Here is a 69454-nt window from a genome sequence, read left to right on the forward strand (position 1 = left end):
CAGGCGGCTGGCTCCCACACAACTGACAGCGCGATCTCCTGTCCCACTCCCACTGTCACTGTCCCTATTATTATTATTATTATTATTATTATTATTATTATTATTATTATTATTATTATTATTATTATTATTATTATTGAGCCGCACCGTAGTGTCATGAAATCTAATTTAAAAAGAACATACTTACAGGACAGAAACTCTGAGAAAATCCCGCATCCGGTTCAAGTCCTTTCAGGATTTTAGGGTAAGTTTTTGTCCCTCAAAGAACCCACAGTCCAGGGAGAAAAGCCAAACGCGGCTTCACTGACAAGAAACCTGCGTACCGAGTTGGTCCAACGCACACACACATATATAGATATATAGATAGATACGTCGGAGTTTGCTGCTTTCTAGACCAAAAGTTGCTGTAGCTGCTCTCTAATATCTCCTCACCGGAATCAGATGACAGTCTGCGCCGAGCTGCTGCGTCGCCGGTCCCCTCCTCTCTCTCTCTCTCTCTCCATCCCTCTCTCTCTCTCTCTCTCTCTCTCTCTCTCTCTCTCTCTCTCTCTCTCTCTCTCTCTCTCTCTCTCTCTCTCTCTCTCTCTCTCTCTTGCACACATACACAAACTCTCTCTCACACACACACACACGCACACACATGGCTGCACGACGTGCTCAGAAACCAAAACTTCCTTAACCACCTTCAACTCCTTCATTCTGCTCCCCTTCGCGGATCCAGACGTGCGGAGCCACGTGCAGCTTCCGTGGCTGCATGCGCAGAAAGAGAGAGAGAGAGAGCGAGAGGAAGAGGGGGGGAGAGTGGGGGGTGGATGGAGGACGAAAGCAGAGCACCTTCAGGAGACACGCGCAGGAGGACCCACATCCATCCAGGCTGGATGAATGTGGGCAACATCTCCGGCTGGCGCGGCAGATCCAGCCGCTCTAACCTTCAGCTCTGCTTCTCCTCCGCTGAGTGATCTCCACACCTGAGCCTCGGCTCCGCGGAGGCACCTGTGACAGCGTCTCTTCCTGCTGGGAGACAGACGCTCCCTCTCTTCCCCTGTCTCTCTCTGAAGCAGCCAGTCAGATTTAAATCTCATAGTTTCCATCGTTCGACAAGGGAAAAAAAGCCTTCATGAGAGGATCGAATGAGAGCAGCAGCAGCAGAAGCAGCGGTGCTGATGCCGCAGCTCCAGTAGCAGCGCCCGTGGAGATGCTGATGCCTGAGATCCCGTGGGTCACGTTGTTGCTTTTACGTGGCGCCACGTCTCCTTCGTATGTGCGTAAAGCGGAGCGCGCAGGACTATCGAATTAGAGCAGGAAGAGAAAAGAAAATCTGCTGAATTAGCATGGAAAAGCTAAAAATTCCCCCTGCAGGTGCAGGGACAGACAGAAAGGGCAAAGGCAAGGTGGAAAATAAAAAAAAGGAGCTGTTGAAATTGACGTGATCGCTTGCGTGCTGACGTCAGGCGCCAGAATACATTATTACAAATGTGCGCCCCTGTGTGTGTTTTTGTGGGAGGGGGACTCGACAAGCTTATCAAACTGATAATTTACTATAATAATTTTTTTAGAGAACTAAAAAGGACATGTTTTGTTAGTCTTCGTTTAGAAAGCTAATTAAAATCCCTCGTGTTTGTGTTCGAATGAGCAGAATAGAGGGTCGTGGTAATAATAAATTAGTAAAAAAAAAAAAAAAAAAAGCTGTTGTTATTATTGAATAAAAGGGTTTAGGGCAAATGTTTGTGAAATGCATGATTTACCGTTTTATTCCAGACAGAAAAATGTTCCTATTTTTAGTGTCAGCACATGTGAAGTTGTGTTGTATAAGTTGTTTTAAAAAAAAAAAAAGAAAGAAATAGGGGTGTTGATTTACACATGTTGTTTTATCTTGTAAGTAAAACTTGTATTTTTTTTGAACGGTCAAATCATCATAATAAAGCAATAATATGAGGTAATAAAGTTACCAAATACTGCTAATTTAATTAATCTTAACCATTTTTGATTAAAAGGAACTCTTCTTACTACAAAATAAAGTCTATCCTAAGCTTCTTTCATACATGCACTTGTACAATGCCAGATTTTTTAAAAACACTTTGCCTCTTGTTTGGCTTTTTGTGCTTTTAGGGAGATTCTGAAATCTTTTGAATCCACTGCTATCCATTACGTATTTAGTGAGGACAAAGCCTCGTATAAATATTATGTTATACATTTAAACAACCAAGTTTAGGGGAACCAGTTAACATAACCGAGTTAAATAAATGCAATATTTCATTTCTTAATGTGTGCATCGTAGTAGTGCTGACCTGTTTTATAACCTTCTGTAAACTGGATAGTGATAGAAGTTCTAAAACAAAAATGCATTTAGCAAATTATGCGTCATGAGTCACAAACAGTAAAAGGAGGAAAGTTTATCTCTAATTAAATAATAACATTTCAGCATTTCTGTAATTATCAACTTCACTCACGTGGTTCTTTTTTGTCACATTCATCATGTCAAAGAGTTTTAGATTTAGATGATTTCCTCCTGGTGTATTTTTTTTCTTTCTTCTCCTTCTTGAATGCTCACGCACATAAAGCTGTAATGATAATATTTAATGTGCGTGGTCAGGCAGATGTCGTGGGCCTTCGCCTGGCCTGCAGACCACTCTAAGGCTGCTCATTGGAGCTAAACCACGACATCTACAGGCGGCTCGGCGGCACTGCAGCTTCTGGTCCTCAGCTCGGGCCTTCAGGACTCGGGCCCGAACCCGCAGCGCAGTCAAAACCTGCGTAAAACGCAACAAAAACACGATCAAAACTGGCGAAGTTTCTGACTCTGAGCAGAGGGAGCTTTTTAAAACACCTCCGAAGCTCTGCGGATGAAGTGATCAGATATCTAAAGAGTGAATTAGGAGGCAAACCTGGAATGTTTTGCTTTTGGAAATGTGTTCAAACTGAAAAAAAGTACAATATTTTTTAAAAATATACAGTTTTTATTGTTACAGTAAAACACTGATGGATTTAGAATCAGGTCACTGAAAAGCTTTTTTCTCCACGATGTTATTATTTAAATATCATGTTCACTATGATGGTTCACGTGATGTATTTAGAGAAAATATGTAATATTTTTATATTTTCCAGCTTTTGTTTTTTTTTTTTTTTAAATAAACTGATTTACTGATCTTTTTCTTTTTTTCTTTTTTTCAGAAGGCCTGCAGACCACATTACCTTTTAAAAGGCACAAATTGACTTTTTTTTTTAACAATCACACCTAAATCAAGATATTTGCTTTATATTTGCGCCAAAGCATCGGTCACGTTCAGTGTATTTACTACAAATATTGTTGGGATTTTTCTTTAATAAAGTGTGTGCGCATTGTATTCAGAACAGCGTGTTTATTACAAAATAATGTTACATAAGTTAAAAAAGGTGCTAAATATAATAACCAAACGCTCTTAAATAACAATAACAATAATATTATAATTTAATAATATTTAATAACTTTAAAAGGAACTGATGTTTAGGTTATATTTCATTTTTTAATGACTATTATCAAGTGAAATGTAGGGATGTTTAAAACACACTTTCAGCCCTGTTTTTCATTTGTCAAAATGTGCCATTTTTCACCATAATTTGAAACTTTTATTAAACATTTACCAAAGGCTCTGTTATATCTGTGTAACACTTCTAACAATAAACAGAGTTTTGTCGCGTCTGATTGGGGATAAAATCATTTTTGGGGTAAGAAATATTCTTTAAAGCTCGGCAAAAACTGCAGTGTATAAGACTGTATAAAAGCAAATCACTGTTTATTAAAAACAAACATTTCAGGAATAATTACGTTTGTAAAACTCCACGGTTTAAACCTGTTTTTGCCCCATCAGCAAGAAGCACCAAATTCGCCCCAAAAAGAGCATCTTCGTTCATTTATAGTTTTTCATTTCTGTTTTCTGTCTTTCTAACCTGTAAGGACATATATGACACTAATTATATTTATGTATTTAAATAACAAACAAAACGTTTTTTAATTGACTTTTTAAACAATAGTATTTGGTGCATTCAGTGCCCCTGGGAAAACCCATCTTCGTTGTGATTAAATATTTCTATGAAATGCTTTCCTCCCCTTATATGTACCCTTTAAATAGATTATAACCTTTTGTCTTTTTGTCCCACAAATCGTTTTGTCTGTCTGAGTGAAGCTCCGACAAGCAAAACGAACATCTCAGCCCTGATCTTCCAGAAGTGAATCCTCCCGTTCAAAACCATTTGTTTTGCTCCGACCTGAAAGGCTGTCATCATGCATGAGCACGCCGAGCCCCTGTTGGGTTCAACTGCTAATAACTGACCAATTCAAGTGGCCACTTCTGGGAATTGTAATAGCCGCTCTTCAAAGAGGCCTGACCTGACACAGGGTCATAAAGGAGCCAAAGGTCAGCCATGAAGACCAACAGGGTGCCAATATTTGTCCTTCCCCTCCATCAAGCACCCATATCAGCACCTATAATCACTAGAGCTGCAGTGGTTTCAGGGTAAAGTCATCTAACTGCTGTTATACGCTCAAATGAATGAAAACTATTCAGAGAAGCATCATTTTAGAGCATGGTGTTCTCATGAACTCCAAAGTGTGAGAAATTCATTACAAAATGTGCCAAAATGTGGTGCCAAGAAATGGGCTGGGTTGCTGAATTATGCCTATAAAGATCAGGAAATAATTCATTAAGAAAAACATTTTAAATTATTATTCTTGAATGCCAACAAGTATCAGAATGACTGTATTCACAGCATATAACAACATCAGTTCCTCGTCTTAAACCCTCCAGCAGGTGAGAACTGACCTGAGCACTCAGCCCAGTGGAGATACATCCTCTGTCACTTTTTAGGACGACAAGATCTAGTATCACTAAGATGAAAATGAATCATTGGAAGTTATAGAGTCTTTAAAAAATATAAAGAAGGCAGATCATGCTCAGCATGTGTCAAATATCTACCAGGAGTCTCAGAGCAAGAAGAAGAAGCTGCAAAGTTTCACCTTTTTGAACTCAGTCAGATTAGAAGAGAAGGAAAAAAACAAACATGTTTGAATATGAAGAACAAAATAGCAACTAAAAAGTTAAAATGAAGCAAATGTCTTAGATCAATTTAAAATCAGCTGTTCTATTTGTTTTTTTAAACAAACTTACTTTTGAGCCGATTCTCCCCCCTTGGCTGCTCTGCCTGAAGCAGAGATGTTTGTCCTTTCTCTGCCACGTGAAAACAGATTGATGGGCCTCACCGCCTGCCTGGTTTAATTAGGAACAGGCTGAAATTTATGCTAATGAGCTGTGACATCAGTCAGCCTGCAGCACATAAAGGAGGGGGCGCAGAAAAGAGGGGCAAAGTCGCGCCTCTTTTCCCAGCCATGTTGCTGTCGGTCAAGTTCAAGCGCGCCGCCGCCCCATTGTCATTCAAAACGTGGGAGCGCGCGCACATCATATTAACGACCTGCAAATACTTTCAGACTGGGAGGCCAGAGCTGGTTGTATTATGGCAATGTTTCGTTTTTTAATCAAAATGAAAAGTGATTTAAAACTAAAAAATACTAAGAGAGGGATGAACTCTGGAGATACAAGTCAGAAATCTTAATCTTTGTTAATTTAGTGTTATTCAGTTTTTATTTTAGCACTGATGGATGTAAAAAAACATTGTAAAAAAAATTCCTCAGAAGACAGGAGGCCATTGGACATTTCAAAGGCCTCCTTTCTAGAAGAGACACTGCTGAGTCTTGAGCCATTGTTCTTTTAGAGGGACAAATATAAAGAAATGTCGTCTTATTAAAGCATTTTGTTGTTTTTGTTCCTACACAAAAAGTGCTCATAAAACCTTTTTTCAACAAAAGTTGTCTTAGGGCACTATACAAAAGAGGAAAAAAATAAAACATGTTCAAATCGTGAATCCAATTCAGATCCAGCTTCAAATCCAGTTACAGTCATTTAAATCCAATTATAATACAATACATTCACAGAAATGACAGCTAGTAAAAGTTATCTATCTAATGAAGCCAGCAGACTGTGTTCACAGGTCCACCCTGAGTGGCATGGAGGCAACAGTGGAAAGGAATGACTCCACAGAACCAGAACCAGGCTCAGGACGAGCGGCTATCTGCCTCGACTGGCTGGGGTTTGAGAGGACAGGAAAAAGACACAGACAAACACAGGAGGATTGGTTCAGGTGGGAAGAAAAACAAAGAAAGACACGTTAGTGTCAGTAATAATTGCAAATGAGAGCAGAGAGCGTAAAAACAGCAGCAGAGTGAAGAAATGTGGTCTAAATGCAGTCTAAGCCTACAGCAACGTAGCTAAGAGATAGCTCAGGAAACCTAAACCAGCCCTAACTATTGGAAAATATGAAAAAAATCAATGAATAAGCTTGGTTGTTGAGAGCTTTGTATGTTAAAAGTAAGATTTTAGTTTTATCTTGAAGTTTACAGGGAGTCAATAGAGAGAAGTCATAATTGCAGAAATATGATCCGTCCTTCTAACTCTCATTTGGTTGTCATTATCTCCCATTACCTCTAAAAGCCTCCTTCACAAAACATATTTTTACAAAAGCACAAAAAAGTACCACAACCAACAATGGCTTTGTTCAGCTCTAGGGCTGCCGTGGTTTTTCTGCAACCTGAATCAGTGCCACAGTTTAAAATGTACTGACTGCTCCTGATATTGGCACATATGCAGCTGCAAAGCTGTTCGGAGTCAAAACATGTTAAATAATAAACAAATCCTTGATGTTTTTATGCATAAATTGGACACTTTTTGAAGCCAACTTTTCAGCAGATTCAGGACTTAATCGTTCCTAATTCTTAAGGCGAACACTATCTGCTTGATTTGTGGAGAAGAAATGTCACACTGCTTTGTTTGTCACTTGTGACTGTATTTGGTCTGGGTACAGTGCAGGGATTAATGAGGGACTGGGATGATAATGTATCACCTTTAGAGACTCTCCATGCAGTTCCTTCTTTGCCACGTCTCTCCATGAACCTGCTAATTAACAGTCATGACTCTCGCTCCTCTTTTAAAATAAATCCCTGTGACAAAGCAGATCTGGTACTTCATGGTTCCCACAGTTTCCCTCCCTGATACTGCAGAGGAGACAGCAGTTAGAGACAAAAAGGGGAAAAAAGTGTAGGGGGGGAAATTAAGGCAGACGAGAAACGATGGGGGGGGAAACATCACAGAGGTGGGGGCAGCTTCCTTTGACGGGCCACCATTTTTACATTTGCATATATTCAGATCAGGCTGTGAATGCCATGCATGGGGGTTGACAAAAGAGGAGCCGATGTGAGGGCTGCGCCTCATGCTGTGGGCTCAGAAACAGCCGCCGGTATCCCAGCAGCATCAGGGGAAGTGGTGTGGGAACTGAGAGGCCCCCTGAGCTGAGATGAGGGAGGGTGGGCACTTGTAGCCCCAGATTGGATTTGCATTTTATTTGTGTCTATTTTCCTCAGTAATTTCTGCCCCAGCTCTTCAGCCACAGATGGCGAACATGGCCGAAGGATTAGCATTTGTGTCTGAGATGATAATGATGGGAGTGTTTTTGTGACTCGCAGAGATTTTTTTTTCCCCCTCCTTTCAGTGTGAAATACAGTTTTATGTCTAAGACGATAAGGAAATGAATCTGGACTTTTAAACACTATTAGCATAATTTTGTTGGTGATCTATACGGCAAACAGACTGTTGTATAAAGTTAGTGTGATGAAATCCACATGCAGGAAGTTTCAAAAATGCTTCGAAGGATTTTGCATGGGCTTCTGTGGAAAGCGTAACAATTAATTAATCAATGTAAAACAATGTAATGAAAAACTGGCAACAGTGTGAATGTTTTAAAAATAGCTTTTACATGAGCTGCTATGAATTTTTGGAGACTGGGGTTGTTTTAAGATGGCACCAAAATCACTTGTTCTTGGTTCTATGTGAACAACCTGTTAGCTCTTCAACTCAGTCAGAATAAAACTTCAAACTCAGGTCACTCAAAGAGCCATCTACAACAAGAAAGATGTTAATTGTAAGTAACTTTTCTACAAATCCCCTCTTCAGAATGTTATACATATTTATCTAACTCTGGGGGGAAAATATCTGCATGGAAGAAATTTGAATGCCACAGAATACCTTTAGGCTAGACTTCATAAATATGTGTTTTATGGAAAAATGCTCATTGCTTTTAATCACAGCAAGAACATCCCATATTGAGGCATGGTGGTGGCAGCATCATGCTGTGAGGATGTTCCCCATTGAAAGGGGCTGAGTAATAAGCAACAAGTCCAGTGCTCAGCTGAGGGGTTAATATGGTCACAGTTCTGAACTATTACTTGAACAGTTCTAGTTTATCACAACAGCTGTGTGTCTGTGACATCAAAAGGAGTCAAAACATTGTTAATTTTCAAAGCCAAATTTAAATAGTAACATTTAGTAACTCAATATTTGTTGCAAGAATGTCTCATGAAATTTAACCACACATGTTGCATTCCATATTGAGCTGAGCTGCTAATTCTTACAGATGTTTGCCCATCAGCTCCACTGAACGATGTCCTGCACACAAATTCACGGGGTAAAGGATCAGATACCAGCAGAAGGGCTGCCACCAATTAGCCAAAACCAAGAATTCAATCAACCTTAGGAGACCACCCAAATAACATGGAGACGCATGCTAAATACAGAGTTAAATGCTGGGAATGGTTTAAGGAAAAGATCTTTAGAAGGGCTGTTGAGAACACTTAGAGGAACATCTGCTTTAACAGGGGATGAGCTGACATTATAATGCATGCACAGGCTGTGTGTGGACAGTCACCCAGACCTGGATTGAGACACACACAAGGGAGGCATCTGTGCACTTCCTGCATCATCCCTCAAAACACCTCGTGGCTTATTTTAATCTGAGGTGCAGAAGACATGCAGCCACATCAACAAGCAACAAAGAAATCAACTTTTGCGCGCAACGTGTGAAGATCACCGTGGCAAGTCTTTCGTAGTTATATCCATCAAAATGGAAAATAATGCTCTAATGCACAATTACATTAAAACGTGTGCACTTTTCTCTGGTGAGCAGTGTTTAAATGCCAAAGCAGAGAGGAAGAGGAGCATATCTGAGACTTTAAGCCTGAAAATTTGCATAATGTTTGTTTTCATGCAGTGAAATGTTAAGATGTGTGATGGTGGAAGCATGAGACCTGCAGATTATCATTAGGAGGATCACACAGAGGCATTCAGGGGTACTGAAGAGGAACAAGGAACTAAGATGGATAAAAACTTTACATATTAATTAGAGCCGACGAGAGAAAGCATGGCATCAAATTAAAATTGCTTTTTGGATTTCCTCATTACTTTTTTTTTTTTAATTATTTTTGTCTCATGCTTTTATTGAACACATACTGTATGTATAAAAAAATGTTACAGTGGACGAACAAAGCTGATATGCAGGTCTTTGTAAATAATGCAAATAATATATGCATATATTATTTGAAATTAAAAACTAAAATTATGTCACTTATTAAGTGAATTTGTTTCTAATTTTTATTTTTTTATTTTTTACCATAAACATATTTTTAAAAGGTTGACTGGGGCATGTTATCACTTTCTTCAAATAAAGAGGCTTCATGCAAAAACACACTTTCGGCATGTTGAAGGTATAGGCTCTTTGAAATTTGGCATTTGAAAAAAATATACTCTATAATACCCTAACTTACCTGGGAATGGGCTTTGTACTTTAAATAAGTGACAATTCTGCATAATGAGGGGTTGAGGAAACTTTTAATTGCAATACCTCACTGACATATTGTATGTAATATGGGCAGAAAGCAACAATAATCAGGGCTTTTTTCCAAAAAAGATGTAATTTGGATGGCAACGTGAACTTGTTGATGCAGGAATAAACTGCATTCACTGGGAGTTTCTTGTTCTCCATCTTAGAAATAAATGTTTTTGTTGCAATGCAGTTTGAAAAATGGCTTGCGTGCTATTTGAAACTAAATTTGGGATTTAAATTATATGAAAATCATTGCAATCTGCGTTTGTTTTACACATTCTTGCCACCGTTTGGCTTAATAGATGTTTTATATAATTTTTATTTTCTTCCAGGGACTGAAGGTTCGAGTTCTCCATTCAGTCAATGGAAGCACTGATGCCTTCAGGAACATCGAAAACACTTGTTTTTGATTAGTGGAGGGGGCGGGCTGACAAGATCGTCCTAGCTGCTTTGTAAACCCGCATTGAATCCACATTTCGTATCTATTTTCGTTATTTCGGTGAACATTTTTAACCAAAATAGTTTAATTTTAGTAGAGTATCAGCAAAACTATAACCCAAATGTCATAATTCATCTATTTAAATGACTTTAACAAATAAATGCATTGCCTGAACTGGTCTTAAAAGCGTAAAAACACTAACTGATGAAAAACAGGCTGTCTCTAGCTTGAAACAGATAAATTTGACTTTAAACTCTTACGGGAGTACCATAGTAGCATTGCGCCTCGTTTCGATCTTCAGAATTTACTTAGCTTTAGCGGAGCACCTGAACGCAACTCGGGACCTCACAACTACATCCGGGTCATTTAGTAGTTTCACATGTTAGTAGGTTCAGCTGTTAATGACTTTCCCGCATGAAGACGAGCGGCCACCCTGGAGCTAACTGTTTCTTTTGATCGGGAAGATGGTAAATTTGTCTCCGCAGGCACAGTAACCCGCAACTTCTGCTCCAAACAGCGCCGTGTGGTTTTCCGGCGAGCTCAAATGAGCTACTGAAAGCGACTTTGCTTATGCTAACTAGTTTGGCTAACGCTGCAGAGGGGGGTGCTGACAGGTGGTGGAGTTTTTACTAAATTTAGCAGTGAACCCATCTGCTAAGTTTCATTCATTCTGCAGAGGCTTTGAACACAGCACGCGTTTCAGTTCGGCTAACTTCTAGGCCTGGTTGCTGTCAGCCTTTCACTGATGTCAGTAAGCTGTGGTTAAAGCTAACATAAATTGAATTAGTTTTTTCTCTGTCTCTGGCAGGCGCTGATGGGGATCCAGCTGGTGGTCAGCTTGCTGGCTGCCAGCATCATGCAGAGGATGGCTCCACACTGCTCCTTTGCACGCTGGCTCCTCTGCAATGGCAGGTAACGCCATCCATACAGCTGGTTTCTGATATTTGCACACAGTCTCCTATGGGCTGGTTACATATGAGGCTGCTGTTGTTTCCAGCTTGTACAGATTCAAACACCCTTCAGAGGGAGAGCTGTGCGCGCTGGCAGGAAAGCAGATGCCTAAGCAGAACAAGAGAGACAGGTAAGGGGGTTTCATTTGGTATTTGATCATTACATTTTTAGTTTTTTTTTGCCTTGCCTGTTCGTAATTAGAAAGCTGCCACACCTACAGTATGTACATTTTTAGTTCGAGGGTCTCCCCGTAAGCAACATTTCTTCAACACAAGTTTTATTGTATCCGTGTCCGTTTGTTTTATAGGAGACAGAATGGGGAGAGCAAGCCTCTCACTGTGCCCAAAGACATTGACCTTCACCTGGAGAAAACTCCAGTCAAGACGATGGACGCTCTCGGTAAAACAAACTTTCTTTCCTACATAATCAGATCAAGCACTGATTGCTGACTGGTAACACATTAGCAAAATTTCAAAATGTATTTGTTCACAAAAAAAAAAAAAATCAACCTTCTGTGCGTTGTTTGTCGTCATTTCTGTTTCCAGTGCTGCGTTTTTTCCTGGAGTACCAGTGGCTTGTGGATTTTGCCGTCTACGCAACGGGCGTCTTCCTGTTCACTGAGTGTTACTACAGTGTGGTAGATGCCAGCAAAGAGGTCAATATTGGAGCCATCTGGTGTGTCCTGACTGTTCTCTTTGGTCTGTATCCTTCAGCTGTGTAACGCACTGTAATACACAGCAGATGTGTCATCTGTGCAACCGTTTTCAGCGCCGACTTTGCCATTTTAAAATTCAAATAACTTGCTTTTTACTCTAATATCAAGAGTAACAAACCTCCACACCACCAGCACATATTTGAACAGATCTGCTGTCACTGACATCTGTACACTCAAAGCCACTTCAGCTGCACATCTGCCCACCCCCTCCTAAAGCAGAACATCCAGCCAGACCTATAAAGGACACAGAAATGTATGTTAACATGTGAAGTACTAAAACGTCCTTCAAACCACTTGAAAGTGTATTGAAGTGCTTTTGTATGTTGATATTTTACTACCCCCTTTAATTTGCAAGCATAGCTGTATGGTAAACTTTGTCCTTTTTTTTCACATTTTGTTCAAAAAAATCTTAAACTTCATTCTTCAAAGACCAAATATTTTTAATTGAAGTTATTTTGTTGAAATGTGTGTTTAACTTGGCTCCCGCAATTTATTTAGGATGCAGCGGACTTTTAAGATAAGACTTGAATTGACATTTATTTGCCACACATCTGGAAATAATGTTTTAGTTAAAAAAAAAACAAAAAAAAACCACCTGATTTTTATCTTTTTAATGAGTGAAGGCGCATTTCGAAAGTGCTGTTTAAGAACGTGTTAACAATTAACAGTAGTGTGCCTGAAAATGTTAAAAATTCACAAGAGTGGTTGGGAAAGTGCTGCAGTTCGACTTCAGGGCAAAGTGCAAGATCACTGCTTATACCGGTAAAATGATTAAATCATCTCGTCTGATTGCTCGGGTTCAGTTTTACCCTAAGTCGTGTTTTGGATGAACCCCTTTAACCCGCCGCCCTCAGAAAGACGCTCCACACTCTGATGAGCCACTACTTCCGCTCCGAGGAGGGCGGTGAGCGCTCGGTGTGCCTCGCCTTCGGCTTTCTGTTCCTGCTGGTGGCCATGCTGGTTCTGGTGGTCAGGGAGGACTACCTGGAATTCGGCCTCGAGTCGGGGTTTTCCAGCCTGTTTGACAATTTGGAAATCTTTGCCAAACAGCAGGGCTATGCTGACTGGTCGTAAGTGTCCTTTTTTTTTTTTTTTTCAAGCTGAAGGTCAAATAATGGAAGTGTTTGATGTTTCTTGTTTCAACAAGAAATCGTTGACTATAAGCAGCCATGCTAAAATTGGAATTATCTACAGTTTTTTTTTTTTTTTTTTGCGTTTCAACGTCAGAATCCCCGTGACGAAGCTGACGGTAAAGCTCAGCCTGGCTGCTGTCTGTGCATATATCGGTGCCCTCCTGGCCTTCCCTGGCCTGCGCTTGGCTCAGACTCATCTGGACGCCGTGCAGATGAACTCAGACCGCCCACTCATCCAGTAAGAACTCCCTGCACTCTTCTAACCAGACTCCCAAGTATGCGTATCTCTCCCTGATGCCTCTTAACATTTCCCGACAGGATTTTGCTGCACATGAGTTTCTTATCTCCGATCATCATGTTGGTTCTCTGGGTGAAGCCCATTGCTAGAGACTTCCTGGCCAAAGCGCCTATGGGAAAGACTTCAGTCACTCTGTGAGTGTGTGCACATATTTGCTCCTTTTTAGTCAGAACAAGTAACCTATATTTAAAAAGGAAAAAAAAAAACTACAGCCAAGAACGAGCTGATCCCTTACAACGTCACTTTTGCAGAGTGTCCAGTGCAGCGTTTGACGGCATGCGTCTGTGGATAATTGTGTCGCTGTGCGTGCTGCGGCTGGCGCTGACCCGTTACCACCTGCAGGCCTACCTCAACCTGGCTCAGAAGTGGGTGGAGCAGATGAAGAAGGAGGCGGGACGAATCGCTGCCATTGACATCCAGAGGAAGGTCAGACAGACTTTTGCGTCTCACACTGATTTTTTTATAATTTTATTTTTTTTCTGCCCTCTCAAAGTTGTAAACCAACACTTTACATATTCCAACAAGCAGTAGATTTTCTTTGTTTTTATTTTAATATTCAACAAACAACTTTGATATATCTTTCAGGTCACCCGTGTGTTTTGTTACCTGACAGTCGTCACCCTTCAGTATCTGGTTCCGATTCTGCTCATCCTCTTCTCCACTCTGTCACTCAAGGCACTTGGTAAGTAAAACGCCGCCTCTTTCCTCAGGATTAGGATTACAGTGAAGTATTTGCTTCCTAAAAAATTATTAAACCAGCTCAATCAGTTTTTCTGTAAAGATTAAGTTAGAAAAAAAACCCCAACACCTTCATTAAAAACTGGGTCATGGTGAGGAGATGGCTAGCTAAAATTATTAGTAAGTTTGAAACTAGGAGGCTGCAAGTTGCTGTTTTGATTTTTAAATGAACGGAGAAAAAAAGAGTTACCAGTGCTTAAAATTAGTATCTGAACAAATGCTCATCTGCAGCAGTATCAGTCCTGATGGCAGCTCTGCAGACACACAGACCCCTCCCCTCACTCACTGCTGAACACACAAACTAGTTGGCACCAGCATTAACTCAGTTTAGTGACAACAAAATGACAAAAAAAACCTTAAAGGGGAGAACATAATCACGCAGAACTATGGCTGGGTTTCTGCTAAATTTATTTTACTGCATTCAGCAGCATGGTTTATAGAATGATCACATGTCTATAGCTCAGAGTCAGATCTGAAATGAAACTGCTATCAAAGCTTAACTTAAAGCAGCAAGATATGTGTTGCTGACAGAGTATTCCCTTTAATGGGGAAGTACTGGAAGTGTTAGAAAGTTTAGCTCCAACCCTATTCTTAGTTGACGCTAACATGCTTTGATTTCTCGCAGGAGACTTCTCCTGGGGTGTAGCGACTGAGGAGACCCCCGGGGTGACGCCTGCTCTGGTGATGCCCACAGCAGCTCCTGTGCTGCCCGGTGGTCTGGATGAAGACGAGGAAGGGGTGGAAGACATGGAGGAGGACATCCAGGCTACAGTAGCCCGTCTGTTAGAGACATTCACGGCGCTGCGGTCCGTCCTTACGCCCCTTTTCTTCCGCGGTATGTTCGCCTTCCTCACCTGGTGGGTGGCTGCCTGTCAACTGGTCAGCTCTCTGTTTGGGATTTATTTCCATCAGTACCTCATGCAGAACTAAGGAAATCGGAACGCCGTAGGTCTGTATTTGCTGTTCAGCTTAAAGGATGTTTACAGACCAAAGGAGACATTTCATGAAAACATACAAACTGTTGTTCTTGCTGTAAAGGAGTTTGATTAATATTGGACTCAGTTACCATGTTGACCAGCAGACTACTGGCATAAATAACACAAATATACAGAAAGAACTGGGGCTCATTTCATAAAGCAAGTTCAACGTTTTCCATCTGCTACTGTTTCCTTTGCTTCGAGTTCATTTGTTTATACAGAAAGTGTAATATGAGCAGCTTGTTTAGCAGAGCAGAATTTTTTATTTTAAAAGAGGCATTCAGATGCATCCCTAATTTCCTTTCATATGTGCTCCTAAACTGCAGAGATCTCCACACTTGTTGCCCTGTTTTAAGCCAAGCGTCCTGATGTTAGAGCCTGTTCAGAGCTGGAGGAAGTATATTAATAGTTCTCCCTCCAGTGGAATCTGAGTTTCTGTCCGGGACCTCCGTGTGTTTGCAGTCAAAACAATCAGAACGACAAAACAAAATGTGGGTTTTCTTTTTAAAGGAAGCCGTTGTCGTCAAATACACAGAAATGATCTTTGCTTCCATGAAATGAAGTTCAGTGAGTCAATTTACCAAATTTTCTTTTATTTGATCCAAGTATTGCTGTGATGCTTCCCTTTGGCGTTGCTGTTTGACTTGTGTGAGGCCTAGTTTAAATTTGTATTTATTTTGAAAATCACAAGTCCTTTGGGATGGAAATTAGCATCATAGCTTTGGATGCCATGGCATTTTAAAAAGAAGAAGAAGAAAAAATATATTTTTATGAATGTTTATGAAATTAAACAACAGTTAAAGTTGCCTAAATAGAAAGCACCTACAGCTTCCAGCCAGTAGGGGGTGCTGCAGTACAGGACTTAAGGCGCGGACACCAAAATTTACTTTGTTCCTGTTTTGCGTCGTCTCTTCAACAAGTTTTCAGAAGATTCACACTATAGTTTGGTATGGAATTCTGTTTACAGACAAGTGGAGTTAAAACCAAACCTTTTTAACAAAAATCCTAATTATAATGCCATAAAAGGTTCATTTGCAGCCACGCGTGTGTAAGAAAATATGGAAAAGCACATAGGTGCTGCAGTTACACAACTTCCCTCCATTTGAGGCCTTGTGTGTTTTTCAATTGTTTCTGTGTTTTTACATTGGTTTGTTTTACGTAAAAAAAATATATATATATATATATATATATATATATATATATATATATATATATATCAGTGGCAAACACTGCTCTGATCTGTCTGACAAGTTATACAAGTCGTGTCTTTTATTATCTGTTGAGCATCAACAGGTTTCTGGTATTTAGAGGAGTAAATGAAGAAGTTGTGGAAAAAAGGAATAAACTGCATGTAATTATAGAAATTAGAATGCTTGCCTTTAGAAAAATAGCATTTTCTGCATGTTTTCTTTTTTTTTTGTTTTATAGAGTGACCTATTTTTTTCTTTTCTTTTTTTTGACTCATTACAAAAACGTCTCGTCTGACGGAGGCACTTAAGACCTCAAGTAAACTAATTTGTCTGCTGAAGCAGATGCAGTAAGGGCCGGTTTAAACAAAAAATCCATTTGTAGGTTATTAGGAATTGAAATAAGCTGCATTAATTGCATTTTCTTTGCGTTGTGATAGACATTGATTTTCAGATTTGAAAGCAGAATATTGTGCACCATACTCCATGCTGTCATGGTGATTTACTGCAGCTGATCATAATGTGGGGAAAACCCCAAACTAAACACATCACTAAGTTCATCACTGTGCTATGCAGACCCAAATCTCTGCTTCTTTCTAGGAACGTTTTCTGCAGTGTTTCATGCGTATCTATGTATCAGTGTTATCTGCAGCGTTCTTTGTAGATAACTTTTAATGCTGCATGTCTAGTATTTATTGGTACCAGTGCAGGTTTTAATGCTTCCTCCCTGAGTTGGAAGGACCATGTTATATTTTGTGCGAGGGACGTTGATTCCCTTAAAGAACCGATTTAAGAGTGCTATTTTTTCCTGAATCTTATGTAGTGGAGTTTAGACTGGTTTGATGAAGCGTATGACATGAATCTGTGTGTGTGTGTGTGTGTGAGAGAGAGAGAAAGCCAAACACTGAAAAGTTGCTTTTTATCCAAAGTGCCTGGGAGCTCAGGGGCTATGAGTCACTGTTAAATTCCTCTTTCTCCCTGTTTATCTGTATTTATAAGATCATTATACAGCGTAAAAACACATTTAGTGCTTTCTTTTTTTTTTATGTGAAAAACACAAATGTTGGTTTCAAACACTACTCATCGCAACATTGTAGGTTGCAGTCTTAATTAGCTGGCTTGTTAGTTTTTAACCATATTTATGTACAATGCATTGTTGGAAATCATATCAATTACATCATAATAAAATTGTCGTTTTGAGTGTTTTTGTCACACCTTGTAGTTTTTAGTGCGTTTATTTTTTTGTAATCATATTGTAAAGTTCATATGAAAATGTTTAGAGATTTTCTAGATGCATGATCTGCTGAAGTTCTTGCAGTTAGAATCTAATTTTGTGAGTGTGGAGCTTTAATAAACAATATTTTGTGTAATTTACATATTTGGTCTTAATTTTGCCTTGTCTGATAGAGCATGGATAAAAAACCCATCTAACTAAAGAAATGTATGACAATGTGGGTGTCTCGCCGCAGTGCAGGGTCTTGACCTCTGACCCTAGACATCCAGAGAAGATTATTGGTTAATCAGCTGTGATTACGATGAACCTGATGCCCCTCCAGAGCCTGGGAAGAAATGTGAATGCACACACTCAACTGTCTGCAGTTTTACCATATTAAAGGCCGAGCATTGTTAGAAGGAATGAACACGCCCTGCCCAGTTTTAACTAAGATCATCTCATGATGAATTAGTCATGTTTGTCTTATAATAATAAAATTATGCACAATAATGCGATGGTGCTAGTTCTTTTGAGATGTATTAATGCTCTGAGTATGTGTTGGGGACGACTCTCAGCCACCACCACACCAAGCTTGAGTTTAATATCTGTGGATCTGACTGGAGTTATATTTAGCTGTGGTGGCCATTTTGAATTTGGTTGACTCCAAATGTTAATGAGTTGTGGATTTACAAGCAAAACTTGCTTTGAGAGGTTCATTCAAATCTGCCCAGTAGTTCATGAGATATTTTGCTAACAGACAGACAGCATTGACTAGTGCAATCAGTTACTTGTTAATCAGTGTTTATCTTTCTTTCTGACCAGGGGATTCCCCTGTTTAGGGGTCAGATCTGCTCCTGCGGGTCAAACTAAAGTGGTAGTTCTGACATTTTCGTATGATGTTACATGCGTTTGTGCTGGAGGTGTCGGGACCCCTTCAGTCTGATCTGCACATTTCAGCTTTCCATGTCAGGCAGACGTGGCTGGCTCCGGTTGCTATAGAGAAGCGTGTGTGTGCACAGAACCCAGACATGCCCTACAGCCTGGACCTAGACCGGTCCCAGGGGAGAGGGCCGGACTCGACCCCAGATAAGACGGAGCCGGCTCAGGCCGGAGTCGACTCCTCCACATTTGGCTGCTAACAGAAAGGTAAGTAAACTCTCTGTGGGGGTGACACAAGAAAAAAGCTCTGACATTGTTACTTGGAGACAGCCAGCTGTGGAAACGAGCCTTTTCATGCTGAGTTATATTTTTTTTTACCCTTTTTTTGAAACACAAAGGTCTCCAGGCTTTTAAGTGGCCCATTCTCCTTCCCCTCTTTTGGTGGCTGCATGGTGAGCAGCATGACAGGGCCCTGACATGATAATGAGGGAGTGTGTATGTGTGTTCAAAAGATGAAAAGTAGGTGAAAAAGAAGAAATAAAAGGACACATGAAAGCCGCACAGTAAAAAAAAACATTTTATCAACCTTCAGACAGCAAAAAAAGTAACTAATTTACATTTATTTTAGTTGAAGATACACTATATTGCTAAATATATTCGCTCGCCTCTCTTCACACGCATATGAACTTGAGTGACATCCCATTCCTAATCCCTAGGGTTCAATATGATGTTGGCCCACCCTTTGTAGCTATAACAGCTTCAACTCTTCTGGGAAGGCTTTCTACAAGGTTTAGGAGTGCTTACAGGAATTTTGGACCATTCTTCTAGAAGTGCATTTGTGAGGTCAGACACTGATGTACGACAGAAGGCCTGGCTCTAAGTCGCCACTCTAATACTGGGCTGAGGTCAGGACTCTGTGCAGGCCAGTCAAGTTCTCATCCACGTCTTTATGGATCTTGCGTTTTGCAGTCATGTTGGAACAGGAAGGGGCCATCCCCAAACTGTTCCCACAAAGTTGGGAACATGAAATTGTCCTAAATGTCTTGGTATCCTGAAACGGTCAGAGTTCCTTTTTACTGGAACTAAGCGGCCGAGCCCAGCTCCTGAAAAACAACCCCACACCATCACCCCCCCTCCATCAAACTTTACACATGGCACAATGCAGTCAGAGAAGTACCGTTCTCTTAACAACCGCCAAACCCAGACTCGTCCATCAGATCGCCAGACAGAGAAGCGTGCATGTAAAGCATGCTTTACTCCACTGCACCCAGCACTTTACACTTGGTGATGGAAGGCTTGGATGCAGCTGCTCGGCCATGGAAACCCATTCCATGAAGCTCTCTATGCTGTTCTTGAGCTAATCTAAAGGCCACATGAAGTTTGGAGGCCTGTAGTTATTGACTCTGCAGAACGTTGATGAGCTCTGTGCACTGTGAGCCTCAGCATCCTCTGAGCCTGATCTGGGATTTTACATGGCCTACCACTTCCTGACTGAGTTGCTGCCATTCCCAATCACTTCCACTTTGTTATAACACCACTAACAGCTGACCGAGGAACATTTAGTCACGAGGAAATTTCATAAATTGATTTATTGCTCAGCTGACATCCTATATTTGTACCATGCTGGAATTCGTTGAGCTCCTGAGGGTGACCCATTTTTTCCAAAATGTTTGTGGAAGCAATCTGCATGCCTAGGTGTTTAAATTTAAACACTTGTGGCCATGGAATGATTGGAACACCTGAATTCAATGATTTGACAAAATAGTGTTGATTTTAAACTACAGGATTAAAAAAAAAACAGTCTAGGGGCCAAAGTTACAAATGAAAATGTTTTATTTAGAAAAGACTTGCAACAAATGCTGATGAAGAATTTGGCAAAAACAAACAGCAAACAAAAAAAGGTCACCAGAAACATAAGAATACTGATAATCATGTGCCTTTTATCATGGCTTTATAAACTGTAATTAAATCAAAACAGCTCATTCCTCCATGAACAGTAATTATAAGTCATAGCTCAGATGATCTGATGATGATTTCCAAAGGATGGACTCTTCCCTCAAGTTACTTTCAAGGTATTTGCAATAAGTAAATAGCCTGAAATAGGCAGATTTCCACAAAAAAGGGGAAATGAATGTAAAGTTACAATGAAAACAGTGTAAAATATTTTTATGACATAACCTAAGAATGTTTAGGCTAATTATTACAGTGATTCTCACATATTTCTGAAAGACATAAACTCAGTCAAATACAGACAAAAAAGCCAAAAAAAAAAAGTAGCAGTTTTATGTTGCTGAAGTCTAATTGAGCCTTTGGCTGCTGCACTGTCTGAGTGCGAAGCCTAGAGACCGAATTTGCATCACTTTAGCAACATTCATCCATCCATCCATTTTCTCTACCCGCTATTTCCTTTCCGGGTCGCGGGGAGCTGATGTCTATCTCCAGCAGCCACTGTCCTAGAGATGGGGGACACCCTGGACAGGTCGCAGGTCCATCACAGGGACATGTGGAGACAAATGAAACAACCAACCATCCACGCTCTCACTCACACCTAGGAACAATTTAGAGTTACTTTAGCAACATACATAACAATAATAATAATGTTAATATGAATTATAATAGACAGAAAGACTCAAAAAAATGACAAACATTTGGAGGAATAAAGCAGCCGAAGCTTTAATCACAAACCTAAAAGGAAACCACCATCCAAAAGAGTTGATCCAAGTCTGTTTTAAACTGATGTGGAAATTGTTCCAAAATGTATAAAGCATGAGGGACTTCTATGGAGGCGGAACGCTGACCTTATTTTAATTTGAGAGCAAAATTCCTTTCTTTTATCCTTTGATATTGTGCTGCTTCCCTTAAAACTCTGTTCTCTTACACTAAAACACTCTGTGTTGTTAGCCATATGTGTAAAATAATTCCTGCACGTTTATAGAATAAATGAATGCATGTTGGAACAGCAATAATGATGGAGAGTGCGCTTCATAAATCAAAAAAGTCCTCCAGTCTGAGTCCTTTCCTTTCTTGTATTTAATAGTCTGAGTTGGACGAATCAAGGTGAAATGTTATACATATATATATGTATATGTATAAGTATGTATATTTTAAGTAGAATTCTGACTTTTAGTTTTCTTTCCAGTGATGTGGTATCTGAGCCTCACTGATGAAGCCTCTTCTTTTTTTAAAATTTAAAAAGGTACATTATGCAGACATTTTTTCTTTTAAATTCCATTTTAAAGTATTTTCTCTAAAAAGGATGAAGCATTTGGCAGTTGAAATATGTTTTAAGGCAGACTGGGCAAAGATTCAAACCTTTTCTTCAAACTGGGCACGCTTCACGTTTTCAAAAGTCTGCAGATACGTTTTTGCACTTTTGGACAAACTCGGCTGGTCCCATTTTGAAGCTGCAGCTAATTTTTTAAAGTTGCAAAGAAAACAATGAGATTTCAAACTATATTTTGTTCACCACACAAACTGGAAGAAAAAAAAAGAAGAAGAAGAAAAAAGAAGCAAAAGTCTGTATGCATCTATCTCCTCATGGGATGAAGTAAGTGATGCATGGAAGATTTCTCCACCCGCTAGGAGAGACCAGCTCTGTGTGAGGAGACAAAGAGACATGTCCCGCTCCGGGATGTAAGGGACACGTCTGGACCACTCTGGTTTTATTGGCAGCTGTTGCATCATAGGTGGTGGCAGACTGCAGCAGCAGCTGGCTATCTTTGCCAGCCGTCACACATCTCTAACTCCCTGAGCATCTGCCCTCTCTCCTCCTCGCCTTGCTGGTAGCTGGCTTTTGGAAATTCCTTCGTCCTATTGGCTGGGTGGGACTCTGGAGGGGACCGGCGGGCTGCGTCGGGAGAGTGCTGCCTGAGGTGGTGCATAGGGGATGAGGGAGGCGAGGACATGTGGTCAGGAGAGCTGCGCTCAGATTTGATGCTGAGGTTGAAGGAGGGCAGATGTGAGGAGCTGGAGGAGCACGGCTGAGAGGGGAAGGAGCACCCTCCGCTGGACATCCTGGGTACAGCAAGGGAAGGGAAACCATTCGGGTCAGCATTTATTTTTAGTTGGTAACAAAATAGGGTAGTTGTAAGAATGAAAAAAAAAAACATGGCATCTTTTTTAAGTTTCCTTGTTTCATTGATACATGTGCCTTTCTCTAAAACTGATTTTTATTATCACCCACCACCATAAAAGGTAGGCAATAGTGTAATCGCCTGTGTGTGTGTGTGTTCATTTGTATGTCTGTTAGCAAAATATTCCATAAACTACTGGATGGATTTTACTGAAACTCTCAGAAGGTAATCATTGGATATACATCTACAGCTGATTAACTTTTGGAGTTAATCCAATTCAAGATGGCGACCACCGCAAATCAAACTTAGCAAACACAAAAATAGCCATAGTTTAGTCAAATTTACAGATGTGGAGCTAAAGTTTGGGCTGGTAGTAGCTGAGAGTCATTCCCAACACATAGTCTGAGAGCTAAGAGCTCATGCAAGATCTTTGTCTAAAAATTTGGCATGAACTCCTGGAGTCAACCCTGTGTGTCTGTTAGTAAAATGCCCCACACATTTTAATGAAACTCAGAAAGTAATCATTAAATGCACATCTACAACTGGTTAACATGTGGAGTCAACCTGATTAAAGATGGCCGCAACAGCTAATTGGCTGTCTTAACCTTCCTCTTCTCCGTGACAGAACACAAACAGTTAAGTGTTTTTCAAACTTCATGTCAACCAGCTTCTAAATATGACTCCACTGAACAAATTTAGTTAATGCATCCTCGTTCCTGTTTGACGTACACTCTTGCAAAGTTGCAAAGCTTTTATCTTTTGTGTGTTTCCTTCCTATGCGGAGAACTCACAGAATCTGCAAAATGCTAAAATAAAATCCCATTGACCACTACTGTTACATTTTTGTGAACACTCTTCTGAAGCACACAGAGACGCAAAAGGAGAAAACATTAGAGCAACGGTCTTCCGATCATACAGCAAGTTATCGGCAAAACCAACCCATTTCATTTTCAGTAAGATGTCATCTGCTTACCCTGAACTTATATGAGGCCCATGAGACTCGTGAGGTGTTTGTGTTGGTTGCCAGGGATTCACCGTTCCTCTCTGTAAACTTACAGAGTGGTAAAAACCGGGCTGACTGTACTCTGGAACAAAGGGAACACAAGTTGATGTTGGGTCAAATCAAGTCACAGGTGGATTTAACAAAAAAAAAAAGCTCCGTTCTATAAAAGAATAGTCCAGTTTAATATTATGGGAATAATCTCATCAGTTGTTCTGGCTGAGAGTGAGATGAAAAAAATAAAAAGTGCTTTTCGTGCTTGAACTGCCAAAGCTAGAGGGAGTAACTGGACATCTTATCACAACACAGCCCAGACATAGGAAGAAATTTGTCATTTATTCTCACAGTTAAACTTTTTTTTTGCTTATTTGCTTTTGGTCCGTACAACTAGATATAACTTCTGAGACTAAAATTTCCTGAATGTGGAACAGCAGCAGAAATATAGGAGACCCCCTTTAAAAAAATAATCATGTGCAAAAGGCTTGATATGATCTGCTTGTTTGCAGCCTTCATGTTAAACACTGTGGCTGCATAGATCCTGTAATTTCAAGGATGTGGAATGTGGGAAGCAGGGGTGCAGAGGGTGCTGTCACGCTCCTTTGTGGATCCACAAGGACATCATGTACAAATGTATAGTTGAAGAGTTAATTTTTTAAAAAATTCTGTGAACATATTTCACCAGGGCTGCATATGTCTATATTCCAATATTTGAACATTATTCTGGTATATAAACCACGACTGTTACTGTAATCTGCTTTTGAATAGTTCAGATCTTTTGAAGAGGGGGTCTCTGGAAGGGTTATGAACAATTTATAGCTCTTCGAATGGCCTCAGTTTGAAGAAATACTGATTTTCTGACCAGATTAATGAGCTAATGGCTAAGATGAGCGGGGCCAAAAGATAAAAGGATTACTGACGGCTTTAAGCTAGGTTTATATTTGACGCGTTGATCATCGCCCGCCAACAGTGACGCAATTGCCCCCGCCCCTGCATGAAGGCCCTGTGCGATGTTGCATCGAGTGGTTGTGCACCTTCCAATTTTTGCAACTTGGCGTGGACCGCGAGCGCCACGCTCCATTTCAAATGGGCAATTTCTGTGCTCTTGTGGAGCTGGTTCACCTGTAACAGCATTTATATAATCCCTCTATAAGAGATCACAAAGACTCAAACGGCTCAAAACCCATGGTAAAAGATTGTTGCTGCAGTCGCTAAAAAAGATAAAGAGGAGTGTTTATAGACCACAGAGGGAAGAAATGTTGGTCCTATGATGGGTGAATCACAACCAATAATACAGTACAGATAATTATCCTTATAATGTCATTTATGTACTCAACATTTCATTTGAAGCAAATAAATCATTGAAAGTCAAACTGAATGCTTTAAGTTTAAACATCCTCTCTGTATCACAGCCATAAACACAACAGCTCTTCCTCCTGAATACGTGCAGCCATATTTGATGTGCGACAACCGTCTGCTACTGCCCCCTGTCTTTTATTGGAGAATACCGCACCGACGTAAGCGTCAAGTATAAACGCCTACACCGCTCGATCAGGTCCGAGCGCGGAGCCCTGCGCGACACTACAAAGCGCTACTATAACTGAGCCACAAAACAACTTCAATCACAAACATTTCATTACAGTTCATGCAAGTACGGTTTTGTAATCCTTTGCACTGCTGTCAATTTCATATTATTTCATGTAGCGTTATGACATTCCTGCAGGAAGTGCCCCAAGCTGGACCACTAGTGCTACAGCTAGCTGCTGCCGCCACTATTAGTGCTTAAAAACAAACAGGATTTTATATAAATAACTGAAGCTGATGACAATGTAACAGTAATAAAATAGCTTTTGCATGAACTGCTATGGACATTTGACATTTGTGGTGTTTTAAGACATCAACAGTCTAGTTTTGGCCCCTCTCAGACTAGCCATTAGCTCATCAGTCTGGTTAGAACTAAGCCTTATTCCTCCAAACTGAGGCCGCTCAAAGAGCTATCTTTGACAGGTAAGATAATAATTGTTCATGACCGTTCCACAACCAAACATCTGAACTCTCGCTCTAACGTGCCATCTGTTATCTATGATGTATTTTTATATTTTCCCCACAGAGTTTAGTATTCCAAGCAGACATACCAGAGGTTCCAGGGGAGGGAAGGCCGTATCCTCCCAGACTGTGACTCAAGAAGCCTGCCTTACCCATGGCTACCATGGAGCTGCCGCTGTGCAGACCCTGGTACAAGAGGCTCCTCTGAGGAGCAGAGAAACACAAACCATCACTCGTGATCGTGTTGGGTATGGTAGCAGCTACATACAGCAGAGCTGTGGTTTACCCGTGTGGTCCCCATGCCCTGACTAGCAGCATCTGCCCGCAGGTTTTCACTGCCCAGGCTCAGAGGAGGGGGGGTTTTCGTGTCCAGAGCTCGATTCAAGTTGCCGTGGGAGAACACAGAGTAGCCGATACCTAACCAGAGAAAGAAAGATGCAGGATGTGAAAAGTTTCGGTCACATTCTTCACAACCTTCTGTCTGCTCTCTACGTGGTTTAACAAAATTGTCAACAGCTCATACCTTTATCATATATTTTGCTATATACACAGTATTTACTTGATCTGGTTTTAACTGATTGTAAACCCAAATTCTGAATAATTTCTTATCAAAACCCTTTAGACACAGTGCCTGAGAGGAAAATATCGATATTTAATGGCCTCATTATGAGTCCAAATAGTTGAAGGTTGTGAAAAAAAAAGAGGCTATCATGACGTGTGATGCACGCTGAATAAAAACCACAAAACTGGTTGTAGCTGCTGTTACACTGGTGTAGGGCCAGTTTCACAAAACAGGCCAAATGCATGTGTGGATTCATGAACACACACACACTTCCTGTGAGTTCACAGCCAGCTGCACAGAGGCTTGACAGCATACAAGAGAATTTCAGAGCAAGCATTTAGCGAAAAACTGTGAAGAAAAGTGGCAGATGGATGTTTGAGCGAGAAACCTTACCTTTATTTCAAGAAGAAGAATCTACTTTATAATGCAGAAGCAAAAGCTAATTTACTGACATGCCAGTGAACATTTGTCTCAGAATCTCAGAATGATTCAGGTGGAGATGTTATTTGTTTATTTGGAACTGCTGGGCTCACCTGCATGGGGCGGCATGAACGCAGAGTGTGGTGCAGCAGGGCTGGCAGAGCCGGGTCGAGAGCCCAGGGTTTTAAATCCGGGGGCTCTGTGGGGGCCCATACTGGGAGCAGGAGAGCTGGAGAACCCATCCCCACAACCCGCAGACACCAGGAACTGAGCCTCCGGTAAGAGCAGCGAAGGAGCCTGGAGAGAAAGCATGTTTCATTTAAACAACAGCGGGACTGCTGAACGAAACATGTTTTAAAATCTGTGTCTGCGGAATGCGTAAAAGCAGAAGTGTGTGTGTGTGTGTGTGTGTGTGTGTGTGTGTGTGTGTGGACTGACACAGAGGCGCTGACGGGCCACGGACAGATCCATGCCCTCGCTGAGAGGATATTTGTCAGCTGTCGTCTGCATGCCCACCTCACTGTCGAGCTCCGAGCCGTCCAGACCGAGGCCTTTCCTGCGTAGCGTCTGATGGAAGAACAGGAAGTGGACATTAAAAATGATCTGTACCAACGATGGCATATTCATCAGAACTAAAACAATTACATGCAAAGTGTTTCCGTCCAAAAGGCAACATTTCAGGTTGTTTTTTAAATATAACTTCAATGATCAAATAAAATAATTTGTTACAATTAAATTAACAACAATTGCTGATGTTTAAGTCGATATCCTCGATACGGTATATACTTTTGAACACACATACACACTTGCATTTATTTATTTCCAGTATTTATCTACTAAATGACATTTATTGTTATGTAGTTTATTGTGTTATTGTAAACTATTAATCCAAACACTGGAAATTCATTCTCAGGAACTTTGCACAATTTAATTAGGAAACTCCAAGTGGGAAAACTGAAAAGTGCATCAAAGAGAAATTATATTTCTCATCTGCCGTGGAAAGCTGAGGTTGGAGAAGGGTTGAGGAGTAATTTATTGCCATAACTGGTTGATAGCCATGGGAGGTTCAAGTAACTGTATGGTTAGGAATAAGTATGGTCCGCATTAGTGAGGGGGTGCAAATTATAAGACTTAGGTAGGATAAATGTAGCCTTATTGTATCAAGTATGATTACATATAATGTGGAATTTAATGTAATTTTCGCATTTTTGTTTTTTTTTAAGGAGATCCAAGTCTTAATTAGGGGACTCAAACCTCTCATTTTTGGTTAAAGTTCAACTAAACTAAACAGCTGGCTGAAAATAAGCTAAGATAAGGTCAACTAAACTAAATTCAACTTATTTAAATCAGTTAAGCTAAGCTTAACTAAGATGAGCTAAATTAAACTAAACACTAAAGATAAAATAAGTTAAACTTGATTTAACTAAACTAAACGCAGCTTTGCTCAACTCACTTCAGCAAAGATAAACTAAACTAAACTAAACTAAACTCAGCTCAACCTAATTCAGCAAAAATAAAATAAAATAAAATAAAATAAAATAAAATAAAATAAAATAAAATAAAATAAACCCAGCAAAGCTCAACTCAATTCAGCAAAGATTAGCTAAACTAAACTAAACTAAACTAAACTAAACTAAACTAAACTAAACTAAACTAAACTAAACTAAACTAAAATACAATAAGATAAAATAAACACAGCTCAGCTCAGCTCAACTAAACTAAACTACACGTACCTCCAGTATGTCGGTGTTGGTGCGGCTCTCGTGCGGCTCACTGTACTCGGTGTACTTCAGCAGCACCTTGTCCATGTCTGTGCTGGCGTACTGGAACAGACGGTTGGTGCTGTTGAAGATGATGAGGGCGATCTCACAGTCGCACAGCACACTCAGCTCATACGCCTTCTTCATCAGACCAAACTTACGTTTAGTGAAGGTCACCTACCACACATAAAAAAACCAACTCAGTAAGGAATGAATAAAAAAAAAATCATACAATTTCAGAAATGTTAATTCTACATTATTTATAAAACTCTGTGGGGCGTCCAAATACATTTGTTTCCCTTTGAAAGCAGAGTTTTCAAAATTCAGACTCACAAGCACCGACACAATCAAACAGTCAAGAGCATGTTCCTCACTAAAAATCTCTACTTTGTCAGCGAGAGCGCTACAATCTGTAAAGCAAACAGCATTATCTATCATCAAACCCTTATTTCAGATAAGAATAAACAAAAACATTCTTATCTAAATAAAACACTGAGTTTAAGATCAAATATGAATAACAACTTGTGTTAATCTGCACTTTTTTGCCCCACAGTGAAAGTCGGCATTTATCAACCTGCCGTCATCTTGTTGTATTAATAAAAAATGAACGCGGCGTGTTGCACAGAGCAGGTGCTCTGAAAAAACACTAATGTGTGTGTTTGGAGTTGTTGTCATGATTAAGCTTCATATGTGAATTCTTAAATTCTTATCAGATTCTTTTCCAATAGACTAAAGAAACCCCCTCGACTAAAATGCGTCTTTTTTAGACTTAAACTCATTTCCTCTTGATGGCGGCCCGTTTGGGCGCTCTGTTCTGCTGAAAAAAACTCAGATCATCATATACCTTCCTGCTGACTCGGCGCAAAGACTCACTTTAAATTTTATTTTGGATTTTGTTAGATTTACAGAAGTAGATTATGGAAAGCAGTTTTTTTTTTTTCACTTGGTAATAAATAAAACACTGACCTTTACATTCACTGGCCTGATCTTAAGTTTACTTGTTACTGTTTGGAGTCCCTAAAACCAACATGTGTCCAAACTTTCAACTGGGTTTACAAATCGGGCTTTATTATAAACCCGATGCAGTCTGGCACACAGTGGGTTTTAGAGCTTTTTAGGAAGGGTGACATCATTGAGCAGAAAGGCCGAAAGGACATCAAAAACACAAAATAAGAGAATCGTTGCAAATAGAAATGCATTGCAAAGAAGAAAGCTTGTTATTCCTGTGTTGCTTTCATGATTTATAAAAGCCAAAATTGTCTATATATATATAAAAAAACTTGAATTAATGCATGGCCCCTATGATATTTGCTCAAGTCACAATTTATATATTTGCATCCGAGTCAGAGCTGCCCCCACTCTTGTGCTGCACAAAACTGCAACTCAGTACTAATAAACATTAGAATCTGTAGGATTCTAAAGATCTCCAAAGTATTATGCAACAAAAATGTAAAATCATTTAGATTTTAAACATATCAAGCTGAGAATATCCTTAAATTCTTGTACTGAACAAGTTAACGTTTTTCTCTTTTCCTAATCAAGTATATTTTCAGCAATAAATGACATAAAGCTGCATGAATATTTTGAGGAACGCATGTTTCAAAAGGTATTTTAATAAATAAATGTGTGTGCCGGCCCACCTGTCTGTTCCTCTGGTCAAGAATACGGGATATTTGTATTTTCTTTCGGCCCATTTTTTCTTGTTTTACTCAGAAACCTGTGGAAAAGAAACCAATACATTTTAATTTATCGTTCAGACTGACATCTAAGAATAACATATTTAATAATTACATCCTTTTTTTCAGTGGATTACAAGTTAAAACAAAAAGAGTTTTTCTGAGTTTACCGTAAATTTGAAATTAAAGATTTAAAATGACTTATGTGATGACCATAAAGCACTTTTTTTGCTTTTAACTTTGAACAATTCTCACCTTCATTGCTTTTTCAGCTTTAACTTTTATTTTATTAGGTTGCTGAATAGTGTGTAACTTTTGTAACTGAGCTATAAATTCTCATGGCCCTGACACTTTTGAAAATGAGACCAGAATTTTCCCAACTCTCTGGCTGCATGACAGCTGAATGAAACTAATGACTAATAAAATATAACAGAACCTTTCAGCAAAATCCATAGTTTATTTTACAGATACAAAAAAACAGTGCTGTAATACGGCTCAAGGTATGATTCTAGTGGGAAAATGTCCTCTGTCTGGTTGAAGTGACTCAGGTTTGCTTCCTCTCGGTGAAGGCGAGTGTGTTTATTTTTACCGCCATCAGGCAATGCGGTCTGAAGTTAGAGCAAGTTTTTCGCCATGCGGGCCATCGGTCCACACAGACCGAAACGCTTACGCTGGGTTACCCCCCACCCCCTCCCCACCCTGGGGGCCAGCAGCGCCGTGCTCGAGTGCACCGCGCAGGCCCCAAGAGACGGGGTTAAAAATACTGCCCACGGCTCCTTTTAGAGGTTCAGAAGGCCATAGCTGAAACCAAACAGTCGAAGGAAAAACGGTGTGCTTTTGAAAGATGGCTGACAACGAGAGCCACCCACTCCTCTCTCATGCAGGTCAGAGAGAAAGTGGGAATTTGAGGAGAGGAGGACAAAAAACATGGATGGATGGTGGACTCTGGCTTTTTTTCTCAAACGTCTTGCTCTTTTTACTTTCATGCAAACCTCAGCATCACAGAGAAATCAGCTGTTATTTTATAGGAAGCCGCCGAAAAGAAACTACGACTCTAAATTTGCCTTTTTTTATATAATTTATTGTTTTATATTGAGGTTTGTTTTCTCTGACCTGACAGTACGTCTTTAAAGCCTTAAAGGGTTTTTTTTTTCACTGGTTTTCCCCCTCAACCCTGGACTTTTCTATATTTAGTTGTTTGCCCCTGCTGATGCTGCCTGAGCGGATATGGCGCCCATGTTCCCATGACCCCTGAAGTGCCCGTTGTCCCTTAACATAAGTTTGGCACTCAGGCATCTGGGTCATTTTCTGGTGGAATTCACCTTTTTTTAAAGATGACCTTATAAAGTCCTATGAAATCTACTGCAGAGTCAAGACACACCTCATCAATAGCTACTGCAGAAGAACTCGGGTTTTTTTTTTTTTTTTTCGTCTGTCACTATGGTAAAACAGAGCATGTAATGGACAAAGAGGACCACAAAAACCAGCGTTGGTCTATCTGACTGACAACTCAGATACCACAAAGAATTCAAACCAGCTTTGGCTAGGCTGTTCTGGTTTTTTGTGCCAGAAATGAGACAATTTAAGCTCACATCAAAATATGTTATTGGTGACAAGACAGGGAAGTTGGACATATGTTCTAAACAGCGCAGAAAGATCTTTATCTTGTGAAACTTCCTCTCGTCTAAGAAATAACCAAATTACATGCATCAGCCCCACAGACCGCTCCTGTGAAAAAACATGAGTAAAAGAGTAAATATAGCTACACGTCCATCCAGAGAGCGCAGGGGTGGCTACAGAGCTCTTTGTGGTTTCGCAGGTTTGTCAAAAAGCCAGGGCAGGCAGGAAGAGCCTGGCTGCGCCCCACGGCTAATTCTGCGGGTTTTCCCATGTTAAAACGTCCATTCCAGGTCTGCGTACATACAGAAACTAACCACCCGTGACCTTTCATCTCTGAGGTCACCTCCTGAATAAGGCATCTCTGAGAAAAGATGGACAAGAACAGGAAGCAGCAGATCTTACTAGAAAACCACATGAATGCCAGAAAGAATTTCTATCTGTGCTGTCATAGTGCAATAATTGCACACATGCACAAATGCCCTCTGGGTCTTCGACAGGAGCGCTGTCGGATGCCTTCCCAGATGAGAGACGGTGGAAAACAGTGAGCGCCGACACCGGTGGCTCTGCCCTGTGACATACCCTGGGGTCCTCTCAGTAGTCATCAGGGAGCTCACCAGGACAACAGCACATATGCAGAGAAAGTCTCGAAAAAATTAAAAAAAACATTACCATGTGAGATGATTTTATTGGTTTGGTCTGCTGTTCTAATGCTGCGCTAGGGCTCCATCTTGCAGGCAGTAATACCTGCTTTATACATGAATGGGGGTGGGGTGTGGGGTGGTAAAAGTAGGGCATTTGTAGAGTTTTGAGGGTTCTGCTTCACTGGTTTTTTTTTCCATGAGTCATTCATGTCACGGTGGCCTGTAAATGCTTCAGAACGTTGGTAAACACGTGTATGGATGTTAACCAGGGTATAACTAATGCTGCTGACAAAACACAGAGCCTTCAGAGGTTTTGCATCTTACAAAATAGCAAAAGACACTAAATGAGGCACTATTATTACCTGGGATTTAAACGTCTTTTTGTTTTGATCTGATGTGGTTTGTGGACCAACGCTCCCCGGTTTTTGTCTGAATTGCAGCAGCTGACACCAAACTAGGCTAAAACGACACAGCGCTGTGGTAAAGTCTTCACTCATTCGTCACTTTCCTCTGAAAAACCTGAATTTTTTGTAATCTTTTAAGGTAATCTTGACGAACATTTGTTCAAGATTTATTATTTATTTAAATAATTGTTCTTCACATATAAATTTATTTATTTACTCATTTCTGCCTTTCCAGGGTCTGCTAACCTTCCACCATCTGAACTAAAAGCCCGGGTTAGTTGCTTCTTTTTTAGGACTATTAATCAGTTCATAACACAATAAATGCATCTTAACCAAATCCAAAGTTTAAATCAAAGAAAAAGGTTTTAAGGCCAAGCTGCAATTGTAAAATATGTGTCGCGTAAACTTCCCATTCGTGTCTGAGCAAAAAACGAACTTTTAAAAAACAATATACAGTTTGGTTGTGGTTGGATTCATCTTAGCGTAGTCTGTGCCAGGGGGTTGTGTATCTAAAAGTCTAACTTTGATAAATAATGTAAAGTGCCATGATCTCTACGCATCTACATGCAGCTAAAGTCTGTGTGTGTGTGTGTGTCTGTCTGTGCCGATGAGGGTCAGATGGTTTATCCGCTGGCTAGGCCTTTGCAGAGAAATGGCGAGGAAATATTTGTCTAAATTTAACTGAAGATAACTCAGTTGCCTTGATATTTTTGATCAGAGAAGCAACACTGTGAGCACGATCAGGACATTTGATCTTTGTCTAAATAAAGAAAAATTAAATTGTTTTGGATTAAAAAAATGGTGCCACCTGAGCTACAGAAACCAAGCCTCTGTGAAATGTCACCACAGAACCTCAATTTCCTGAAAAATAATCTATCTATCTATCTATCTATCTATCTATCTATCTATCTATCTATCTATCTATCTATCTATCTATCTATCTATCTATCTATCTATCTATCTATCTATCTATCTATCTATCTATCTATCTATCTATCTATCTATCTATCTATCTATCTATCTATCTATCTATCTGTCTATCTGTCTGTCTGTCTGTCTATCTATCTATCTATCTATCTATCTATCTATCTATCTATCTATCTGTCTGCCTGTCTGTGAATTACAAGGCATTACTTCTAAGTTTAAACAAACTGAGATGAACTGGGTGCTGGGTGAACTCATTGGCCATTTCCAAAGAACGCAGATTCATTTTTAAACGCTGAGCTGTTCTGCGCTAAAAATAAAAAAATACAGAGCTGTAAAGAAATGTTTGTGCATAATCAGGCCTAATGAATTGTTTACGTCGGTGAAAATAGAGCGTTCAAGAATAGGCTGTCTGACCCCGAGTTGCCAAGCACCTCTGTTTAATATAGACGGCTCCTAAGGCAGCAACAGGTACCTGCAACTCACAGCTGTGGCATGATATCTGTCACACAGGAAACCCAAGGATGCGCCTCTCATTTCCCTTAAAACCGAAATAATAATAATAATAACATCAAAACATGAACAGTTGAAGAAAAACGGAGCGTCTGATCTCACCTTCTCCTCGGTGTCCCTTTTCTTTTCCTTCTTCCTCGGTTTTAGTTTTACGCACTTGCTCTGTCGGTCAGTATTACTAGTCAGAATCTTTGAGTTTTCTAGAAAAGAAGCCCAGATGTCTAAAGGAGGAGGATCGGATCGGACCCGCCGTGCGCTCTGCTCTGGTTGTTGATGTGCGGATATCCACCTGATGCAGACAGGGGATGGTTCAGGAGCGCAGCGCGCTGCTTTCCAACAGCTGGCTGCTGCTGCCGCCCACCTCCCTCTCTGTCACCACACACACACACACACACACACACACACACACACACACACACACACACTCACCGCCCACCCCGGCCATGCTATTGGACGCACTTCTCCGCCTCCCGTCCGAAATCAAACGCACCCAGCTACCCATCTGTCCTTTCCGTGCATTGTAAAGTACAACATTTGGCCCTAAATTGGCTTATTTCTAACCTTTTTTCTCAAGAGAGCCACAACTGCATTGGAGAAGCTTTCTATATTATCCAGTTTGCATCCTAATTCATGTAATCTCCTTCGCACAACAGTCCACCCTTAAGTTTGTAAATGAAAAATGAAATAATTTTTTTTTAAAATTGTAAAAAGTTTGACTTTCAAAGCTGTTGAGCTATTTTACGTTATCTTAGTGACCATCTATCTTCTGGACTTTAAGTTAAGAAAGAAAGTTATGTAGCTTAAGGGGGAAAAAAGTACAAACATTTGGTTGACTTAAATGAAGTTAAACATAGAGCATTCTGTAAAATCCATCATTTTCTGCCTGCAGTAAATGAAGAAACAAAGAAAACCGACCGGTACTTTAACGTGTGCTGTATCTTGTACATGCTAAAAAGCCTTCAGTGAAGAAATGCTGAAAATAGCAAGGCAAATTAAAAACTCTGACATGTCGATGAAGTTTGGATATCATTTAGAACAAATTCTCAAACCATGATATCGTCCATACTGAGCAGTTTGTGGGTGTTATTTTCATTAAATCCTGCAGCATTTAAAAAAAAGAAGAAGAAAATCTCTATTTCCACCCCAGGAGCTGATAAATCAAAGAAGATTTTTTATATTCTATTTGAGCATATGTTGCTTTCACCTGATCACACTTTCTTCCTTCATTTGCATTAAACTTTTATCTTTTTACTGTAATAACAGTTTTTTTTTAAGTGGTTCTTACTGTACGACCTTTGAAGGTTTTGACATTTAAATCAGCTGCTCCTAGTTTGTACAGAAAAATAAATACAGAATAATAAAACTTACTGGAGAGCTCAAACATAATGCTTCATTTTTTTAACCAACATTTTTTTTTTCCTCCCTGGAACAATAAAATGAGTTATTTGTTAAAAGTTCAAAGTAACAGAAATTTGAGTGAGGTGTGCCCTGACATGTTAACACTGTCTAGGTCAGACCCCTCACCATGGTTTCCAAGGCTGTGAATGGTTCCGAAACATTTGCCTCTTTAGATATTTTCTCATGGGTATGTAGAGCCATGGTGAGCAAACATATTAAACAGCACCATTACTAAAAGGCAAATGTTACAGAGAAAGCCATAAAACTGTGCTATTAGGTGCTTTTATTATTTTCTACCTAGACAATAAGGGAAACTGAACTCAATGCTCTATTGAAATTCCTAGTGACACATATGCGTCATTTTAAATTTCACATTTAAATTTTTAAACATGAACATCATTTAATATATAATGTCTGAAAACAAGTTTTTCTCTATATACATTGTGTGGAGAAAACTAATTTTGACTGCCTGCTTCCACAATTTTGTCTTCCCTTACACAAAGTTTGTGACCATAGGTGAGGGTAGGAATGTAGACCGACTGGTAAACAGAGAGTTATGCCTTGCAGCTCAGCTCCCTCTTCACCACAACGGACCGGTACAGAGTACGCAATATGGCAGAAGCTGCACCGACCGTCTGTCAATCTCACGCTCCATTCTTAACAAACCCTGAGATACTTAAAGTCCTCCACTTGAGGCAGCACCTCACTCCCAACCCAGAGAGAGCAGTCTACCCTTTTCTGACTGAGGACCATGACCACAGATTTGGAGGTGCTGATCCTCATTCCAGCTGCTACGCACTTGGCTACGGACCCTTCTGCAAGTGGTGGGCCCACAGGAAGGCAAGTCCATGTAACTCTTTCAGGCTGAGCCCTACCAGGCCCCATGGGTAGAGGCCCGATCACCAGGTGTTCATCCATAAGCCCCTACCCCAGGCCTGGATTGAGGATGAAGCCCGGCTCAAACCTGCAGCCTCAAGATTACGAGACCACAGTACAGACCACCGAGCTACTGCAGCTCACCTCATGTCACAAAATGACCTGTGTTAAATCACATGGATCTCTAATAACCTCAGTGAGCTTTTGTAAGACACAGAGGAGAACAATATGTGCCCTGGTCCCTGTGTTAGATGGTATAACTTTATATCCTGCAAGATTTTACAATTGTCAGATTAACTGTTGACAAGCGAGGGTGTCAGGATTGGATATTAAAGAAGCATCCATTAAAGACTTGGGTTGTAGCTCACCACTTGGTGTCTAAATCTCTTTGAGAAAAAAACCAAGTCCTTTCAAGTTCAAGGAATTTCTTTAAATTCCAGCTATAAGGTCAAAAAATGTTTGACATGAACTGCCACGAACTGTGAGCTGCTGGAACACCAGTGTCACTGCCATCATCATTGGACTCAGAAGGCCAAGAAAGAAGCTCCTGCTCCAAGAGCCACACCTTCAAGCTCAACAGAGATTTGCAGCTTTTCATGTGGACAAGCCAAATGCCTTCTGGAGAGAATAAAAACATAGTCAGACAAGACAAAAATTGAACTATTTGGCTACAATTACAAGAGGCATGTTTGGAGGGGCTTTCATACCTAAGAACACTGTCCCAACTGTCAAACATGGTGGTGGTAGCATCATGCTGGTGCATTGTACAAAGTGAATGTAATAATAAAGAATTACCTTAAAATTGTTCAATTTCACCTCAGATCAGTAGCTAAATGGTTGAAATTTGGACACAGTTGGGTGTTATGGGACAATGATCCTAAACACTCATCAAAACTATTTTCTGATTGGCTAAAGCAAGCTAACATTAAGCTCCTGATATGACCTTCCCAAAACCCTAACCTCAATCCCATCACAGATTTGTGCCTTGAGCTTAAAAGCCATGCCCGGAAAGCAACCAATATAAATGAACTCAACTGAGTCTGCCAAGGAAGGAGCGAGAATCCTTCGCCAGCATGTTGCACTGCTCATGACTTTGTGTTGCTCAAACACGTTAGCTTACCTAAGTAACATTGACAAAAGCGGCATACAAATAGTAAGTGGTGCAAAAAAAGAAAAAAAAAAACATAAAAATAGGATGATCAAAATCAAATACACAAATAAAGAGCAGACATGCTGTTTGCTCCTAGGTATATTTAGAGGTAAAACATGAATCACTGTATGAGCCACATTATTGGCTATTCTGGGAGCCAAAAGAATGCACAGAGCTCCTTAAAATAATAAGATGACAAAATATTAGCACAAGTAATCTGTGTAATTGTGGATAACAGCTTTGTTTGACTCCCTCTCACACAGTGAGACAAACATATCAGCATGTCAGGAGAGACACATAATTTGAAATCCCAAGAGGTGTCTGAAACTGTACATCTGATGCAATAGTTAGCAACATCCCTGAAGAGTGCAGGATATGTTGAGCTAAGGAAGAATAAGGCGAGTAGCCAAATGTAATTGCAGCAAGCTAATCACCTGCAGCCGAGGGGAAACCTTATCTTTCCTGAGTGAGGCATTTAGACAAATGCATTTATCCTAAACTCTGTGAGAATATCATTAATACTGAGACTGAGACTGGAATCAAAACCTCACTGGAATCACTGATAAATCCAAAAAACAAGAACCTGAGCTGAGATAAAAGTGCCTTTGAGAACTTCACTTTTCTTTTTTTAATTTTCTTGAAACTTCTCACTTCTGCTTTCGACAAGATCAGCCACGACCCTTTCAGAGCATGCGGTGAAGCTGTCGGATTCAGAAATATCCTCCATGGTCAGTGTACATGTGTGAGAGCATTTGTTCACATTGTGTGTGTTTATAGCTTTCTTATCTACATCTCCACAGAATGAGGGTTACACCTTTACCTCCCCACCAACCCCCAACTTGTAACAGAACAATAAGGCCTTTGTAACAAAAGTCACCGACATTAAGTGTGTCAGGGTGCTTGTGGGCTAACGGCATGCGTATAAGGTGTTTTTATAACAAATATCAAGGTTTTACACGGATCGAAACACTGTTTTGACGCTATTTACTCATTTCAAGTTATGAAAGCAACATAACTTGTACAGATGAGAGTTTAACTCATGAAATGAAGTGCATCTTTGGTAAGCTGCACATGTTTAAAGGCTGACTATGAGAGAGTTAATTAGATTTGGAGAGTCTGAAGAGCTGGTCTTAAAGAATAAAAAGGTGCAAATTCCTCAAAGGTCCTTTCATGATGCCGCATGCATGTGCAGATTACTTCAAGAAGCATTCTGTCATTAAAGACAAGCTACTTTTTAAAAATAGAAGGATTGTAAGGCATTTTCACACTTTCAATTTGTCTTTTCTTGTCTGGTATTTATTGTATTGCTTTAATTTTAGCTCTTTTCAGTTTGATTTCCTTGTTAAAAAGAGTTGCAACCAACCTTTAATTTCTTCATGAGACCGGCTCTCTACATTATATGCAGGCTAATCTAAAAAAAGGTCCTTTCATGATGCCCGCATGCATGTGCAGATTACTTCGAGATGCACTCTGTCACTGAAGACAAGCTACTTTTTAAAAATAGATACATAAAAACCATGCAGTAGAATCCATATAAGTTTGGATTAGTTTAAATTTGTAAACTAAAATTAGTGCATTTTGCACAAATAGTCACAAAGGACCATTCTTTTCTTGGAAACAAAAGTGCATAATGTATATTTAGCATTTAGCATTGCATAAACTGCACTTGCACATAATGCAGGTATTTTGCAATTTACTTTCATAATACTCTTTTTTATTTAATCAAAATTCATGTGGAGGTCAAGGGCAGCAACTCAAAACAATTATGTTCTACCATTAATCTAAAAAAAGAATCAACTATAAACATTTTATTCTTTTATTACCCAAAAAATGACTATACTTAAATTATAAACTGCAACCTGAGAGGAGACATTTAATATATATTAGAAACAAACAAAGAATACATGGATTTACCACAATTTTCCACATGGTAAACCCTGTGATCACGTAATAATGTCGAAAATGGTCCAAAATCACATAGGAAACATGAGCAAAACATGGTAAATTAACATGCTTTCTTTGGCCAAATTATGTAATTTTCTACCTGTGAAGTTAATGTGTCCTTTGTTCCAAATCCACACAAGAAACATGTGAAAAACATGTGTTTCAAGTGTTATTTCAACATGTTTTCATGGGTGAAAAGATGCGATTTTCACATGTAAACTACGTATACCTTTCCTCTAAAGGGATTCTGCTTTTACAGTGCAGATTTAAAGCAAAATGCAATTAAAAACGCAACTGCGCCTTAATTGGACTATAATTGGTTGTCACATAAACACTTCCTTTATTAAATGTTTCAGGTATGTTTTCTTTTTAATATAAGGGAATGTTTTAAAACAATGTAAGCACTTTTTACGTCTTAAATTGAATACTAGTGTCCTTTGCTCCTTGACAGGGTCTGTGTTTGTGCTCTGTTGGAGGACGTGCAGGCATTGTTTCCGACTCCCAGATAATTAGTCCATTGTTGCAGCGAACCTTTAATTCTGGGGGATTTAAACGCATCACATGTTCACACGGGGCTGCGGGGCGTCCTTCCACAACAGTCAGGCTGAAACCTAAAAGGAGGGAGGAGAGCGTTTCTTCCCGACGGGACATTTTTACATCCCTTTGAAATTATGGGAAGAGCGAGTTTACTGTAGGACCGCAGCGAGGTTGCGTTCAAAGACTCGGAGAAAACTTTTTTCCCCCCCCCCCTTGTTCCTCCAAACCGAACGTGGAGATTTAGCGGGAAAAGCATGGCGCTGAAGTACAGCCAGAGGTCCTTGGTTGTTCTGTCTCTGCTGGGGATCATATCGGCCATCATGACGGTCCTGTCGGTGATTTTAATTTTCCAGCTGCAGTCTCAGCAGACGGCGGTGAAGGGGTCCGCCGCCTCCTCGGTCATACCCGCTCACGTCTGGGCCGTCCTGCTGCCGGTCTCCACGGTGCTCGCTGCCCTGTCCCTCACCCTTAACCTGAGCTCGGTGGTCGTGTGTCTCCTGCACAGCTACTTTTCCACCGAGGTTTGCCGCGGGGAGCAGGACGCCGAGAGGTAGCGTTATCTTCGGCCTGCATGGAAACACCTGCAGCAGCTGCAACAAGTCAAGTTGTGACGCACATTTCGGTCGAAATTCAGTTAATTATGTCGCGTATGTCGAAAGACCGTCTTTAAAAGTTGTTGTAAAACAAAACAGAATGGGCTCTGTTTCTTGGAAGTTCAATTTATTTGCCTCAAACCCCGAAAGACTCAGTTTGAAGCAAAGAGTTCCCAAAGTGAGGGTCAAGGTCCCCGCTGTGGGTCGTGAAACACCAAGTTGGGGGTCTTGTGATATACTCCCAAAATTTGTATAAATATAAACAGAATTAAAGGACTAGCATTTTATGAAGTAGGCTAATGCATATCGCCCGAAGCCTTTCTTTTGTTAGAGATTTATCATCTTGAGACAATGTTGTAGCTTTTTCACGCGATTCTCTGATCGCCGTGTTATGTATTGTGAATGAATCTCAGCTACTACCACTCAGTTTTAGCTCAGTATTTGCCAAAATTTGCAAAGGTGTAGCCATTTTTGTGTAGGCTAAGGTCAATTAGCTGTGGCGGCCATCTTGAATTGGGTTGACTCCTAACGTTATCCACTTGTAAATGTTCAGCGTATAATTACATAGAGATTTTCAATGAAATCTATTGAGTGGCTTATGAGATATTTTGCTAACAAACAGGGTTAACTGCAACAATTATTGCCAAGGTTTTAAGCAAGATGGCGCGCAATGTGGTGCACCGAAAATAACTGTTAGGGACGATGCTCAGCTACTACCTAGGCAAATTTTTTCTCAGTAAATTTGAAGTTGGCTGAGTTGTAGCCATTTTTGTGTCTTCTAAGGTCAGTTTGCTGTTGTGGCCATCTTGAATTGGGCTAAGTTAATTGAATGTAGATGTCAACCCAGTAATTACTGAGAGTTTCATTAAAGTCCACCAAGTGATCCATGAGATATTTACGATACAACCAAACAAACACACAGACATGACAAAAACAATATCGCCCTTTAAACTTCTGTGAAAGGACAATAATGATGATTGACGGTATATTTCTTGCCACAATCGTTGCAAATTCAAAAAAAAAAACAATGACATTGATTGATTATATAGATTGTTATCGCGTATATTAGCAATATTTGTACTCTTCAGCCAGTGATAGGTTGAGGCACAAGTCTCTGCCACTGCTATTTTGTGGGATGTAAATTAAAACGATTAGGAACGCCTGGTTTAATGCATCATTTTGTTGTTCGTTTCTTATTCAACCTTAAAGGGTTATCCTTGTCTAGCTCTTTGTTTCGAACATGAAATGCTGGTGTAGCATTAGCCAATATTTTAGCATTTCCTTTCATTCTTCGATTATCACCCACCATGCAGAAAATAGTCATTAATTCACTTTAACAACATGCCAAATGCATTAACATAGGTCACAACAATGTAAGGTAGAAATGCAAATCTCAGAGATGTCATTTTTTATTCTTTTATGTGTTGCCAACAGTGTGACACAGGTATCAGCACAACGTTTAGCTTCAGATTTCAGTCACTTGTTAGTACATGGTTACCTATGTGGGCCAGCTATTTATTTAAAAGCCATTGTTCAATATAAAATTATTTCCAAGACACCACAAACTATGGTTTAAAACGAGTTTATGGAATCTGATTATTGCCATCAAAAAGCATTCTGTTCTAAAGGAAGGAAATGGCAGCACATCCTACATGGGTTCCTCTTTTCTGCTCACAGTTGCCATAGCTGAAAATAATATTTAAGCTGTTTACATGTGTTCCTCCTCGTGCCCACACAATCTTCTTTAGTTGTTAATGCAACAAACCGCAACCTTGTCCTAGATACTAAATTTAACGGGTCGCTTTTGGTGAAAACAGTTTCAGAAGCATAAAGGAAAAGAGGCTCTGCTCTCCTATGTGTCAGAGAGCAGAGCCTCATACTCACTGCAGTGTTGTTGGTCAACCCCCCACCTCTCAACCCTTACGAATCCTATCTAAACAATGGCTTTCCTCTTATTATTCACCCAACACATGGCCTCTAGCTGGCCTGTTCCCACGTCGGTATAAAAAACTTCTATGGCATACCCCAGGACCTCCCTACTGACAGAGGGGGCATTCCATAAAAGGAGGAAATAACAGTTAGTGTCACAAAATATGTACTAATTAAACAAATTAACTAATGTTTGTCTAATGTTTAGGATGACTGGACTGAGATTAATACAAAAGAAAGTTGCTAACTAAAGCCCCAATTCTGATTGAAGTAGCATTACTGAAGTGTAAACACGAACACTAACATATTTCTTTCAACAGAGCCGACTGGTTTCTTTTGGACAGCAGAGCTGTAAGACATGTGGCTGTTGGTCTGTTCTGCCTGGGGGTCTCTGTCTACTTGGCAGGTAAGAGAAAAAGACCAAAAAAAAAACAAGGATAAGGGACAATTTTCTTATGTTTTAAAAGTCAGATACTGCTGTTAAAGCCTTTATTACTGAATCTGACATGAAGACAGAATCTTAGACAGCCACCTGTAACAACAAACTTATAAAAACCTGAAAACTAGAGTCCAAAACCCCTTTTTGGAGCAGTGGATTTTCAACAGCGGAGGCAAAACAAAGCTGCTGCGTTCCCTTCTAATCCAGCCAGCCAGTCCACGAGAACAATGCATTCTTTGAGCAGCCATGACTTAAGTGTTTTTAATGCTGAACCTGGCAGTGCTGGTGTGTTCCGTTTCACTGATTGGCTTGCACTGTGGGGTGGGGTTTGAGGGGTAACTGGAGTCAGTCATTTCATTGAGATGGGAGGAGTCACCCCTTTGACCCCACTTCAGCCGTAGTCAGAAGAGAAGATGAGGAAGACACCGGCCGAGGCAGCACCACCAATGCAGGAAGTTGGCTCACATCCCAGAGTTGTGCCTTTCCCCTCCTTCCTTCAGCATGCCTGGGTCCATGGTTCTTTTCCTGCAAACAGGACAACATAAATAAGAAAGGCAGCGTTGAACATGTGTTTATCTTATATTTTCCATTACTGATTGATGCCGTTTGCTGGTGGTAGCTAAAATAGGCAAATCATGTACTTTTCTAACGATTCTCTCCTTTTTCTTGGCAGCAATGTCCATCTTCATGCTCCTGATATTTGAGATGGAGACAGGTATTGCCAGTGCTTGTGTTCTCTCCTCTGGGATCCTGATCATGCTGGTGGCTGTGACACACTCCCTGGTCAAAGCTTCTAAAACCCCTAAATGCTACAAGAGTGACCGCATCAGCACCCTCTACCAAAACGAGCACGGAAGCAGCAGCGCGCCCGTCTCTCGGCCCTGCGAGCTAAGAGTCGGCGTGGACAAGCCGCGCATTCACCGCAGCCAGTCCCACCTCCAGCCTCCGATCTCCTACACGCCATGTGGCAATCTGAGGCAAAGAGAACAGTATCAGCAGCAGCAATACTCCCCTGCTGATGGTTCCCTGGGCCACGCTGCTGATAAAGATGGCTACAGTGGTGGCGGGAGCTGTCCTCGGATGCACAGGACACTGTCCACTGAATCGGGCCTGCTACAAGCCCAGGTTCAACCCTGGAATGGGGTCAACAATGAAATGAGGAGCGTTCTTGCACGAAAAGCCGGGATTTCAGCAAAAGACTCAACTCTTGTGTGACACGTAATGAGCTGAGCTTCCTTTAAAAGGAAAGAATGATTAGAGAACTGATGACCTTTAAGTATCGCTCGTGGGCCCAGCGTGTGAAATCCTACTGCAGAGGTAGAACTTTTAGATTGTACAATGCACACTCAAGTTTATCCTGACAAACAACACAGGACTGACTTAGATAATAAAATACACAAAGTCTCACAAACACAAAGTATGCCGTACTGTTAACTTCAAGGAAAATATTTTATCTTTTATGAATGAACTTGATTAAAATGTCAATATAAATGCCAACGCTACCCACGTATCAAGCTCATTTATAGATTTCATTATACCAATGTAAATAATTCACTCTGTATAAAGTGGCTTGTGCCATATATGCATGAACAATGTGCAGATGTGGGTTTTTTTATTCCAAATAATTCCACATAAACCTAAAAATAAATCAAACAAATTTAAGAAAAAAAAAAAGCTTTGAATATTTAAAATATACCATTAAAACCTTTGCAAAAAAATTGGCCATTCTTTTAAGGCAAGTCAATCCCCTATTTACCTATTTTTTATTTACTCCATGGATATCCAGAGGACGAACTAACCTTAGAAACCTCCGTCCACAGATCATGAGGAAGGGGATGGAGCATGTGGAGCAGAGACAAGGGGACTGGGAGATGGGGTCGCATCATGTATTCTGCATGCAGGTGATATGAAGAAAAAATAAATAATAAAAAAGGACAAAACAAACAAAATGCTCAAATTAGTCATAAAAAATAAAATCTATGGTATACAATAGCATTCTGCAGTTGCAATAGGAATTAATGAGCACTGTACAAAAGAAAAGATGAACGATATTTTTAAGGAAGAGAAAAATAAAACACAACAGGCAAATCAAACATGCATGATGAGATGCAAACAAATGTAGGAAAGAACTCCAGACAATGTGTCGCTGCATTTCTAAAGGTACAAGAACATCCAAGGTACATTTTTACACTCTTATCTGTGGTAATAACAGGGCCAAAAATATTTAAACTCTAAAATTATATGCCTAATAATCATTATAAAAAATAAATAAAAGCAACATTTTAAATGCACAATATTCTGATACTGAACCTGACCTTACTCTTATTAAATAACTGTCATCTAAACAGCATTTTATGTTCACTGTGACACAAATAAGCTCATATTCAGAGTAACAAAACAAATTAGGCTACATGGAGTATGTATTCTTAGTTGCAATATTAAGTCATATTGTATATACACTTCATGCTACCTGGAGTTATCAGGGTGTCATGTGACACATGGTGCTGCTTCATGACACGTACTGTATGTTCAGCTCTAGAGTTGACAGCTCTGCTTATAATAAGTACCTTTTGAAAAACTGACCATTAAAATGTCAATGTGAAGATTAAAAACAAACCTAGAATGCTTTCTATCATAATGTTAGTGTAATCCCAAATAATGTCACGTCTCTCTGCAACACTTTGACTATCTGTGTACCTCAGTGAACATGCAGTCGTGGTAAGAAGTGAGTAAGAAGTACGTACACCTGTGTGCAAATCTAAGGTTTTACACCTCAGAAGGTAAACATTCACACGGTCCTTAACAAGTCCTAAACTTTGGGAGAAATATAGGCTCAGATGAATCATAAACAACACACTGTACATCCCAACCTTGTTTCTTTTCTAAAGCAGCCATTCGATTGCAGATTTGCTGCATGGTTCCAGGCCATGAGAAAATTTAAACTCAGCCACAACTGTCAGACAGATGACTTCACACTTGACTCAAGAATACTTTGGTATGAGGAGGAAACGAGCACCAATCATCAGCTCTCCGCCACAATGTTCAAGAGTTGTGGGAAGGTGTTTGCGCTGACATTTAGCATTTAAATTTCGTCAAACACGAGCCAGTGATTTGTGCCCAAACGTGTCCTCTCGGGTCTCAGCTGTCTAACATACACAGCTGCAGAAAAACCTATTTATTTGTTCAGATGCGATTTGTCATACCCAAGACATTTTTTCCGCTTGGGACTATTATTTCTCACTCTGAAATGACTATTTTTAAAAGGTTTACACTCGTAACTCGATGGACAGCAGGAAATATTTCTTTAGGGTCATTGCTGATGAGTTTCTTTCTTGGCATTCAGTTAACTGTCACCAGAATGCTCAAACTACCAAATCCTCTGCTTTTATAGAGCTGCTCATACCTGCTAGTGATCAGTTCATCAAGTGCATTTCAGTCAATCTGCCAAGCTGGAATCTAGTCTCCTAATTGCCACAAAAGCAGTAAAAGTGTTTTGTTTTTGTTATTACTTTAAACAGACATATGTTAGATATTCCTATTTGTTTGGTAATGATCAGGTGTTATTTTATTTAATCATGATACATAAACCACTGAAAAGGGGTGTTCTTGGTTTTCAGTTTGTCTTTTTTTTGTCCCAGCCTCCTACCTGCGTCCTTGAGAGTTACTAATCTGTTCCTTCATGCTGATGGCTTGCCGAAGAAGGCCGTCAATGTTTTTGAAATACAGACTGCTGTTTGTCATGCTCTTCACGGCGCTGCAAAACCCAAACATCAGTCCAAGCATTAGTTGTCAGTGGGGGGGAAAGCAGGTGGGGTTGTGTGAACATTAAATTCAAAAAGTGTGCATCATCTTACCTGCATGCATACTCCACAGAGTAGATAGCTCCTTGACTTTGTTCCTCCCAGCTCTGCATATCTGTCTGTAGGAGAAATGATTAAAAATAGAACCATAAATATTTTCCAAAGAAAAATTGGATCACAAAAATGAGCTTAGAGGGGCCAAAAAATTACTTTTTTAATGTTTAAAACTGGGGTCAAATTTAAGGAACTTCACCACAGTTACTGACCAGGAAATCTGTCTTTTAGAAGATTTTTCTTTATTTTATTTTTTTTCATTTTGAGCTATCTTTTTAGAAATCTTATCAACTGAGTTTTCTGCAAGAATGGACAGGCGTTTTGCTTGTGGAAGTCCTTTTAACACTTTAATCTATAAAAAGTGTGCCACATATTGGGCAACCATTGGAATTGAGTTACAGGTAAATACCTAAGTTATAAGCAATTTTGAAATTCATCAGACAGAGATGATAAAACTCATGACTGGCAGGTGTGCCACACATCATATTTAGCTGATATTGATTAAAACTGACAGCTCAGAGGCAAGATAATCTTGTCTTGTTCAACATTTGATGCCTTGCTTTCTATTCCAGGTGGGAGGAATGAGCGGGCAAAAGGAATCACAGAGAGTACAAAGGTTTTAAGAAAAAGAAATGTGCTGAATAATCAAGCTGAGAAGAAGCAACTGATTTGTTTCTAAAAGAAAAAAAAGGTTTTCCCTACGTTTACGATTTTTGTAATGTCACAGAGTCGATATTCTGTGTCCATTATGCATACAGTTATAATAGCAAACTACATTTTGTTACAGGATTATCAGGATGATCACCTTGTGTTGCACCAGTTCAGGCAGGGACCTCCTGACGTGCTCCTGCAGTCTGTAGAGTGCTACGGACGGTTCGTTAGCCAAAACGTACATACTCTCTGTAAATTTGTCACTCACTGTAGAGACAAATAAACCCAGGCAAGAATATAAAACAACAAATCCATGCTATAGATAACTAAAAGATGAGTGAAAACACTCCACAGCTTGAACAGTTCATATAAATAAATATCATTAGCTTAGCCGCTAGCCTGAAACAACAGATCCCAACTATGCAGCGTTAAAAGTTTATTGGGGTGAGTTGTTTACAGATTTATTTTGTTGTTGTTTACCTCGTCGAACCTTTAGTTGCATCTCCTGATCCTCCATAGCGCAAGCTGTTTTCTTTCCTCTGGCCAGAATCTATTAGCGTCAGCTGATTCTTTCCACTTCCGTATTATTGTTCGTCTGCGTCACACGATAAGGTTTCCGGATAGAAACGTTGACGGTCCCAAACGGTTCTTCCTTGAAGAAAAAAAAAAGTGCCAGATGCGTTGAAACGCTACACGGGCTGCCGATTCAAACGCATTTTCTGGTTACTTTTGTTGAAATAATTAGTTTATTGTGTGGCTAATTAACGAGTATCGTCGGCCATAGTCTCGAAACACTTAGGAAAACAGTAGGATTATTTGCGTCAGCTGAAACAGTTTACTTTCAGTTTTCCCAAAAGGAAATGCGGCTGTGAGGCTAGATGTGGTGAGTGGACATTGTTATTTGCTTCATAAACTTACTAATTTTGTCACCGCTCTCTCAACATTTATCGTTTTTTTTTTAATTGCAGGTATTATGGAGAGCAGAGATGATGAAGAGGTAGCAAACGGACAACATATTCAGCCATCAGGCGCTGCTGAAGGTTCCTCTAATTCAAGACCTGAAAACTCCAGTGGTACTGTTTTCCTTTTGACACAAGTTTCCAAATGTGGTCACCTTCTTTACATATTTATTAATCCATGTATGTGTAACACCCAGGAGGATAGACTCAGAGTGATTAAACAGTACATATCTTGTCTCCATCAACATGGCCTGCGTCTCTGGATGTAGATGAAGATGATCTGTTCAAACACTCCACCACTCTGACCAACAAGCAAAGAGGGAATGAGGTTACGGTACGGCCAGCGACATTAGATGGCAAGTGCCCTACTGGTTCTTTTGTAAGACTTGTATTTGTATGTCCGAATGATTTAAAATGATTTAATTTCCCCCAACAGCTCTGTCCATACATCAGCTGGCAGCTCAGGGGGATGTATCACAAGTGGCTGCACACCTGAGTAAAGGTTAGACATCCAACTCCAGGCATTTTTGCATTCACGTTTGGAAATTCCTACAGCGTCCCGTTTCATCCTGCAGACAGTTCGCTGCTCAGCAGACAGGATGAGCGAGGCTTCACGCCGCTCATGTGGGCCGCAGCGTTTGGAGAGAAAACAGTGGTGGACTTTCTCTTGGAAAAGGTGAGCGGGCAGAATCAACAACAACAACAAAAAAGCCACACATGCAATTAAAATAAAGTTCCCTATTCTCACTGAGGTGCACGTAAAATGTCTTTCAAAGGGTGCAGACCCCAAAACAATTGCAAGGGAGCGAGAGAGTGCCCTGACAATGGCCAGCTCAGGGGGGTTTGTGGACATAGTTGAGACTCTCCTGAGACACGGAGTGGACATTAACACCTATGACTGGGTATGACTTGACACCAAACATACTTTAGGGTTTGTTAACACAAAACATATACTTGAATATAACTAAAGTTTGAATATTTTTGCTTAGAATGGTGGAACGCCTCTTCTTTATGCTGTACGAGGAAACCACATCAAATGTGTAGAGGCATTACTAGGTACGTAGTCGGTGTATTATCCACAGGAAATGTAGGCTATGTATGTAATGCTTTCTGTCTTAATTATCATGCTGCCTTTCAGCCAAAGGAGCAGATATGACCATCGAGTCAGACTCCGGGTACAGTCCGATGGCCTTAGCTGTTGCACTTGGACACAAAAAAAGTACGTGTTGAATGGCTGCACGTGATCCTGGTCAGAGTTACTGGCAATCCCTGCGCTGTAATTAGAAATGAAACAGCTCTATGCAGTCAGATTAAATCACAATAACAAACAGCTTTCGTAAATTATACTTCAATAACTCGTGCGTTCAAATTCTGATTTTATTTTTTTTGGGGGGTAATAATCTGTTTGCATCTGTCTGCTGGTAAATGACCAAATTAGCAGGAGTCCTTTTTACAGAGTGACAGTTTGGCTGTTTTAAATAGTTATGTCAAATCTTATTTCCGGTGAGTTTAACCCTTTTTAAACCACGGGGATGACCGGTGACACAGAAAGCCCCAGAAATGTAAAACTGTTGTTTGTAAAATAGTTTGAATTGGATTTTTGCAATCTCAGAAATGTTCAATCTGCATTTTTCCAGAATTTATAAAAAGAAAGCTGAAGAAAATTCAATTACGTTTTTGTCCTTTTCTTCTTATAACACAGTTTTAGGTATTTAATTACATAAGAATGGTAAATACTTGACATATTTTGAAAGTTCTACTTCTCCTGGAAAAGGGGTGTAAACACACATAGGCCATTTTTTTGACAGTTATTGACAAAATAGACAAGAAAAACCAGGTGTTTTAAAAAATATATCTATTATTATGGTGCTAAAAGGGTTAAAGCACTCTGTCTTTTCCCTTTTAACATTTTTTATTGTTTTAACTTTGTGAGATGTAAACTTTAGGTCATAGCCCTAAAAGATTTAAAATTATGTCATTAAACCTGTATAGTAATATTACACTTGTTCATGTTTAACTGCAAAATAATCGTAAATGCCGCTAGTATTAAAGAGAGCAATGCACAACATGAATCTGCACTGCTGGTTGGCTATGTTTCATTGTACCATCTAGAGACGAAGTTGCACTGCACAGCTAAAACGTTTGGCTTTGGGTTCACTCACTGAGCCGTACATGCAGCGTATGTTAAAACTAAAATCGCATCATTGTTCCACTTTCCCTGAAGGTCTTTTTTATTTCCCATACCAGCATTTCAAATGCAAACAGCCTTTTTTGTGCCAAGAATTAGTTCAGCTACTTTGTTTTATTCCAGTTTCAGAAAATCATAGTTTTAATACAACTTCATCATGTCAAAATATTCTGACTGCACTAACGTCCAATTTCTATTTCTGAAAATATACAATTTTGTTAACAATTTACAATATTTTACAAGGAATTGTGTACATTTTTCTGTGTGGCATTACAATGAATGTGTTCTATTTTTTAGAAATAACACCCACATTTCTTTTTTTTCTAGTTCAGAAAGTGTTGGAGGATCATATCCTGAAACTCTACAAACCACCAACATGACACTATTTAAAAGACAAAGTACTCAAACTAAGCTCATCTCAACTTTTCGGGCAGCTGTCAAAATGGGTCCGATGGTAGAAACACATCAGTCATAACAGATCCGTCAACCTGTAGAGTTTGACTGGATTTCCTGATTTCTGAACTGCTAATTCCTCACGAATGCGATGATTTTTATGCATTACACTTTGCAACAACAAGGACTAAAGTGTGACACTCGTGCTGCAGATTTATTTTATTTGTTTGATGAACAATTTAAAAAAAACAAACTTCTGTGAACAAGTTTTAATAAAATTATTTTTTTAACTGATGGATTATTCATGTCTAAAGATGGCTATATGAAATTCAAAAACCTTTACGATTGCAGCAAATCCATGAAATCTGCAATCAACACTGATGTATCACAGCGTTTTCTGTTTCAGCGATGTAAAGAAGCGCTGCCCGTTGGGCGGCTGAATGCGTTCAGACCAAAAAAGGCAACGTTTGCATCAGTTCACGAGGTGGCAGCGTTTTCCAAGTGTCGCCGCGCCGTCCTTTACGTTACCCGGGGGTCATTTCCTCTCTCACGAGAGAATGAGAGAAAAAAAAAAGGTTCATGAGGTTTTTTCCCCCAAAACATCCAAGGAATAAACAATAACTCTCCCAAAAAAGTCTGCACCGTTCTCAAACAGTATTTTTACTTTATCCACTGCGGGGGCCTCCTGTATGGGAAAGCTGTGGGTGTGGAGTTAAGACCAAAATCAGGGTGGTAACGATGAAAAGCAGGAGGAGAAAAATATTGTCTGATGCTTAATATGAACCGCCTAAAACATTAAAAGGAAGTCCAATGTGTTCTGGCAGCTGCAAGCTTCTTTAAATATCTTTGATAGCTGACTGATAATGTAGTAAAACAACAGTTCTGTGGAATTCAGTTAAATCAGCTAAAAATGAAGAGTTTGCTGCATATGAAATAACAGAGAGGTCCTTTAAAATATCAGTTTAAAACATATAAAATTAACGTTTTCTTCTGGGATTGAAGGATATCTGAAGACAGTTGTTGTCTTCTGGGTAAAACTGGCTGATCTCTGTGAAGTCTCCTTCTCTGAGGCAGCCTGCAGAAAGCACAAGAGGGAAAATAATCTGCATGATAGGAAACGCCAAAGTTAGAGAAGCAGCTCATGTTTATATAAAGAAAGCAACGATTATATGATTGATTGAGCTTTACCTTCTAATATGCATGTTTTGGCTGAAAAGCCTCCCTGGAACAGGATTTTGATCTCAGACACCCGAACAGATTTAGGAAAGTCCAGCGACACCCACTGACACTCACCCTGAAGGAGACATGACATCAACCATGACACACTGTGACCTGGCCTGTATAACATTTAACTGCAGAAAATAAAGCTGTGACTAATTATTTATTTCCAGATTAACACCTATTTTGTATTTAGGCTTTGTACATAGACTGTGTATGTTAAAAACCAAGTGTCTTCAAGCCTTCTGTTGCTGGAAAATGAAGCTAGCAGGTTTGGTTTATGGAAGCTGCCACGTTGTGTTATTTTGGACCCAAGTCTGTGCACGAGAGATGTGAGGCTTTTTAAGTCCCACCTGCTCCCCTGCACACAATCATGGAGTCACATAACCTTTCTTTTAGGCATGACATAACCAGTTACAGATACACATATTACAAAAATGAATATTTATACATTCCGCAGCAAGATGAGAACTATGTGAATCAACAACAGTCACCACTTGAAACAGTCTGTGGATTTGTATTTAAGACCCACAGCAAAGTTACGGAGGGTAGTGTAAGGCCTACATTAAGGGCCCTTTTAACTGTTCTGTTTTTACTCATTAGTTTTCAATAACATTCAACAAAAAGACACCCACTTTGTTACAATGCTGTGGTTACTTCTCAAACTAATTGGAAAACAGTGACTGGATGTGAGCCTGATCTTAACTAAAAAAATGGTGAAATAAATAAATAAACAAATATAGTAGAGCACTATTATTAGACAGATGGACTTGGTCATCCAATGCTACAACCTGGAACAGTCCCACAAGACAGCAAGAAAAGGTTAAAAAGTGATCCAATGATGCATTTAGCCAGAATAAATAAATAGAATAATATAATATGTGTGCATTCAAACGTAGGCATGCTTTGTTCAGATATGTCTGCATTTCACTCAAGCATCGTAAAGCTTTATAAACTGTTGACCTGGCACAAGTGTGGGTTTGAATTTTGCAACAGATGAAGTAAGACAAAAAGGGCCTCAATGTCACAGATTATAAAAAAAAATATAACTTTTCAATTGATATTTTCCAACCTATGTATGATAAACTGTCTGTATTAGGAACTCTAAAATTACGTTACAGAATATGAACAAGAAAATCACTCTAAATATAAAAAACAATTCCAGAAGATAAAGTAGCTCATAAATAAACCAAAAATAATTATAAAATAGTTAGTCACAGACAATGTACTAAGGCAAACACAAATTATTTAATTAAAAGAGACAATAGCTTGCACAATAAAAATACTGGTACAGAGGCACAGTTTTTTTAAAAATTATTTTACCTGGTCTGAGTTCCAGCATGTTTCTTCATTATTATCGAACATGTATTTTTTCCCGTACTGCTTCACATCTCTGTGCAGCACTGAACTCACTCTGAAATGAGGGGGGAGAAAAGCACCGACACATGTTAACAAGGTCGACAAGATGTCAGATAAGACGGAGAGGCTGTCGTTCAAACACCACAATTTAAAACTTTAAATAAGTTTTCCCAAATTAAATAACACTGTTACGTTGATTTACCTGCTTTGTGTTTCGCTACAAATCAACGAGGTAGCCATTTTTGAACTACAGTTTGCCGTAAAGCGTTGCAGCCACGCGGTGTTGTTTTTACGACAATGACGTCAGTGTGTGGCCTTTTTTGTTCCGGCCGCTAGATGGCGATCACGTACCGTTAAATCATTCCTGACCTTAGGCAGGGTAATAAAAAGCTCCATGGTTAATAATGTGGACTATGAATTGTTCGAAGTTTAATCAATTTGCTCAATAAAACCTTTAAGGGAAACAAATCTGCTGGGTTCCTTAGACAAACCCTTCCTGGATTCTGATTGTATTGAATTGTATAACTGGATACATTTTTTATGTAGTTGGATTTGTATCTAACTCTGGCTGTATTGGATTGAGCTGTGATTGAATTGTCTTGAAAGGAATTAAATTGAAAATAGATTGAGTTGGGCTGTATGTAACTGGATATAAATAAAGTTGAATTGAATTTGAATTGAACCTGTTTATTTATTTATGTTCTATTTATATATTTTGCATTGCGCCCTGGAATGGCTTTTGCTGGTTGACACTACACAAACAAACTAAATTAAATTAAAAGAAACAGAGTCAGAAATCAGTCAATCATATAATTATATAAATCAAACAAATAAAATGTCATCCTGAACCATATCAAATGCTGCAGTTTGAAAGAGTTTACTCCTGTAGTTTTATTATATCGATATGCATTTCTGAAAAGCACTTTTATCTGCATACTTTAATCAGCAGATCTAAGCATAAATATGTATCAATGCATCAAAATCGTCACACTTTTCCATCCCAAACATCTCTTCCATGGATGTCACCATTGTGGACCTTTTTTTTAGTCACTTCTGTAGAAAAACAAACACACTTTATGAGATTGTATTGGGCACCTTAAAGAAAAGTGTGCAGGTGGTTTCACTGGTTCACAGCAGACTGGATAATCCCATAAAGGAACCATTATCAGCTCTTTTAAGGCCATTTTCAGGGACCCTATCCCTATATCTCTATTTCATAACCTGGCAACCAATAACCTGGGAGAGAAACTGTGTGTGTGTGTAGGAAGAAGTTAGCCAATACGCATGGTTCATTGCAGATGGAGAAGTCTTGCTGAGGTTTTGTCACCATGTCTCCTCACAGCAGATAATCAATAGGTCTGAAATACAAAACCTGAAGAAAACCAGCCTCCTTGAAAATTGTGCAGCGGGGGGTTGGGGAGAGTGAATGTATTATAAGGGCTGAATACTGCTCCACCCCCAACTCAGAAGACCCTCCAACACACACAAAAACACACCCACGCACTCTTATATTGTTTCTTTGACTTTATGGTCCAACGTTAAAAATGCTCGCCGGGAATTAAAGGACTAGCAGTACTTGAAGCAATGCGTATCACTCTCCACCTTGAAAATAATGTGATGCGCAGTTTCATGCAATATTGTGAGATGTCCAACTCAGAGTATGTGTTGTGAATGACTCTCAGCTACTATCACACCAAATTTTAGGTCAACATCTTTAAACCTGACTGAGTTCTAGATATTTTTGTGTTTGCTCATTTTGATTAGCTGTGGCGGCTATCTGAAATTGGGTTGATCCTAAATCTTAATCAGTTGCAGAAGTATACCAAATATTTACTTTTTGAGATTTTCATTAAAATCTGACTAGTGGTTCATGAGTTATTTTGCTAACAGACAAACAGGGTTGTCGCCAACAGGTAATGCTAAAATTTTACTCAAAGATGTTGCACAATGTTTAGCACTTGGCGTATGCGTAATGAATTAGTCTCATCTACTACCACACCAAACTTTAGCTCAGTATTGGCAGAATTGACTGATTTGTAGCCATTTAGTGTTTTTTGAGGTCAACCAGCTGTGGCAGCCATCTTGATTTAGATTGACTCCAAAAGTTAATCAGTTGCAGAGGTACATCCAATGATTACTTTCTGAGATTTTCATTAAAATCCACCCAGTGGTTCATGAGATATTTTGCTCAAACAACAGACAGATAAACACACACCCAGACACGGGCAAAAACATTATTGCCTGACTGTTGCCTTTCTGCAGCGGGCCATAATTAGATGAATGTAAGGACAATACCAACAATTTAACATCTGAATGCAGAAAACTGTACAGTAACAAGATGATCAGAGTTCAACTTCACCAGTCAGTAGTTTAATGTTTTGCCTGGTTGGTGAACACCTTTAAAGGTTTGTAAAGCTGTTAGTCAGATCTGCTGCCTCATCAATTAACTTGCCAGGTGCTCGTTAATTTGCATGACAAAACTAATTTCCTGGACTGGAGCCATGTTGGTGCCCACCTGGGTTCCAGTCTCACGAGGGCCTCTCATGGGTGAGCGATGAGCTGTCGTTTGGACCCTTTAAAGGGTGCCCATGTGGGCCGCTAATGATGCCAAGGTGGGCCACGAGTGGGCCGCTGGTACTGAGAACCTGCTCGTGTGCCTTTATTGTGTTCATTACAGGAAATGTTAGAGACTGACTGTGGTTGCCAGGCAACCAGAGGGGTCTCTAGGATGTCAGCTCACAGCCAACATTAGAGGACAACATTTTATTTTATTTCATTATTGGTTTTAATTGAACATATTATTTATATATAAAAACATGCTTTTTATAAAGAAAAAAAAGGTTGCAGCAGAAATATTCTTTAACCAAGGACCAAACTAAACCTTATCAAACTAACGCTGGCCCTAATCCTGATTGTTTACTACGGTAACATACTGATTTATGTATGCATGGTAACATAGGCAGCTAATTTAAAACTGCTAATTTTGGAGTTTTAACTCAGTATTCATTGTGAGTTTGCCCTCCGTGACTTTTTGAAATGAGCCTCAAGTCCCGCCTACACACTTTTCCAACTTGTTTTCTACACTAAACATATATAAACATAAAGGGATATTTGAATATATAACAGCAAAGTAAATACTAGGAGCATCACAAAAAAACAAAAAAAAACAAGTCAAGACCTGAAAAACAGTGCATTAGTCAGGAAAACGTCCCGTTTGTTTACATGGAGGGGCAGGACTAAAAAGTTATACTGCAGCCAACCTATTAATGTCTGACTGACATTTTGCTGAAAAGTAAAATAAAATAATAATAATACTAATAAATAAATAAAAAACGAACGAGAGAAGGATCCAGTTGTTCTGAATTATGTCTGTTCATCTGTATTCACTGTGTGGACTGAGCCTGTATATAATTCATGTAAAACTTCCTCAGCAACTTTGCATTTGTCCTTTTTTTGGAACAAATTAGTTGCTGATCATAGCCGTAAAAGCTTCAGACAGAATCCTTTATAAATTGCCGTGAATTAGAATGACACGGCGGCCCTTAGCGGTCGTAAATCATTTAGTTTAGGAAGACAACATTTGGTGTTCTTGGGGGCCAACTAATTTTAATAAAGCAGGAAATGGGTAGAAACGTGAGGCACATCTGTCGACTGCTGCAGCAATTATCAAGATCTTGAGCCCAGGCAGAGCCGCTGCCTGGCACAGCTTCTCGCTCATTTCCACGCTGGAATTTTCTGCTCCAGTTTTTAAGCGACATTTTCTCTAATTAAGTTATTAAAAAGCAAAGCATTTGCTCAATATGTTCCTCCACCTTCATCACAAAGGAAAACGAGTCGTGATGCAAATGCTCACAATGGAGGAGGGCTGGATTTCATCAACAACACTGAGTGGGCTCAGTTTCTTCCCGAGGTTTAGAAGTGCTTAACATGGGAGCTTGAGTGAATACATAAGTGCAAAACTGAGCACAGGAAACAGAGAAATATAAAAGGACTACAATAACTATGTTGAGCTAAAAAACAAACAAACTAGAAACTAGAAAAGCAATAATAATATTTCAGAGTACACACAAAGATTAATTGTAAAAAAAAAAAAAAAAACATAGAAAAACCTTTTTTTATACAGAGACAACTTTGCATGCAGGCTGTCTGAGCTGCATCAAAATATTATAACTATCAATAAATAAATAAAGATAAATGACATCACAACATACATTGTACAAAGAGTTTACATAAATACTGAAGGATTAAATGAAAAAGTAAAGAAAAAATCTAAAATGGTGGTGAAGAATTATGGATCAGGTGTTACCTTTAAGACACACTAGTGACGATCAGCTTGGTGTTTTGTTTTTGCACACTTCTATATAGTTTCTGCTATTTTAACCATTCATATGTCATAATGTTTAGCTCATTCAGGAGATTAATGCTATGACTTTTGGTTATGTAAACTTTTATACTTTTGAAAGTATTTAACTTTCTTTACAAACATTTCCTATAGAAATACTATGAGATCTTTTCAGTTCCTTCAAAAGCATTTTCTTTCAAATCTGCTTCCATATACTTGCTTTATTTGTCTTTTTATGCTACTTGTAGCTACAAACTTTTATCTTTTAGTTAGCCCTTTGCTGCATTTAGCTTTTAGCTACTGTTTGCTACTGTTAACTAGTATTCTTCTTCTTTTAACTTTAACAACTTAGTTTCACTTTCTTCAACAAATTTCACCTGCCATCCAGCACTGAGCATCCACTCTGCATTTTCACAAAAACAAGTGATTTCATTAGTTAATATCACATTGCTTCAATTGCTTCCTAAATAAAATGAAAATGAAATGTTGCAAATAATTTCACAACTAACTACATGAAAAATGGCTGCTCTGATTTTGGTGAAGCACTGAAGCCAGTATTGCTGTTCCAGCAGGTTTGTTTTGGTGGAAATGAAGTTGTAGCTCATCATCTACTTTCCTGTTGTGAGAAAGAGGCATTGTTTGTGTTTTAACAATGTTTCACTTATGGGCTATTGATCAGAAAAGTGTAAATCAGCAGAATATTGAATCATATGAGTGCTTAAGGGGGAAAATTGTTCAGTTTAGCTGGTTCCTTGTAAACACACTCATCGCATACACACACATTATCCAGATCATTGGAACAAATTGTGAGATTTGCGCTTGCAGTGTTTATGGCAGTGATTTTACTGTCTGTGTCGCTCTACTTTATGTGTTGAGCAGCCTGCGTGTCAATTTGACTTACACAGAATGGATTATATTGGAAAAACTTGCCAGTTTGTGCATTATTAGCCATGACATAAAATATGTCACTGTTGGCTGTAGGTGAGACAGAACTAATCAGCGTATGGAAGTCAAATTTTATGTCATAGTGATGAGAAAAAAGGTAAATTATTTTCAAATACAAACCTGTAGAGCTTGTCTGTCTTCCTGGAATAGCAGCTGTTCTGTCTGCATCACATGGTTGGGCAGTTAATGTGGTGCAGAGGGATGCGGCGCATGCAGGTATAGTGGGACTGGATGCCGATGACTGCCTCAGGTTTGTCAGATGCACAGATTAGGAGGAAATCTTGCTCTCACAAGCAGGTGCTGGTCAGGGTTGGAGTCAGGGCTTCATCCCTGTTCAGACTGATAACACTGATGAAGAGTGTGTGTGTGGGAGGAAAACACAAAAGTGACTGACATATCAAGTCACACTAATGCTTGCTACCTAAACCATGTCAAAGTCTTGACACTGAACACACGGCAAATCTCTACTCTTAGGCTTACTGTGTACACGTCTTCCTCCATTCCAAACTTTATCTCCTTCACTGAATCTACTTTTTGCATCTTAAGAATTAGCATATCTTTTATCTATGAAGCTTAAATTAGCCGGCTAATATGAACAGAAAAGGCTCAAAGTCATCTAACAAGGAAGATGATCATCATCATGATCAACCACCGTTTATGGCGATGGGTGATCATGTAATTGCCTTTCTGCATAATGTCAGCCAGATTTTAATGAAACTCCCAGAAACTGATCATTAGATTAGATCCGATTACATTTCGGAGTCGAACCCAACTCAAGATGGCCACTTCAGCTACTTGACCTTAGCAGACAGAAAAAAAGCTTTAACTCTGTCTGTTTTACAGCTATTGAGCTCAAATTTGGAGTGGCAGTAGCTGAGACTCGTGTGTAACACAAACCCTGAGTGCTAACAGATCGACCGAGACCTTTGTTTAAAAATTTGACATGTAAGGAAGCAGGCAATGTGATTCCTTCAAGAAATGCTACTTTTGTTTATTTTAGGAGCATATTTTCCAAATTCAGATAAAAAAACTGCACAGTTTCAACCCCTATTTATCAGAATATTGATCAAACTGAGTAGATTGTATTCCTTTGTAGCAAAGAAAACCACGACCCTGCCTCTGTCACAAGGGAGTTGCAATACTCCAGATTAGATAAACAAAAATATATGGTAATCGGAGCAGCTACATTTGGCTTTTCAAGTTCCTTCATCATATGTGGAACAAAACTGCTCTTGTATATAAAATTTACTGAATACTTAATCTCAAGTAATTTAACTCCAATCTGTAAAATTGTAACCCAAACAGTTAACTGAGCTCAGCATGACACACTTGTGCTCAACCCCTACATTTATTTTATTTTATTTATTTACAAAATGTATAGCTACTTATATATTTACATATTCATTTTTTTCCACAAAAATCTTAATCTGAGTGTTGTCTTTAAGATTCTGACACACTTTGAATATAGAATGATAGAGAAAATAAGTCATACAAAATGAAAAGAATATCAAATTTTTGTCAGTTGGATTTCACAATCTGTTTACTGAGGCAAAACACAGAAACATAATACCTGGTTAATGATGTCCAGACTGTAACACGAGTGTATGGTTAATCCAGTAAATAGTATAGCTGACGGCAGCATTTCAGAACAACAAGGCTTTTTGTTCCCCCAGGCTCTTGAACACTGACTGTGTGCAGCTCTATGATGGGCAAGGCTCGTGAAGTATACCTTCCACTACTTCATGCATCAGCAGTTTGAATCCCTGCATGCTCGTGGTGTGATTTAAGGCCCAAAGGACATGCTTCGATCACCCCCACTCCATCTGTAATCCCACAACCTCAACTGTACACCTGGCCTCTGCTATCTGAGCCTGTAGTAAAGACTGAAGAGCTATGGCACGCCTCACAGGAGACCGCAGCGTGATGAGACACTCAAGCGTATCATTTTATGGCGAGGTCACTGAGATTTGTCCCGAGGAATAGCAGGGGATTTTGTGGTTCAAGGAATTTTCCCTGGAATGTGCAGGATCAGGTTGTAGAAGGCGAATAAAGCAGTCGAGGAGGAATTGGCTGCACTGGAAAATCTGTGACATTTTTTTTTAAAAGGCCTTGGTGGATTTTCACACCAGTTATACAGCAAAGACATTTAAGACTGGTGCTTGTTTTCTGAAGTCAAACACAAGGCTGTTTTTTTTATTATTTTTATTTTTATTTTTTTTGCCTGTTTTTAAGATCAAACTGTGGAAACAAAGAAAGCCAGTCCTCATTGTATGTTCTCCAGTGCATGAGCCAAACTTATATTTTTATTTGGTGTGTCTCACTTTATCCACAGGAACACACCTTGTAAACATGAGCAGCAACGCTTCACACCCTCCCTTTACTCAGGGTAAAAAGAGGCAATACACTCTGACCATTTGATGTCATTTGAGTCAAAAAGCAACAAATAGACTCAAAGTCATAGCATAACAAAAAAAAAAAAGATCCTTTTTTTAGCAGTTTCTTCAAGGCTCCTGAGGCTGAATGTTGTTGCTACAGTGTAAATGGGAGCAACTCACTTTATGTGAATTGGAATCCAAATTTAAATCTCATCATTCATATTAAAACAAAAACACCCCACAATCAGCTTACACCAATACCTGCGAGCTCTAAGATCCTCAGCAGCTTAAAAAATTAACATTTTAGATGCACATTAATCAAGTATCAAGGAATTTTATTTGTCATGCAACACATACTAAAGCAAAACTGTGTTCCTCTTTTCCAGATAAGTGTCGGGAGTTTGGCAGTCTTGTTACTGGAGGAATGACGTCAGATCCAGAAAACTTTATTTATCCCCGAGGTTCAATTGAGGAAACAGAGCAGCATGAATGAAATAAATAAAATAGAATGCAGATGGAGCAAGGAATAAAGTAAATTCTGATTAGGGAAAATGACATGAAAATAAATTAGAGCACTATAATGGTGCGGCAGGTGGCAGCTTTGGGGTAAACATGAAAACGATGTGTGTACAGCAGGTTCCACGATGTGCGCAATCGTACAAAGTTGTGGCACATTCTGGTTGTTCTTGATGCAGTGCAGTGCTAGCTTCTTTTAGATGTCAGAATTTGAAGCAAGCTGAAGGGGAGCAGGATTTGTTGTTTTTGAGCAGATTTCTGTGGCTTCTTGTTTTGTGATGTCTTCACACCTGCCTGCATCCACAGTTTCTTCGGTTCTTCTGTACTGACCTTTGGCTGTTGTTAAAGCTCCAGCTGAGACAAGGGTTTAGGGAGCAGAGTGTCATTGTTGAGTTTGGATATGAGCCACAAGACCAAGGCACTCAGATTGTGCAGTGAGCTCTGTCTGAACAGAAAGATTTTAGCAGGTCCAGCTGGATCAGAGGTGTTGCTTTAGAGTCCAGTTTCAGTCAAAACAAAAACACAACCGTTGGTTTTTGTGCTGCATTTATAATTGTAGCCCTGAAGAAGCAATCTGGCTTTCTAAGAAAAAGACATTGGAAAAGAAAAAAACCCAAACTATAATCAGTCTGTGATTAGCTTTAAGCTGCGCTCAGCTATCAGCTTTAATGCCCCTATTAGTACACTGCTTTCTGTGCATCCTCTCCCGGTCTTTAGGCTGTCTCCTCTCAGCCGTTTGCATTATAGATTCTCCATTGTTTAAAGCTGCACTTCAGTTCCAGGGACAACTCATGGTAGAATTAACAAAAACTTGTGGATTGTTCTGGAACAAGAGCAGGCACTCCTTCTTTGTATACCATAATTTGACATATACCTAAGTTTTGGTGCAACAAAATGCTGCATTTTCAGGACGTTTAGAGTTTTCAAACCATCAACATATATTATAACTAGAGACAGGACTGAAATTGCAAGTACCCCCAAGTAGGCTGGCTGTAGCACAATTTTTAAGTATGGTAACTCCATATAAATGAATGGAGACTGAAAAACAAAACTGGGAGGCTGTCTAAGTGGGGCATTTGTATTGAAGGTGGAGCCCCAGGTCCCAGTCTCTGGCTCCAAAAATACAACATGCCAGCACACATAAACTGGAGATTTTGGCTTCAGTTTTGGACAATAGAAGGTAATCGAGTCACTTTCTACATCCTTATTTATGTATGTTTTAGCTGATATGATTGCACCTTTTCAGTTCAATGCCATAAATGAGCATAAACCTTTGCTGTATTAATTGTAAAGAACTTACCATTTATTTGTTGTTTTATAGTATGAAAATGACATAATACGCTTTTGACTGAGTAGAAAAAGAGTAAATTAATTATATTTTAAAGCACAAAGTAGATACTCACAAATAATGTACATATTGATCAAAAAAACTGAATGATGGGGGATTAAAATAGCTTTCCTTCTACATTATTGGAGTTGGTGCTATAAAAGGAGCTATACAATCTAGAAAATCATTCAGATTTCTGTGAAAAATTACCTATTTGAATCCTGGCTAATTGTTTCTACGACATTTAAAAAAGGGAGCACCTTTAATTAGGAGATCTCACTCTCATTATGGCCTGTTGTTCCTTTGTGAATGTGACAGACAGCTCAGAGCGCTGTGGGGGTTGTTGTGTGTAGTCCTGATGAGTTGACAATGTCTTTTATGTATGTGTCACTGAGAGTGCCAGGTAAGGTGTTAATGCTGTAGAGTGGAGCAGCCAGGTGATGTGCATAAGGCAGATCTTTGTGTGTGCAGGTTGATGGGATTAGATGTATTATTGGCTTCCATGAGCACTATTTGTGTGTTGGCATGTATTTGTATGTGGAAGTGTTTCCCTGCCTCCTTTTTAATCTGTGCAGGCAGGTTTGTAATTGGAGCGTTGCACAGAGAGGGGTGGCGCAGCTGATGGTCTGAAAGATGAAGAAATAATAGGGGTGGAGGATGGGCATGTGTGAATGGGAGGTGTTTTTTGTGGGGGTTGTTGAGCAGAGGTTAGTGGGGGGTTGGAGTCTAAGGACTGGCAGTATGTAGTCTTAGGGTTCAGGAGCTCTTAGTCCATCTCCAAGGCAACAGCATCAATGTCTGGGTCGATTCACTCGATCCCCACCTGTTCTCCCACTCAATCTGGCCAAAACCAATTAAGTGCCTGTGTGAATGGATTCCAAAGCCAGCCATGAAAGCATCCCTGATTTTCATTTCAGTGCTTTCCACATACATTTCAAACACTTTCACGTTTAACTCTCCTCATAGTAGGCGCCACAATAATGTGGCCATCTCCTTTGGTCTCAGCTTCCTCTCCCAAGCACACCCACTACACAGGAGAGGAACTCACAAGACAGGTGCTACACTACACAGAATTTCAATTTTCCTTTTTTTTTAAATCAGTTTTTGGGTCCATTGTGTTCTCTAAAATTGAATTAGCCCATCAGTAGACCTTCAACAGCTCCTTTTTCTCAAATATTCCCACCTCCCAACCTCTCTACAGCTCTGTAGAACCGTTCAATAGGAAAAGTGTGCTTTCATTTCGGCATGTTTAAACCAGTGCAAGGCATATTATGCAACCAGATGTATTTTGTAAAAGCTGTAATAAAAAAGATTGGCTCACATGAAAGCGAGAAGACAGGAGGGATATAGTTAATGTGCACAAATGATAACAATTAGTAATATTACAAAGCTTTAAAGAAAAGATACCTAAGTGTTTGAAAATGTAACCATATGTGCAAAACAGAAAAATGAACTCCACTACAACCACTTTAGTAAAGTAACTGGCGATCTCATTAGTCGAGCTGACTAGCAGCAGCTCGTGAGGCATTATTTCTGATCAGGTCAGGCAGAATACAGACAAGGAGGCCAACAGAGACGGAGTACTTGGCCAAGCCTAATTACCTGCTGCATCTGAAAGCAAAGAAGTTATCCATCAGAAGAAGTGATTGAGAGCTCCATCCATCTCAGGTCCACCTGCAGAACATATGGTCAGACCTTTCAATTACTCCTTATTGCACAGGTAGCACAGCCAAACTAGCTACTGTTGCACACAGACTGAAGCTGCAGCTGCATGACCAAACATCTGAAGTTAAATTGTCTGTAGCTTCTTAAAGCTGCTTTCACAGTATTATCGCATAATGCAATTGCTTTATGATATTGAGGTAGCACACAACAACAACAACAATAATATGGCTGATGGATACTTTGTTATCTAAAAAAACACAAGTAAAATAATTTTTCTGCTGTCAAATTCTGATTAACTGTCTCTCACTGATCAGTTCTTGTTCAAACTGTCTATGCTCCAACATGGATAAGCCATGTCTTGTCTTAAGACAAAATTGCAGTACACTTTAGATGATACCATTAGTTGGTAGGAGCAGTAAATTCTGGCCATGAATAATGCAAAATAATTTGATGTAAATAGCTTTAAGGAAGGCTTGCTGAAGGATAGAGGGGACTTCTGGCTCTTAGGGTTAAAACTGATTGCTGTTTGGTGGAGAATGATGGTAGATGAAGGACCCAAATGAAAGCGCAAAGAGGCAGCAGGCGGAAAGCAGTCATGATATCCAAAACACTTTAATACAAGATGAGTAAAAACTAAAATAATATGAACAAATATAAGGGCCTCTTCACACTGAATGACATTCCCACTATGAAAATCAGCCAAAACGTGGGGTGGTCTTTGCAGGGTTTTGGTGACATCTTAACCCTCCTGAAGCTCTTGTAACTGAAGAGAGGTAGAGAAGTCCTTATGACTTTGGGTCAATTTGACCCGAATGTCAAGGGAGGGTAAAGAACAATGTAGGCTTCCTATTATGCATGGTGAACTTTAGTAGGTATTGGAAGGCTCTGAGCATGCACAAAATTTCTGTAGCAGGGTTGTGGTGGTTTATCCCCATAGTGGTGGCATATTGAGATCCTGTGTGGAGCATGAAGAGTATTGACTACTCTGGCCTCTTACCCAGGCTGCGACTGGTGATCATGATAAGGTCATGGTTGTCAGAGAGCCTTGCCAGTGCAGGGCTTATGGTATAATGTCATGGGAATCTACTGCTGATGAATGGGGTGTAGTGAAGACACAAAGAGCATGTCAGGGGTGCAGAAAACAATAAGCAAAACCCTATTTGGTGAGTATTAAGAGCATTGCAGCATTATGATTGTTTTCGTACTGAAAGAGGTTTTCAACATTTGATCACAAACTGAGACAGAAACAGGAAGTAAAGTTACCAAATGTGCAAAGGTAAAAAAACTTGGTAAAACAAAACAAAACAAACAACCAGGTACAAAACAAAAACGAAATAATGAAACTCAGGAATACAAAACATGAATCCTGAAAACAAGATAACCCTTAACTGGAGATAAAAACCAGAGCTTGACTATGACAAATCTAAAAGGAACTCAAGATAAGTTTTAAGAAAAGTAAGATGATGAATACCAATTTCTGAACAATCTATATACTATACCCAAGATGGTAAAAATAGCAATGTAGATAATTTTGAAATTGCCTCTGTAATGGAATGAGTGTTAGTCAAAAATGTTTTATTCTAATGTTGCCCTAAATGATTGAATTCCATTTATTCTAGTTGCATGTGTAAATGTGTTTGAATTGTTTTTTCATTAAATCAGCACTCCCAGTTTTAATGCAAAGACAAGTTTAAAGTGCAAACAACAAGAGGGTCTGGAAAACTGTCATCCAGAAAGCGGGTGAGGAAAGGCCACCTTATTTTCTATTTTTAACATTGTGCGAAAGTGTGTTTCTGTGTTTCTTTGTCTTGTGTTGAAGTGCATTTAGCTGCAGCACTTCCAGGGGCACTTGAACTTTAAAAAAAACATATCGAAATGATCTGCTCATCTACGTTCATTTTATTTCTTTTTTATTTGCAAGACTAACAACTTCTGTCGATGTGTGATTTGTCTTTCATCTTTTCCTCCTGTTTTTGTCTCAAACAGTAAAGGGCCTTCTCTACTCTAAAAGTTCTGTTGGGTGCATTTTCAGAACCATATAATTGCATTTTTTTGCTTTGTTTACAACGCAGAATCTTCTACCAGCCCTGCAGGTGGTGAAATCTAAATGCAATTACTTGAGAGCAGAAGGAGAATGTTCTTGAACAAAGTAATATATCACTGTCGTGCAGGACTGAGATCTGCTGTTGGAATATGATTTTTTTCAGTATTTGCTGAAGTAAGTTCCCAACTCGGTAAAATGACTGCAAACAGTCAAATTTACCAGCCTTAGCCCATTTAGTACATGATAGTATAGCTGGTTGGTGAACTGATTTAAAAAAAAAAAAAAAAACTCCATTCACCTCACATCTACTGGAAGTAGAAAATAACACCCTCTATTCACAGAAAGTCGGAGACATCACAGGTGGATATGGAACTCCAGGACTCCACGTTCTTTGCTTAAGAATAAGATTATAGAAAGAAATTCAATTTGTGCTTCCATCCCTTCATGCTCAGAGAGTTGCAGGTTTATGACAATAAGATCAGCTCAACACCTCGGTAGCTTCTGCAACACAGACTGCATCTTTAAGATTTTACTAATGCAGAAAGAAGCTTAAATATATGATATACAATTTCTAATTCTCTATTCCACCTGCACTTAAATAAAAAGAAGTGGTCAATTCCCTACATGGTTTGGGTCTATACCCCCCATCTCCTCTCCTCTGTCACTTCATCCACAGACCATTTTCTTCTGCACAAGCTATAAACACTTTATTAGGTATCTTAAACTGAGCGGAGTTCACAGAACTGAGACACGGTGCAAATCACATTAAACAGCAGCTATATCCATTCCACTGGTCTGTCTCGCCTCTCATACCCCATATCATGTTGAAGGTTTTTTATTGGTCTTTTATCTAGTGGGACAAACTTAAGCTTTCAGGTGTTTCATCGTTCAAGAAGATGCTTCCACGTGTGTTGTTCTGTCCAGTCGACAAACTAAACCCCGAAAATGTTCATTTTGACATAATTAGAAACAGGAATGGAAGACTTTTTGCAACCAGAAAGAATTAGCCCATTTTGCTTAACAACTAATTAATTTTCACAAGCCACCATTATCACAGTTTCTCTATTTCACCATGATACTTTTTTATTTTTAAATGCAAAACAAATATTTCTTATCCTTACTGCAAAAGGCACATTTACTACAACTGAAACAATCCTTCACCCCACCATACTCTGTCAGCCCAGTCACATTGCAGCTATTGATTTTTTAGCAGTTATGAGGTCTGCTGGGCTGCAGAGCTATTTCTGGAGCAGCAGGGGTTAAGGAGAGCATGGAGGGAAAAAAAATCTAGGCAGCATTTTGTTGCTTATTTCTCTGTTTGTTTCTCTCTTTCTGGCTCTGACTTGTTCTCTTTTTGACATATGCAGATTCACATGGCACATCTAAGAGGCAATAGAAAAATTAAAAGCTTTTCGGATCTTTTTTGATTGTCTTTTAAGCCTTTCAGCATGCACGAAATGTCTCATTTGCAATTTTGTAGTGGCTTTATGATTCATAGGTTTGTTTTGAGGAGAAACAGAATATGATAAATATTTGGACTCTGTTAAGGAAAAAGTAAAATTGTGTCTTCTAATCTTAAATCTGCTTTCCATGGACTTCAAAACAGCTTTGTTGTATCAAGAAGGATGTTTTGATTGTCAGCAATGGAATATTTGCCACCATAATTCATCATAACAAAAACTTATAATTAAAGAATCAAAGACCTAGAGTTCTTTGAAGGAAATCATTATGCCTGCTGCCTTTTATGCCAGAGTTTTGAGCTTTTTGGTCAGATCTTAAAAATAAGGTTATGCATAGTTGCACACTATATTTCTATTACATAGCATCACTACAGATCTTAGTTCAAAATGTGAAATAATAAAGTTCTAAGGTTTTGGTTAATGAATATACAGTATGCAGCTTGATCTGGTTAATGCATGTACTGCACTGCATCTAAAGATTTTTATTAGATGCATTAGATGAAGTTGTGAATGGAGCTGGTTGCGTTTTCAAATAAACATTAATTGAGATACAGTATAATCTGTGGTTCTGTCTGCCTGCTGACAGGAGCCAACAATGTGGACAGCTAAAGCACATAATATGACATCAGATTACATTTTATCAGGCGCTTGGAAAGCTGCAGTGTTGGGACTGTTTAAATATTACCTCTGTGTATTTCAGCAGAGGGTGATGATATGTGCAAGAGAGAGAAGAAAACACGAGAGAGTCCCGGTTTTATACACCCTTAATTGTTTTCCTCTGCCAACATCAAACAGAACAGTATGACAGAATTCTGAAAGAGAATATATATGGCTTTTCTCAGCTCAAATAAAGCAGAGCAAATGCACACACTAGAGCTGAGAGTAAACTGCTACTATGGTGGTGGGGGGAGGGAGTGGGGCCACTAATGAGGGGATGTGATTGGTGTCCAAAGAGCTGTTTAGTTTGGCGACAAGTGTCGAAAAAATATCAATTAGAACGTCAGAATGTAGGTTTTCTCAGCAGAACATAGCTTTGCATCAAGATGAGAAGTGTTACTGCACTTGATTAATCAGCGGTCAAAATGTTGTGGCTGACTGGACATGAAGCGACCGCAGAGAGGAAAGATGAGCTAAAGTCCATCAGCTTAGAGAGGGGTGTCACAGGTCAAAGTTCATGGAGCCAAACAGAGAATTAAACTCTACTCTTACAATAAAAAAATTATCTTGCTGCCCCCAGTTCTGGAACCAGTTAAATTACACAACACTCAATTAAGCTTAAGTATGAATTTTTTATCCCTTTTTCTTTTTGCATCGACTTGATGTTGAATAATAACATCCTTCTGATGATTATGGTCACACATATATGTGGCATTTCCTAGCATTAA

The 69454-nt window shown here is 39.5% G+C and overlaps 6 protein-coding genes and 1 long non-coding RNA gene across 16 annotated transcripts in view; 3 read left to right on the forward strand and 4 right to left on the reverse strand.

Annotated features, from left to right (window-relative positions):
* LOC108230722 overlaps positions 1 to 5228 on the reverse strand; it is a 50616-nt gene extending 45388 nt beyond the window's left edge. For 2 of the 8 annotated variants that reach the window (XR_001808370.3, XR_005232858.1), the window contains exon 1: positions 188 to 425. This is a non-coding gene — a long non-coding RNA (uncharacterized LOC108230722). The other 6 variants (XR_001808371.2, XR_001808372.2, XR_001808375.3 and 3 more) reach the window with 6 other exon arrangements.
* A 5279-nt stretch (positions 5229 to 10507) lies between these two features.
* Positions 10508 to 17553, forward strand: tmem161a (transmembrane protein 161A). Its single transcript, XM_017406848.3, has 11 exons — positions 10508 to 10647; positions 10989 to 11092; positions 11178 to 11261; positions 11439 to 11530; positions 11677 to 11833; positions 12701 to 12916; positions 13074 to 13217; positions 13298 to 13411; positions 13529 to 13703; positions 13863 to 13959; positions 14641 to 17553. The coding sequence occupies exons 1-11, from the start codon at positions 10645 to 10647 to the stop codon at positions 14943 to 14945; spliced, it is 1491 nt and encodes a 496-aa protein (XP_017262337.1). The 5' UTR covers positions 10508 to 10644; the 3' UTR covers positions 14946 to 17553.
* Positions 17554 to 20086: 2533 nt separating this feature from the next.
* On the reverse strand, positions 20087 to 34280 carry mef2b (myocyte enhancer factor 2b). Its single transcript, XM_017407131.3, has 9 exons — positions 34010 to 34280; positions 29770 to 29846; positions 28103 to 28306; positions 26808 to 26936; positions 26483 to 26666; positions 25674 to 25804; positions 25477 to 25591; positions 23318 to 23429; positions 20087 to 22285 (listed from the first exon to the last, which is right to left on the reverse strand). Exons 2-9 carry the CDS (start codon positions 29821 to 29823, stop codon positions 21985 to 21987), a joined length of 1230 nt encoding a protein of 409 aa, XP_017262620.1. The 5' UTR covers positions 29824 to 29846; positions 34010 to 34280; the 3' UTR covers positions 20087 to 21984.
* A 5496-nt stretch (positions 34281 to 39776) lies between these two features.
* tmem221 (transmembrane protein 221) lies at positions 39777 to 44363 on the forward strand. Its single transcript, XM_017406869.3, has 3 exons — positions 39777 to 40362; positions 42655 to 42740; positions 43447 to 44363. The coding sequence occupies exons 1-3, from the start codon at positions 40067 to 40069 to the stop codon at positions 43986 to 43988; spliced, it is 924 nt and encodes a 307-aa protein (XP_017262358.1). The 5' UTR covers positions 39777 to 40066; the 3' UTR covers positions 43989 to 44363.
* Positions 41799 to 47907, reverse strand: borcs8 (BLOC-1 related complex subunit 8). 2 transcript variants are annotated; one of them, XM_017406870.3, is made up of 6 exons: positions 47759 to 47907; positions 47433 to 47545; positions 46628 to 46692; positions 46420 to 46527; positions 44573 to 44664; positions 41799 to 43298 (listed from the first exon to the last, which is right to left on the reverse strand). In XM_017406870.3, exons 1-5 carry the CDS (start codon positions 47793 to 47795, stop codon positions 44595 to 44597), a joined length of 393 nt encoding a protein of 130 aa, XP_017262359.1. In that variant the 5' UTR covers positions 47796 to 47907; the 3' UTR covers positions 41799 to 43298; positions 44573 to 44594. The 2 variants fall into 2 exon arrangements, with proteins under 2 accessions (XP_017262359.1, XP_017262360.1); XM_017406871.3 differs by lacking the exon at positions 44573 to 44664.
* A 30-nt stretch (positions 47908 to 47937) lies between these two features.
* Positions 47938 to 51112, forward strand: rfxank (regulatory factor X-associated ankyrin-containing protein). Its single transcript, XM_017406929.3, has 9 exons — positions 47938 to 48161; positions 48247 to 48351; positions 48507 to 48593; positions 48674 to 48739; positions 48813 to 48913; positions 49014 to 49139; positions 49227 to 49293; positions 49376 to 49456; positions 50753 to 51112. Exons 2-9 carry the CDS (start codon positions 48252 to 48254, stop codon positions 50803 to 50805), a joined length of 681 nt encoding a protein of 226 aa, XP_017262418.1. The 5' UTR covers positions 47938 to 48161; positions 48247 to 48251; the 3' UTR covers positions 50806 to 51112.
* Positions 51014 to 53715, reverse strand: LOC108230588 (nuclear receptor 2C2-associated protein). 2 transcript variants are annotated; one of them, XM_017406930.3, is made up of 5 exons: positions 53598 to 53715; positions 53360 to 53450; positions 52007 to 52112; positions 51826 to 51893; positions 51014 to 51518 (listed from the first exon to the last, which is right to left on the reverse strand). In XM_017406930.3, exons 1-5 carry the CDS (start codon positions 53633 to 53635, stop codon positions 51396 to 51398), a joined length of 426 nt encoding a protein of 141 aa, XP_017262419.1. In that variant the 5' UTR covers positions 53636 to 53715; the 3' UTR covers positions 51014 to 51395. The 2 variants fall into 2 exon arrangements, with proteins under 2 accessions (XP_017262419.1, XP_037830214.1); XM_037974286.1 differs by having other exon boundaries at positions 51477 to 51518; positions 51826 to 51921.
* Positions 53716 to 69454: the final 15739 nt, after the last annotated feature.

The sequence above is a fragment of the Kryptolebias marmoratus genome, linkage group LG24 (assembly GCF_001649575.2).
Source record: "Kryptolebias marmoratus isolate JLee-2015 linkage group LG24, ASM164957v2, whole genome shotgun sequence".
NCBI classification, from domain to species: Eukaryota; Metazoa; Chordata; class Actinopteri; order Cyprinodontiformes; family Rivulidae; genus Kryptolebias; species Kryptolebias marmoratus.

Excerpts from the sequence above, each read along its gene's own strand:
- tmem161a (XM_017406848.3), top strand. Across the intron at positions 11,834-12,700 it reads CTGACTGTTCTCTTTGGTCT|AAAGACGCTCCACACTCTGA; the intron begins GTATCCTTCAGC and ends CGCCGCCCTCAG. Across the intron at positions 12,917-13,073 it reads CAGGGCTATGCTGACTGGTC|AATCCCCGTGACGAAGCTGA; the intron begins GTAAGTGTCCTT and ends TTTCAACGTCAG.
- borcs8 (XM_017406870.3), bottom strand. The coding sequence starts at position 47,795 with ATGGAGGATCAGGAGATGCAACTAAAGGTTCGACGAG. Across the intron at positions 46,693-47,432 it reads CTGAACTGGTGCAACACAAG|ACAGATATGCAGAGCTGGGA; the intron begins GTGATCATCCTG and ends TTTCTCCTACAG. Across the intron at positions 46,528-46,627 it reads TCTGTGGAGTATGCATGCAG|CGCCGTGAAGAGCATGACAA; the intron begins GTAAGATGATGC and ends TGGGTTTTGCAG.
- LOC108230588 (XM_017406930.3), bottom strand. The coding sequence starts at position 53,635 with ATGGCTACCTCGTTGATTTGTAGCGAAACACAAAGCAG. Across the intron at positions 53,451-53,597 it reads TGTAGCGAAACACAAAGCAG|AGTGAGTTCAGTGCTGCACA; the intron begins GTAAATCAACGT and ends CCCTCATTTCAG. Across the intron at positions 52,113-53,359 it reads CATGCTGGAACTCAGACCAG|GGTGAGTGTCAGTGGGTGTC; the intron begins GTAAAATAATTT and ends TGTCTCCTTCAG.
- mef2b (XM_017407131.3), bottom strand. The coding sequence starts at position 29,823 with ATGGGCCGAAAGAAAATACAAATATCCCGTATTCTTGACCAGAGGAAC. Across the intron at positions 26,667-26,807 it reads TGGCCCGTCAGCGCCTCTGT|GCTCCTTCGCTGCTCTTACC; the intron begins GTCAGTCCACAC and ends CTTTCTCTCCAG. Across the intron at positions 25,592-25,673 it reads AGGGCATGGGGACCACACGG|AGGAGCCTCTTGTACCAGGG; the intron begins GTAAACCACAGC and ends TCTGCTCCTCAG.
- rfxank (XM_017406929.3), top strand. The coding sequence starts at position 48,252 with ATGGAGAGCAGAGATGATGAAGAGGTAGCAAACGGACAACATATTCAG. Across the intron at positions 48,594-48,673 it reads ACGGCCAGCGACATTAGATG|CTCTGTCCATACATCAGCTG; the intron begins GCAAGTGCCCTA and ends TTCCCCCAACAG. Across the intron at positions 49,457-50,752 it reads TGCACTTGGACACAAAAAAA|TTCAGAAAGTGTTGGAGGAT; the intron begins GTACGTGTTGAA and ends TTTTTTTTCTAG.
- tmem221 (XM_017406869.3), top strand. The coding sequence starts at position 40,067 with ATGGCGCTGAAGTACAGCCAGAGGTCCTTGGTTGTTCTGTCTCTGCTG. Across the intron at positions 40,363-42,654 it reads GGGGAGCAGGACGCCGAGAG|AGCCGACTGGTTTCTTTTGG; the intron begins GTAGCGTTATCT and ends TTCTTTCAACAG. Across the intron at positions 42,741-43,446 it reads GGTCTCTGTCTACTTGGCAG|CAATGTCCATCTTCATGCTC; the intron begins GTAAGAGAAAAA and ends TTTTCTTGGCAG.